This window comes from Lactuca saligna, chromosome 8 (assembly GCF_052625555.1).
Source record: "Lactuca saligna cultivar CGN05327 chromosome 8, ASM5262555v1, whole genome shotgun sequence".
NCBI lineage: Eukaryota > Viridiplantae > Streptophyta > Magnoliopsida > Asterales > Asteraceae > Lactuca > Lactuca saligna.
The window spans coordinates 153,140,222-153,212,310 of NC_136424.1; the positions used below are offsets into that span (position 1 = coordinate 153,140,222).

Genomic DNA, 72,089 nt, shown 5'->3' on the forward strand with positions numbered 1-72,089 from the left:
GATGATGCTCATGGAGGTTCAACAAGAAAAAAAAAACAAGAGGGGTTTTTACCCTGTGATTTCGTAGGAAAATCTCTACCTGAAGCTCGATGGAGGAAGAAGGATATAGAGAGGGATTTGCTTGGGATTCAAAAACAGAAGGAAACAGGAGGGAAGCCGGAGGTTCTCGACTACCTTTCTTCTTTGTTGAACAAAACTTACTAGGACCTGTTGCGATGGTGGGTTTCTTCAACTAGGAACGGTGGTGATCAGGGGGTGGTTGGGTCGGCTTATCATTGACATAGAAGAAAGAAGAAGGTGAAGTCGAGGGAGGCAGCAACTCGGTTGTTGCTGTGTTTTTTCAGTGATTAAGTCATTCTACTTCTTTTGAAGTTGAAGACTTGATCCATTAGGGACAGAACCAGGTAGAGTGAATCGAGAAGTGTTGAAGGACACCAAATTGGTTAAATTTGCAAGTGAATCGACTGCAAATTGAGGCTTTTTTCTTCCAGATCGTGTTCGCCTAAACCCTGAAATGTTGATTCCAGTAACATTGTCGTTCTGACATGAGATTCCGACCCAACTGAAACACGGAATTGATTTGATCGGCCATTATTGTGATCTTAACCCTAGTGACGATCTGAGAGAGTAAGAGAGAGAGAGAGAGAGAGAGAGAGAGAGGGTTAATATTAAACAATTATTGTTTTTTTTTTAAAAAGACAAAACTTCATAAATGGTCCCTGTGGTAGTGAAAAGACAGAAATGCCCTTCACTTAACGGCCAAAAGCTAACGACGTTAGCGAAAAGGACCATTTGTTAAAAGTTTTGAAACCATAGGGACCATCTGTGAGGTTTTTTGAACTTAGGGACTGAACTTGATATTTTCAAAGACCACAGGGACCATTTTTAAAGTTTTGTCTTTAACTAAATGTATTCATCTTAGCCTGTCACTTCAATCAAGAATTAGAACTCAATTGTCAAATAAAAGAAAAAAGAATCAAATGTTTCTAGATTCATCATTAATCTTTGTGAGTTTTGGAAATTGAGCTTGAATCATGGAAAAGAGAGAATATTAATTAAATGCTAATAAAAAGAAGTGGAAATAAGGAAAAATAAGCAACCTGGGCACCTCTTATATATTTACTTCCAAATCTTGCTAGCCATCAACTTTCTTCCTAAGCTCCATTTGTTCCAGCACCGATATGCACAAAAAAAAAGCCAGAACTCAATGTAAAAACTGGTAGATTTTTTAATTGTAAACTCATTAAGAAACATCTCAAAGTTACTCCACAAGGTTATGTCGCAAACAATTAGTATATAAAAATTTCTGTAACATCCTTAAAATATGAAGTAAAATAGTCCATTTTTCTTTTGTTAAAAAAAAATCTTAAATCGAGAAGAAATAAATCCAGATCTACTCCTATTGTTTTGGAATCATAGTGGGGGTCTAGAAACAGTCAAGAAAATGCAGCAGCCCTCGGTTTGTGATTTTACACTCCCAAACCCATTTTCCTATAAAAATATGATACTTCTGAGAATTACAATTTAGCCCCCTGGCCTTTTATATTCCCTTACTTTAATTTTGATAAATTTTATTTAATTATAGACAAAATTGCAAAAATGGTCCCTGTGGTATGCAAAATTTTGGGGTTTTAATCCAAATCACGAGTTTTTTTGGATCCATGGTCCTTTTGGAGTGGTTCCTATGTGGTTTTGGTCCCTAGACTTAACTCCCGTTAAGTTGCATCTGTTCAGCTCCCTCACGTGCCTCACACGTGAGGGTAATTTCGTCATTTCATATATTAGGGACCATTTTTGCATAAACGTTTTTTGGATTAATTGATATTTACCCCTCATTTACTTTCCCCAACATTCGTCAACTCCCCAACTCTATCCTTCTTGCTGTTGCTCCATTGAACCTACAAAAAACCCTCGTTTCCAAACAAGATAATCGACACTACACATACAAGGGCATACGTTTAATACGAAATGGTGTTCGTAATGTGGCACATCAGACCAAAACACGAAGTTGTTGATGTATCAACTGTATATGGTAAGTTGCTCTGTTTCTTTAACTTTTATACTTTGCATTTTCTTATTGATTTATAACAGAAAAAATGCAAAATTTTGACTTTGTTAATATGTAAAATTTTGATTTTTAGCTGGTGCACCCACATGGTTTAGTATTAAGCTTCATCACGGTGGGAAATTTACTAAGTTACCTGATATAAAGTACATTGGAGGTGAAGTGCGTTATGTTGATTATGTGGACATTGATGAGTTTTCTGTGCATGAACTTGATGCCATAATGCTTGACCTAGGTTACCCAGACCCACGGATGATTGAATTGACCGATGAATCCCCAGTGATATACTATCATTTCAGGATACCCAATGGTGACTTTCAATTTGGTCTTATAGCTTTAGGGAATGATCAGGATGTGATCAACCTTTCTAAATACATTGCACATAACAAGCTGATTGAGGTGTACACAGGGCATGGAAAGACAAATTTACTGACTTACTTCATGTCACCAAATGCAAAGGGTAAAGTTGTCATTGAGGAATTACCAGAAAATGATGATCAAGGGGCTGAAGTTGAGGGTCAAGTTCATGCAGATTCTCCAATGAAAAATGTGAACCATGGTAATGGTGAGCCTATTAGTGAGTTCATGTCTCTGATTCTTTTTGGGAGTAAGAATGATAGTTTCTCACCAGAGTATAGAGGGGGTAGGGTTGGGAATTCCAATATATGTGAAAGTTCTTGTAGCAAGAGGCTTAATTTAGATTATATTGATGAGGGTGTTCACATTTCAAAGGAAAAGAATGATGATCAGGATGATTCAACTGATGTTCAGGAGGCAGCAACTTGTGTTCTTATTGATGAGATGGATGGTGTTAGGGAGGCTGTAACTATTGTTCAACAGGCATCAACTGTTGATGAAGGATGCTACAACACCCCCCTGTTAATAATGTTGATGAACAATTGAATGAGTTATTTGATAACCTTATGGAAAATTTGATTAGGAGTGATGATGATAATGCAGAGTATGAAGGTGATGGAGAATCTGAAGAGGGTAATCAAGAGTATGAAGAGGATGATGAATCTCAAGAAAGTGATCCAAATTTTGAAGAGTATGATGAATCTGAAAATAGTGATCCAGGGTATGAAGAAGATGAGAGACAAATAGAAGATGAAGATCATATGGATGACATAATGGATGTTGACAACAATATACAAGATGTGGATGTGGACATGGGAGACTTCACTCTCAATGTTGAAAGTGATGTGGAAGGTTCTTGTATAAATGTTGTTTATGGGCATGAACCTGAAGATATGGAGGTGATCAACAATGAGGAATTTGAATCTTTGGATGAAGGATCTGACCAAGATAGAGAGAGAAGAGCTCTTATCAAGAATCTGAGAAAAGAAAAAAGGTGCAGTCTTGGGGCAGTACATAAACAATCATTTTCAGTTGGAGATAAATTTAATAGTAAAAAAGAATTAAAGGAGGCAATCGATCTGCATGCACTAGAATCAAGAAGGAATCTTTTCTTTAAAAAAATGACAATGTAAGGCTTAGGGCACAGTGTAGGGGAGTTGTACCTGTCACCAATAAAGGCCAAGTGGGTAGTCAAGCTACCACTTCAAAAAGAAAGGGTAAAGAATTAAAGACACAAAAAGTAACATGTTGGTACATTCATGCATCTAGATCAAATCCTAAATCCGACTGGTTTATAAGGACCTTAAACCAAACTCACACATGTTTGCAAACAAGGAAACTCAGGGCTTGTATTGCTTCTTTAATCAGCAAAAAAATCTTTGATCAAGTTGAGGCGAATCCAGATATACCTTTGAGAGCCATACAAGATCACTTTCAAACGACCTACCAAGTGGGTGTTACTATGGACAAGGTGTTCAGGGCAAAGGATAAAGCAAGAAAGCATATAACTGGGGACTACAAAAAGCAGTATGAACTGTTGATGGACTATGTTCTCGAATTTCAAGCCACCAACCCAGACACCACAGCGAAAATAGATGTATGTTCTGAACCTAACACTGATTCCCCAACCAGGCAGTTTAGAAGAATTTATGTGTGTTTGGGTCCACTGAAAAAAGGGTTCAAGGCATACCTTAGGGACTTATTAGGTTTTGATGGTGCCTTCATGAAAGGACCATTCCCTGGGCAGGTCCTTTCAGCAGTTGGCCTTGATTCCGATAATGGAATTTACCCATTAGCATATGGGATTGTTGAGTCTGAAAACACAGAAAGTTGGAAATGGTTTTTAGATAACCTTGGGGATGACTTGGATCTTGGAAGAAAATCAAATTTTACTTTCATAAGTGAAAGGAAAAAGGTAAAGCTGGAAGTGGTTTTTATACATTTGGTCATTTAAAGTGTGGTTTTAAATTAATTCTAATGATTGACAATTGATTTTTGTAGGGTTTACATACTGCAGTTGAGCAATTGTTTCCTAATGCTGAGCATAGATATTGTATCAAACATATTCATGACAATACGAGGAGAAGATGGAGGCAAACAGAGTACAGGGACCACTTATAGAGGTGTGCATCAGCTACCACCATTCCCGAGTTTGAACATTTGATGAAGGAGTTTAGTCAGTATGATAAGGAGGCATGTGAATGGTTGAAACAAATTCCTCCTAAACATTGGGCAAGGAGTCATTTTTCAGGTAAATCTATATATTCCAATTTGGTCCTTATTTCTTTCACTTAGTGAACTGTTTTACTTGTATGTGAATTGTATTAATTTTTTTTAATGGTAATGTACACACAGGAAGAGCAGTTTCTGATGTGTTGATATTAAACATGTGTGAAGTGTTTAATGGGAAGATAGAGAAAGGAAGGGATAAACCTGTCATTGGATGTTTAGAATACATAAGGGAGTATCTAATGAAGAGGATATGCAATGTCATGAAGGAAATGAAAAAGGATAAAGGTCCACTAACACCCACAGCAACAGACATCCTAGGTGCAAGAAAAACAGTTGCTTCACAATACATTGCTAGGTGGAATGGGGGAGACATGTATCAAGTCATAGGAGCTTTGCAGGATCAACATGTGGTTGATGTTAGGAACAAAACATGCACTTGCAGAAAATGGGAATTAATTGGAATTCCATGCAGACATGCAATTGCAACTCTGAATGAGATGAGTAAAGACCCAGAGGCTAAGCTTGACATTTACAAATGGGTTCACAAGGTGTATTTTCTAGAGACATGGAAAAAGGCTTATTCTTTTAAGGTGGAGCCAATTAAGGGTATATCTATGTGGCCCAAAAATGAATGTCCCACAAAGCTAATCCCTCATCCACATCGCACTCAAGTGAGAAGGCCTAAGAAAAATAGAAGACAAAGTGGGGGTGAAAGGTTAAGCAAAAAGTAGAAGGCAATTCAAGGTGATGGAGTGAATGCTACACAAGAAGGAGGTTCCCAAAAACCAGCAAATGTTGGAGTGCGGAAGCTGTCAAGGAAGCATATCAGTGTTACTTGTAGCAAATGCAAGAACAAGGGACACAACTCTAGGACCTGTAAAGGGCAAGGTGGGAATTAGTCTAAGAAGTAATGTGTCATGCATGCATGGGTTCTATGATTTTGGTTGGTTATGAAAACTTGGTTGTTATGTTTACAATATTTTGTTGAAAACTTTTGGTTGGTTGTTATGAAAAACTTGGTTGTTATCTTAGGTATGGTAATGTGTCCCTTTTGGTAATGTTTAGAATCTTTGGTTGTTATGTTTAGAAACTTTGGTTGTTATATTACAAGTCTTAATGAAATGTGCATTTTGGTTATGTACAATTGGTTCTAATATATACATTTTGGTAATATATTCATACCATTTCTACTCATATGTTAATTCTGATACATTCATACCATTTTGGTAAAAAATTATTACACTTGCATCATAAAATTGTACATATATCATTATCATCATAAGTCACTACAAACATGATCACATAAAATTACAACAAAATGACCAAAACACCCTTCACAGTATACCCCTACCCTACACAAACCAAATACAAAATAATAAAATCACAAAGAAAAACCAACTTCCAAACATGTACATTTTCAGCTTCAAATTATCATCCTTCAATGCTTTGACATTTGCCACCAATATGTTGTTCCTGTATATCAGTCCATTGCATTAATCCTGTAGCATGTTCATACTTCAAACCAACTCATTGCACCGTTCCTGCACTGAATTCAAATTTCTTAGCAGACCAGGTATGATGGCTTTAGCCCTAGCACACATTGGGGGATCAAGCCACCCAATATACCCACAAACGGAATCATTCATAGGGCATGCAAAAAATCTCCTTCCTGGATTCAGAGGGGTCCAAGACGTTTTCACCACAGCAACTTTTCCACAAAAACATAACACCATTTTTGTTGTAGCAGAGCTCAAGAAGAAGAAGGGTAGAAGAAAAGAGACGTTGGGGAACGTTGGGGAAGAAGATCACAGGAAGTGGGGGTATTTAAAAGGAATTAATCCAAAAAACGTTTATGCAAAAATGGTCCCTAATATATGAAATGATGAAATTACCCTCACGTGTGAGGCACGTGAGGGGGCTTAACAGATCCAACTTAACGGGAGTTAAGTCCAGGGACCAAAACCACATAGGAACCACTCCAAAAGGACCATGGATCCAAAAAACTCGTGGTTTGGACTAAAACCCCAAAATTTTGCATACCACAGGGACCATTTTTGCAATTTTGTCTTAATTTTATTATCTTAGAACATTTCAAAATTATTTAAATATGTTATATTAAATTTAAAATCACAATTAAATCCATTTAATTAATTAAATCTAATTAATCCCTTTTAAGTGATTTAATTCATTAAATATTATGGTATTATATTTTGATCATTTACTACATAAAACTAAATATTTGTGACATTTTTTAAATTCATAAATTTTAAAACTCCTTATCCCCACGTGCATGTGTTACACAAAACCTCAATTAGTATGAGTCTAGGTGTAATCAAATTGCATTTAGATGAGTTAGTATCAGTCTAGGCATAATCACATTACATTTAAATGATCTATATATCTATATATCTATATGTCTATATCTATATTTATATCTATATATTCTATACCATCATTATCATTATCATCATATCATACTATATTATAAAGGAAACATTTTTTCTTCACCACATTCATTTGAAACTCATGCATTTTTTCTTTCCCCACATTCATTCGAAACTCTTATGACTTTTCAATTTATTTCTAATAATGATTATAAGTTGGTTAATAAGATTAAATAAATATCAAACCTAAAGTGTAATCATATATAAAATAAATTTAAATATTAAAAGAATATGTTTACTTCTCCTTATAAAGTTATGTTTTTTTAACTTTTACATATTATACTTAATTTATTAGTTTTAATATATTGTTGAATGTAAACCATTATCATTTTAGAGCTACAGCTGTTGAAACAATTTGTATAAAATATTTAAATTATAAACTTAAATATAACATTACGGGACCATATTAAATATAAATTTTAGTTTAACTTAAACAACCCAAATAGTATTTTGTAAATAGTTAAAAGTGATAAATTGTAGTGTCTTCCTAATAATGATTATAATTTGGTTAATAAGGCTAAATAAATATCAAACCTAAAGTTTAATCATAAATAAACTAAATTTCAATATTACAATAATATCTTTACTTCTACTTATAAAGTTATGTCTTTAATTTTTAACATATTATACTTAATTTATTAGGTTTAATATGTTGTTGTACGTAAACCATTATTATTTTAAAGCTACAAATTTGGAACAGTTTGGACAAAATATATAAAATGTTAATTTAGATATAACATTACAATATCAACTTAAATATAAATTTCAGTTCCACTTACAGAACCCAATGAATATTTTGTGAATAGTTAAAAGTGATAAATTGTAGTGCTAAATGCAAAAACTAAATTATAATATCAACTTAACTAAAATATTTCCAAAAGATATTTGTATAATCGTTAAAAGTTTTGAAATAAGTAGCTTAAAATAAATTACAATAACAATAGTTAAAAATAGCTCTATATAAATGATTATATTGTTACCTTTAAAATCAAAAAATAATTTTGATATTTTAAATAATTATAATGATAGAAATTAAAACAACAAGAAAATAAATTTTAAAAAATTAATTAACAATAAAAAAATTATAAATAACATTAAGCCATATGTTATATTTAATTTTATTCATGAGTAACTCGCAGATAGAAGTCATTCAAACGGTTGAAATTATATAATTATAATAGATGTATATTTTATCATTTAATTCAAAATAATCAATATATTATATCAATTTAGTATACGAGTTATTATATCAAATTTAACAACAATGTTTTTATTATATTAAAAAAACATATATCCGTAAAGATTTCAACTATATAGTTGTTTATTCGCAATGCGCGAGTATTCACCTAATATACACTTATAAATGAAACATTTTTCCTTTCACCACATTCTTTTGAAACCCCATGTATTTTTCCTTTCACCACATTCATTTGAAACTTCCATGACTTTTTAATTTGTTTCTAATAATAATTATAATTTGGTTAATTAGGTTAAATAAATATCAAACCAAAAGTGTAATTATATATAAACTAAACTTCAAATTTTAAAATAATATTTTTACTTCTACTTATAAAGTTATGTTTTTTAACTTTTAACACATTATACTTAATTTAGTAGTTTTAATATATTGTTGGATGTAAACCATTATCATTTTAAATATACAATTTTGGAACAATTTATATAAAATACTTGAATTGTTAATTTAAATATAACATTATAGGGTGAACTTCAATATAAAATTTAGCTTAACTTAAACAACCCAAAGAATATTTTGTAAATAGTTAAAAGTGATAAATTGTAGAGTCTTTCTAATAATGATTATAAGTTGCTTAATAAAGTTAAATCAATATAAAACCTAAAGTATAATCATATATAATCCAAATTTCAATTTTAAAATAATATCTTTACTTCTACTTATAAAGTTATGTCTTTAACTTTTAACATATTATACTTAATTTATTAGATTTAATATATTGTTATCTGTAAACCATTATCAGTTTAAAAGCTACAACTTTTGAACAGTTTAGACAAAATATATAAATTGTTAACTTAAATACAACATTACAATGTCAACTTAAATATAAATTTCAGTTCCACTTAAAAAACTAAAGAATATTTTGTAAATACTTAAAAGTGATAAATTATACTGATAAATGAAAAAATTAAATTGTAATATCAATTTAACTAAAATTTCACCTAAAGATATTTTTATAATCGTTAAAAGTTTTCAAATAAGTAGTTTAAAATAACTTACAATAATAATAGTTATAAATAACTCTATACAAATGATTACATTGTTACCTTTAACATAAAAAAAAATCATGTTTGATGTTTTAAATAATTATAATGATAGAAATTAAAACATTAAGGAAACAAATTTTAAAAAATTAGTTGACAATAACAATAATTATAAATAGCATTAAACCATATATTATATTTAATTTTATTCATGTGTAACTCGTGGTTAAAAGTCATTCAAACGGTTAAGATTATTAGGTTATAATAAATGTATATATTATCATATAATTCAAAATAATCAATATATTATTTTAATTTAGTATACTAATTATTATATCAAATTTAAGAACAACGTTATTGTTATATTAAAAAAACATATATTTCTAAAGACATCAACTGTATAGGTGTTTCTGCGCATTACAACGTCAACTTAAATATAAATTTCAGTTCCACTTGAAAAACTAAAGAATATTTTGTAAATAGTTAAAAGTGATAAGTTGTAGTGACAAATGTAAAAATTAAATAGTAATATCAATTTAACTAAAATGTTTCATAAATGTATTTTTATAAGCGTTAAAAGTTTCCAAATAAGTAGCTTAAAATAACTTATAATAATAATAGTTAAAAATAACTCTATATAAATGATTATATTGATAGCTTTAAAATCAAAAAAATAATGTTTGATGTTTTAAATAATTGTAATGATAGAAATTAAAACATTAAGCAAATAAATTTAAAAAAAAATAATTAACAATAACAACAACTACAATAACAATAAACAATATACTATATTTAATTTTATTCATGTGTAACTCGTGGGTAGAAGTCATTCAAACAATTAAGATTATAAAGTTATAATAGATTTATATATTATCATATTGATCAAAATAATCAATATATTATATCAATTTAGTGTAAAAATTATTATATCAAAATTTACAACAACGTTATTGTTATATTAAAAAGACATATATTTGTAAAGACTTCAACTATATTGGTGTTATTGCGCAACGCGCGGACATTTGCCTAGTATACTTATAAAAAAAAACATTTTTTCAAGAACCACATTCATTTGAAACTTATGTATTTTCATATTTCTTTGTAATAATTATTTTAAATTACAATTCAAAAGTTTTTAACTTTCTAATGATTAAGATTAATATATATATATATATATATATATATATATATATATATATATATATATATAGATGGAGAAAAAAACCCTAAAATCATAAAAATGCATTAAAAAAATACAAAGAGATTTCAAATCTTTTTTTACTTTATATTCTTAAAAATCGTAGCTTTTTTTATAAATTTGTTGAAAAAAAAAATAAAAAAGCGATTATTTGTTTATTTTTTATTTTTTTTCAAAAAAAAAATCAGTGAATTTATACAAAAATATGCGGTTTTACTGAATATAAAGTAAAAAAAAAAATTGTGATCTCTAAATATTTTTTATGCATTTTTATGATTTTTAGGGTTTTTTTAGAATTTTTTGTTTTCCATAGAACCTAAAACAATATATATATATATATATATATATATATATATATATATATATATATATATATATATATATATATATATATATATATATATATATATATATATATATATATATATATATATATATATATATATATATAGTTTGAGTTAGTAGAATATTTTGGTAGGATTTAAGATGGTTGAATGTTAGATTGGAAGGTTTAAAAAATGATTGATGTAAAGAAAACAAATATATTTCAAGGTCAATTTTTTTATAATGATGTGAAGAAAACAAATGTAGAGGTAAGAGGGTACTTCCTATTCTGTTTGTCCTCGTATTCCCAAGTGAACTCTGGTCTGTGTCTGCCATTCCAACAAACCTTCACCTATGGGATGCAGAGTCCATCTCGTGCAGTTAGCGATTTCTTACAGGTATGTCTACGTAGTTAGGGTTCTCAATGGTTTCTATCAAGACGAGTGGGATACGAAGAGTGACGTCGGGCAAGCACTTATCGAGTCTAAGAAGTAGATCGATCTGGTATGAAACTTGTGGAATATCCGAAAGTAGTAGCGGTCTGACGAGGGTTGGACCAATCTTCGTGAGGATTCTCGGATGGGCCTAAGCTCTCGGAAGGGTGGAGCGTTTCAGTACTTAGAACATAGTGTACTTCTATGGCAAGATCATCACTGGCGTGATCGCTATTCCAAAGTTCCTAGCGTTCTCTCTCATACTGGGTGTGTAGTCCTTTAGGTTGGTTCTTAGGAAGCTCGGGTTGTCCCTGGTTTCGCGTTTCATGTCAATTGGCTTTTAGAGACTTTCTAGTTCATCAGATGGGTTGTGTCTACGGTATCTTTTCGTTGTAGAGTGGCTATCTCAATCTTGTGCAAAACGAACCTGCACTAATGAATCTTGAGATATCTCTAGCGGAAACCCTCAGGGTCAGGGAGATAGGGTTTCACCAGACAAATGTTGGACTATCTCGGGAGGTGATTCTACTATATCTGCGTGATATAGTATTCATGGAACACCTGATAGTCCAATGAATCTTGTAAGACATGCCTAAATTTCCAAGGCGTTGGTTTATTTGAGTGCGGAAAGTGTGCTCTTGTATAACCCATCGACTAACACCTAGAATGGTGTCGAGTCTATAATCTCTTCGGGATTTGGGTTATAAGGCTTAACGCAACTCCTTTCATATTTTGATCAGGTATTCTTGGCTGCAAAGGTTATCATGTGGTTCTGGGTATTCTAGTGTCTTCTTCGGAGGATGCAGTCTATTGCCTACAAGGCGGTGGTGACTTCCTCCATGCGAGAGGGCAGAGGATCCTAGGCACTACTCATCGGTAACGGGATGGACGAAGTGCCTGAGTAGTGCGAGTATCTAATGCAACTACTCTTCTGAAGGTTCTGAGTTTTCTCGGTCTAGGTCAAATCTAGTGGGTATAGGTTCCCATCACTCGGAATCCTTAATCTCTTTACTAACTGAGGGTGTTAGCTACTATGTGGGCTTAACCGGTATGACCACAAATTTCGGATGTGTGGTCATTATAGTAGCTCAACCCGCAGTGGTTATCTTGACTCCAGCTCCTATTTTATGGAATAGGATGAAGGGCTTTACTATGAGGTTCGTGGTAGAGCTTATACTTGGCTTAACCACTAATACTTGGCGTATGCAAGCAGTATATAATTGAGGTCGGCAGGATGTTCAGTTGTGCGACTCCACCCCAGACCCACAACCCAACGAGGAACAGGGAGTAGGGAGGAAGCACACATCTTAAATCTTTTTGATCTCAACTATATACCACCTTTATGCATATACCTGGTTATAGCGGTCAGTCTCATGAGTTATGTCCTCTGGGTTCACGAACCTGATGTGCGAGGTACGAAGGGTCTTTCTGGGGAATCTACGGAGTATGCTTCGGATGGTTATCGTCTTCTAGAGTTTCTGCAGTGTCTTTCGCTTTGGTTTCCATCTGACTAAGAGGGGTCGGTCAGCAGTGCGCGATACCCTTCTCTTGGGTACTTCGAAAGGTTTGAGATAAGAGGGACGACTGACAGATCGCATTAGCTTTCATTATTCTTATTTTGTTTAGGTTCAGAAGAACTTTTATTTGCCGAAAGGGCTATAGAGAAAGTTCTGTTTACACAGCACTAAGGATTTACGCATGGCTGAACGAAGTCAAACCATGATCGATAGAGGCGTCGAAGTTGACATACTTCGACATGACATAAAATGAGGATCGATAGAGTCATGCGCCGAACAGGCACACATGTTCTAAGCGTTTCCGGTTTCGTCTTGTGTATCGTTGTCGCGGATACTTGGACCGATAGAGTTGACGCGAAACCATAGAGAGTCCTAAGTGTTTCTGAGTAGAGTACCTTTTCTTGAATGGATTCCCACGAGGCATTTCTATAATCGCCCAACATATACTAGTCATGTATAATTAAGGTGGGGAGGATTCATGGAACACCTGATAGTCCAATGAATCTTGGAACACCTGATAGTCCAATGAATCTTGTAAGACATGCCTAAATTTCCAAGGCGTTGGTTTATTTGAGTGCGGAAAGTGTGCTCTTGTATAACCCATCGACTAACACCTAGAATGGTGTCGAGTCTATAATCTCTTCGGGATTTGGGTTATAAGGCTTAACGCAACTCCTTTCATATTTTGATCAGGTATTCTTGGCTGCAAAGGTTATCATGTGGTTCTGGGTATTCTAGTGTCTTCTTCGGAGGATGCAGTCTATTGCCTACAAGGCGGCGGTGACTTCCTCCATGCGAGAGGGCAGAGGATCCTAGGCACTACTCGTCGGTAACGGGATGGACGAAGTGCCTGAGTAGTGCGAGTATCTAATGCAACTACTCTTCTGAAGGTTCTGAGTTTTCTCGGTCTAGGTCAAATCTAGTGGGTATAGGTTCCCATCACTCGGAATCCTTAATCTCTTTACTAACTGAGGGTGTTAGCTACTATGTGGGCTTAACCAGTATGACCACAAATTTCGGATGTGTGGTCATTATAGTAGCTCAACCCGCAGTGGTTATCTTGACTCCAGCTCCTATTTTATGGAATAGGATGAAGGGCTTTACTATGAGGTTCGTGGTAGAGCTTATACTTGGCTTAACCACTAATACTTGGCGTATGCAAGCAGTATATAATTGAGGTCGGCAGGATGTTCAGTTGTGCGACTCCACCCCAGACCCACAACCCAACGAGGAACAGGGAGTAGGGAGGAAGCACACATCTTAAATCTTTTTGATCTCAACTATATACCACCTTTATGCATATACCTGGTTATAGCGGTCAGTCTCATGAGTTATGTCCTCTGGGTTCACGAACCTGATGTGCGAGGTACGAAGGGTCTTTCTGGGGAATCTACGGAGTATGCTTCGGATGGTTATCGTCTTCTAGAGTTTCTGCAGTGTCTTTCGCTTTGGTTTCCATCTGACTAAGAGGGGTCGGTCAGCAGTGCGCGATACCCTTCTCTTGGGTACTTCGAAAGGTTTGAGATAAGAGGGACGACTGACAGATCGCATTAGCTTTCATTATTCTTATTTTGTTTAGGTTCAGAAGAACTTTTATTTGCCGAAAGGGCTATAGAGAAAGTTCTGTTTACACAGCACTAAGGATTTACGCATGGCTGAACGAAGTCAAACCATGATCGATAGAGGCGTCGAAGTTGACATACTTCGACATGACATAAAATGAGGATCGATAGAGTCATGCGCCGAACAGGCACACATGTTCTAAGCGTTTCCGGTTTCGTCTTGTGTATCGTTGTCGCGGATACTTGGACCGATAGAGTTGACGCGAAACCATAGAGAGTCCTAAGTGTTTCTGAGTAGAGTACCTTTTCTTGAATGGATTCCCACGAGGCATTTCTATAATCGCCCAACATATACTAGTCATGTATAATTAAGGTGGGGAGGATTCATGGAACACCTGATAGTCCAATGAATCTTGGAACACCTGATAGTCCAATGAATCTTGTAAGACATGCCTAAATTTCCAAGGCGTTGGTTTATTTGAGTGCGGAAAGTGTGCTCTTGTATAACCCATCGACTAACACCTAGAATGGTGTCGAGTCTATAATCTCTTCGGGATTTGGGTTATAAGGCTTAACGCAACTCCTTTCATATTTTGATCAGGTATTCTTGGCTGCAAAGGTTATCATGTGGTTCTGGGTATTCTAGTGTCTTCTTCGGAGGATGCAGTCTATTGCCTACAAGGCGGCGGTGACTTCCTCCATGCGAGAGGGCAGAGGATCCTAGGCACTACTCGTCGGTAACGGGATGGACGAAGTGCCTGAGTAGTGCGAGTATCTAATGCAACTACTCTTCTGAAGGTTCTGAGTTTTCTCGGTCTAGGTCAAATCTAGTGGGTATAGGTTCCCATCACTCGGAATCCTTAATCTCTTTACTAACTGAGGGTGTTAGCTACTATGTGGGCTTAACCGGTATGACCACAAATTTCGGATGTGTGGTCATTATAGTAGCTCAACCCGCAGTGGTTATCTTGACTCCAGCTCCTATTTTATGGAATAGGATGAAGGGCTTTACTATGAGGTTCGTGGTAGAGCTTATACTTGGCTTAACCACTAATACTTGGCGTATGCAAGCAGTATATAATTGAGGTCGGCAGGATGTTCAGTTGTGCGACTCCACCCCAGACCCACAACCCAACGAGGAACAGGGAGTAGGGAGGAAGCACACATCTTAAATCTTTTTGATCTCAACTATATACCACCTTTATGCATATACCTGGTTATAGCGGTCAGTCTCATGAGTTATGTCCTCTGGGTTCACGAACCTGATGTGCAAGGTACGAAGGGTCTTTCTGGGGAATCTACGGAGTATGCTTCGGATGGTTATCGTCTTCTAGAGTTTCTGCAGTGTCTTTCGCTTTGGTTTCCATCTGACTAAGAGGGGTCGGTCAGCAGTGCGCGATACCCTTCTCTTGGGTACTTCGAAAGGTTTGAGATAAGAGGGACGACTGACAGATCGCATTAGCTTTCATTATTCTTATTTTGTTTAGGTTCAGAAGAACTTTTATTTGCCGAAAGGGCTATAGAGAAAGTTCTGTTTACACAGCACTAAGGATTTACGCATGGCTGAACGAAGTCAAACCATGATCGATAGAGGCGTCGAAGTTGACATACTTCGACATGACATAAAATGAGGATCGATAGAGTCATGCGCCGAACAGGCACACATGTTCTAAGCGTTTCCGATTTCGTCTTGTGTATCGTTGTCGCGGATACTTGGACCGATAGAGTTGACGCGAAACCATAGAGAGTCCTAAGTGTTTCTGAGTAGAGTACCTTTTCTTGAATGGATTCCCACGAGGCATTTCTATAATCGCCCAACATATACTAGTCATGTATAATTAAGGTGGGGAGGATTGTTGACTGAGCGACTCCGCCCTAAATCCACAACCAAACGAGGAATAGGAAATGAGGCGGCATTCACTCACTCTAGGTCTATCCATCTTAACTTTACATGGCCGTAACGTATATGTTTAGCCATTATAGTTTTACCTGATGAATTTTAAATTTTATAACAGTGCTGCGACTTTCGCCTTACTAAGAAAATATTTACATTTGAATTAGTCTTTTAATGTTTTTAGTTAGTTATCTGAGATCGAGAGACGTACCAAAATCTACCGGGTTCCTTGACGTTTCTCCTTAAGCAGTAGAGTTAGGCTCCTCCTGTGTCTTTGTTGTTTCCTTCTGTTAGGCAATCCTTCTTGAAGTGTCCAATCTCACCACATATACGGCAACTGGATTAGCCGTCACATTCGTGGCTGATGTAATAAACTCAACTGGGGTTCTGCAGACGCGAGCAATATGCCCCAACATGTGGCACCTAGCACAATAGAGTTCCCCGCATATACCATGATGATGGTAGCTGCACTTGCTGCAGTGGGGAAGGTTTCCTAAGTATGGTCTTTTTGAAGTCAGGAGGGAAGGTTTGACATGGGTATTGACTGTCTTAGCTCGTTGCCCTTCGGAAGGTCCTTGAGCCGAGGTACTTCCCTCCTCGATCTTGATCTTTCTTTTCAGCGGGTTTGAGTGAGGTTCTTGGGTGGCTGGGTATGCAGAGGTTGGTTGTTGCTATCCATTGCTAGGGTTGGAATTCCGGATAGGGCCCTTTCTAACATTGGGGTTGTTAGCATTCAGGTGAGCCATGACAACTGTTAAGGCTGCCTACACTGCAGCTTGAAACGTAGCTTCATCGAATAGGAGAGTAGGTTTCTTGCTTGCGGACTGGTTACACTTCTTCGGAGGCATGGTTTTCCTACACGGAAGGGACACAAGATAATGAGTGACGATGGTTAACCCTGAACATATCTGTCCTGACTGTATTAGGCATAAATTTTCCCGTGCCTCAGATGTTGGTTGTCTGAGTGTCGACCTACATCCCCATGATGTAGTACTGGTGTACAAGGTAGGAGTGGGAGTATCGGGAAAAAGTCATACGATGTGATTCGTTCTTACTAAGTTACCTTTATACTGGGAAAGGTTTCACTCTCCGGCCTGGAAAGTTTTGAGAATAGTTCGGAACGAAGACCGTAGAAAGAAAGGCTCATGAAGAATTATGGCTAAACAACCTCAATAGAGGTGTGGGGATCCGCTCTAAACGTGTTACTGGCAACGGGAAAAGACGACTTACCTAACACATAGCGTGAGTAGTGTAGCCACTAACTTACTAAATTGTATTATTTTATGGGTGTATTAGCGTGACGAACACGAGGAAAAGACACTTCTCGGGTTCCATGTACTGGCTCCCTCTGTCTGCCTCGTATCCTTGATTGGGACCGGCGTTGGTTTCCTTCGGGTAGTTACCTAGGGTTCTCTTCTCGTATGGACATATTGAATTTTTACTCATCCTTACTTTCGAATCCCACTCTGGGTGTCATCACTTCTTGATGGATGACTGGAAATCTTGGAAGTTTAGGTGAATCTCTCACCGATGTCTCTAAAAGATATAGGCACTTGGTGAGTTCAATAGTCTCGGCCTAGTTCATTTGTTTTCGAGCTGGAAATCTTCTAAATGAACTTCTTCGGGGTCGGAATCAACTCTTCTGCCGAGTACTGAAGTGGGTAGGGTTTTCTATAGGGTTCGTGCGAGAATGGAAATGTCTAAAGAATCCTAAGAGATTATTAACATTTCACTATATGATCCATATCGAGTCCTACTACGATTACACAGGGTATACAAATCATATATAGCCTAGATCCGATAGACCTTCGAATGTGTGATACTACCCGATATCCACATCCAAACAAGGAAAAGGAAGTAGAGCGAAACCACACATTTTAAGCCTATGAGATCCTTATTACATATAACCTTAGGAGTATACTCTCTGTAATTGTAGGTATATCAATAAGGATCTTTTTAGTTCTTCACACAAGGTTATCTATGTATCCTAAAATACCCCTATGGTATTTTAATTTCTTGTTTGTTTTCTTATCATCTGGATATGATTCTGGGATTAGTGTGAGTCTTTTAGTGTTCCAAAATACTCCTATAGTATTTTAAACTTTATGTTTGACTCTAGCATTCCTAGTTGGTAAGTTTCAGACCTGTTGCAACACCACTATCACTCCCAAGCACATGTTCATCGCATCTTGAATAAATGTAGTTGACCAGGTTACATTTATTTCAGCGTACGATTACATAACTGCCCAGGTTTGACTGTAGTGCTCAACATCCGAAGACTTTTATTCTTGTTCTTCTTGTGATACTTGTGTTCAAGTGTTTAGATTCTGGATGTTCTTATACTTTGGTAAAATATGGTTATATTTTAAAGTATAATTCTTGGTCAGAGTGTTTATCCCTATGTATTTATAGGTTGTATATCTTTTATGAATTGATATACTTAGCTCACTATAAACAATGCTCTGATACCAATCTGTCACACCCCAAAACCGGAATGGCAGAAAACGTTCTGGGGTGGATGACGTCATGTCAAGTATCACAACACATGCATTATAGTAATCAAAGTACAACAAAACATTGCATTAATAGTAATAGTTTTACATTGTTTATATTACAATATATCAGAGTAATACAAGTAAATATAATAAATACGGCATGGTACTAAGCTATCTTCATCAACAGCTCCGGGGATGTACCTGTCTAATGCTGACCTGAGAATACAAGTTATTTGAAAAGCGAGTATCAACATTTTTACAAATGTTGGTGAGTTCATAAGTATTTAGTGTCATTTTAATCAAATAACTTTAATAAAAGTGGTAGTTTCAGGGTATCCATTACATTAGTGTCTTTTCCAGAAAATCCTATATTTTCTTTAATAAAAGCAGTCTTTTACCAAGACTGGACAGAGTTATGTGGTAAAAAGTAGTTTTCCCTTAATCGCTATCATTATTAAAATACAAAATTTGATTATTAAAGAAAGCAAGAGAAATCAGGGAAATAACATATACCTCAGCAGTGAGGACTGCTGACTAAGGCAAAAGGAATCATTGACTCCAGGAGAGTATCAAACGAACGACACGCCTGGCTCGGTCTAATAAAAGGAGATACAGACCCCAGACGGTACCAAATGAAAGATGCAGCTAGTAAGGTCTAAAACAAAGAATACAGACCGCAGACAGTATCAATTGAAAGATACAGCTAGCAAGGTCTAAAAACAGTGTGACTCTGAGAATGGGTTTCCAGCATACAGTGTAAGTTGCTGGTGAAATACTGTTACCTTAAGGCCATGAATTATAAGGCAACCTGGGATACTCGTAACCATACTAACCGACACTAGAGTACCTGACTCCCTACAAGCGTTTATAAAATATGACATTTGTCACCCCTTGGCTTGGTGGGCCGTGGACTGTAGCTAGTAGTCAGGGTGCAGGGGTGTCAATCCCGTATAGATCTATACACACAATGTCCGCTCTCCCTACAGGAGACTCTGGTTACCAACTAGACGACGGAGAAGGCCTCGTCCCGAAGATGCATCCCAAAGAGTGGGTAGTGGGTTTCATATATATAAGTGTTGAACTAGAGGTAGAGACTCATAACTGAACTGACTAGAGTAAACCTATATGTCTACGCTCGTATACATAACATACAACTAATGAATCAAACGACCTTCGGACGACTATCCGATCCCACCAGACCACATCTCAATGAAGAAAAGGAAATAGGGCGGACAAGCCTTCCTAAGTCCTTCAATAATTATTTATATGCACCTATACAAGTACAGACATACATCTAACTACGACTGAGTGTGTAACAAGTGGGAATGCATCGTGATGTATAACTGAGTCGTGGTGTGTAAACGTACAGTGTGGAATAACTGAATCGTGATGTATAACGTACAGTGTGGAATAACTGAATCATAAAGTGTGAACGAATGGTGTGGAATAACTGAATCATAAAGTGTGAACGAATAGTGTGGAATAACCAAATCGTAAAGTGTAAACAAACAGTGTGGGATAATCGAATCGTGAAGTATAAGAGTTACCAAATATAAGTGTATCACAAAGTGGAAACGTCATCAAGTAGGAGTTTAAACTAAGTAAAAGCGTCGACATCTAACAAGCAAGAGTATACGACATGAAAGAGAACTTTGATGAAAACCTTGGAAAAACCTTTATACTTAAGAAAGTGACAACTTGGTATTCTTTGGTAAAATAAGTTTGGAAACCTTTAGAAATTCTTTGGAAACCTTTCATAAACCAGTTTAAAATGAACTTTGATAAAACAGTATAAGTAAGAGTTATGAACAAGTGGAAACATTTTAGAAAACCATTTATAGTATCCTACTCGGTAAAACAGTTTACAGTGTGGTAAATTCTTGTGCATGCGGGTTATCAATCACATGTGATTGATATGATAACTGGCATGTTTAACTTGTATCCCCCCCTATAAAACATGTAAAAACATTTAAAAGGTTCATTCAGGGGTATGAACTCACCTGGTGTAAGTGGATCTGACGAAGGTGCCGGTTGGGTGCTCGGTGTCAAGTAAAGACTTGGACACACTTAGGGACCTATTTAACATATGATAACATATGTTCACATACAATTAGTACATTTAATACTAATCAAACAAGTATACGCACCATAAAGTGTAGAAAACACTTTGGTTAAGTGTTTGGGGTGTCCCGGGTAACATTTAAGGGTGTGAATGGCTTAGGAATGGAGTTTACTCTCCAAGACTAAACTCTCCAGATGGTGTTTACGGCCCTAGGACAACTACCCATGAGTTTACGGCCGTAAACTCATGGTGAGGGGTTTCTAGGATGTTTAAAGGCTTTATCTTCATCGTGGAATTATACTAAGTCCAAATCTAAATGGTATGTGTGGATTTAAGGTGTTTAAAGGGGCTATATGGGAGTTTACGGCCCATGAACCACTCCCTATGGGAGTTCACGGCCATGAACTCCTATCCCTTGATTTTATGGAAGTTTAAAGTCCTTATTTCACTTCTAGTAATTTGTAATAAAAGTCTAAGGCCATTTGGGGAGCAAAAACTATCTTTTGGCATAGTTTTGGGGTGTTTAATGCCTCGACACTTCCTTGGGCTGTAAACTCCAATCCACCCCACATTTCTTTGTGTTTGAATGTTCCAAACCCGAAATAGTAAGCTCCTAATTTATGTATTAAGCCTAAGGGTGGTTTGGGAGTGTTTTTGGGGCATTTTGCAAGGATAAGAGGTGTTCACGGCCTAAGCATGTGCTTGGGCCGTAAACTCTCTTTTATGCCCTAAACTCTTGTGTTTTGATGTTTAAACACTCCTAGATAAATTCCCTAACTTGTATCCAAGCTCAAATAAGGAAGAAAATCGGGACTTTTGGCCACTTTTTGGGGGTTTACGGCCTAAGGAGGCTCTTAGGCGGTAAACTCCTTTTCATCAGCTTATATGGTCAATTTTTTGGGGTATAATCACAAGCTAATATGTTTAGAATAAGCTAGGGTAAGGGGACTTACGATTTGGAAGCGTTTGGTTGTGGATTTGAGGCGAAATCGGGCTTGTATGAGAGAGAGTATAGAGAGAGAGAGAGTGAAAAAGGGTGAAATGAAGTTTACTCTCCCTTATATAGGGGTTGAAGTTGGGGCTCAGTGGAAATCTACCTGATACTGCCGTTAAACGGGGCTTTTTGGTCGCACCCGATTAAACGGTCAAATTTTGACTTGGTTGTAACTAGACATTTTTAAGGGCATTTTGTGGGTGTTTCTAATTTGTTTCAACCCTTACCAAGTCATTATAAAAGTCCCCATATAATTTACCTCTTCCAAAAGGTTAACAGACAGTTAAATAAAACAAAGATTTTTAACGGAAAAAGGTTAAAACTGACGGAATAGATTTCGGGTTGTCACAGCGTGCCTTTAGTTCCTTCGCGACCAACCAGGCATGGTACGCTAAGCATACACTTAAGTACGCCTAACGTACTTAAGGGACTACTTATGCTAAAATGTAATTCTTGAGGGTTTCAAGACATATTAGATTTAGGGTGTTACAAGTTGGAATGAGGTCCAAGCAAAAAAAAAAAATGACACACGATACTACGAAATAAGAATACAATACTTTATAAGTTGAAATCAAATATGACTGGATGAATGTGTTCATTGAAAAACTATGTTGATCTATGTCATTCAAGGATCACATAGAAATCTTTGTGACTTCAAGAGTATACTTAATTGATTTAAGAGACTCTATGTCATGAAAGAACACCAATCGTATACTCCAAGATATTTAATTATATTTAGCGTAAAGTCAAATATGAAGATTATAATATTCACATAATTCACAACAAATTAAGTTTAGTCGAACCCATTAATAAAGTTCTTATTTTAAGCCAAGTATGAATCGCCTAAGACTTTTTATTCTAGAAATGAGATTTGGATTTGGATTTAGTATTTGGATAACAACAACTATTATATAATGCTTTGATGTACTGGGATATGATTATAACATCAATACTTGTTGTCTTCTATATTAACATGTTTAATCCATGAATAATCTTATTATTCTAAAGTTTATAGTCGGTTATAATTGTGGGAGCAATTATGAAGTAAGACTAACATGAATTGGATTGGTTGACTTTCATCGGATGAAGGTAGGCAATGGATTGTAACCAAGTTTCATAGGTACTTGTCAGAGAACTGGTATTGAACTGACCCGCATCAAGATAATCTCATGGATCGCTATCATGAATGATATTTGATTAAAAGGTATTATCTTTGTATCCTTAACACATGAGATACATAGTGGGACTTAAGTGTAGGGAATGATGTTACACTCGGCTAAAACGGAAACACGGGGCGTGGCAGTACAAATGGTTTCATTGCAAAGGATAAAGACAACACCAACCATAGTATTAAAAGCTTTACAGTTTACAATGAGTTTGAAAAAATTTAAAGAAAAATATTACAATACATTTGAAAAACAACAAATGCATAATGCTTCTACTTGTGTTGTGTCTCTATGTGCCTCTTACTAGATGATCCCCGAAAAAGCATGTAAAACGAGCGTCAACTATAAAAATAGTTGGTGAGTTCACAGGTTTACAAAAATGTGGTTTCATGAGTCATAATCAAAGTTTTGATAGAAGTCTCCATAAATAAGAGTACATTGCTAAAATGAGTAAATACGTTTGCATAAACAAAGTTCGTTGTCATCATGAGACATAAAGTACGTTGCAAAAAAAGATGCAAGGTTCATATTCTCATGGAAATAAAGTTCGTTGCTAAAACGAGTAAACAAGTTTTGTATCTGCATAATAATTCCATCCATGGGTTCACAACCCAAGCCTAATGGCCGAATTGTGCCCTATTGATTACTATGTGTATTGCTAACATAGTGAATAAAATGGTAAAATGCACTCCGCGAATCGTGTGAGTAAGGAGTTGTCTACCTCTTAACAATGTTGTTCATAATGACCATGGGCTCAAAAAAGTTAATGAGTTGTGTCAAATGATTCCAGGGACTTAACCGCGATACAGACCTCATGAATTAAAGTAGCATACACATACATGTCGAATATAGCATCCAAGTTTGATACAAGTCAAATTAAATACAACGAACATAAATAATTTAGGACATGATTTTCCACCATAAAACGTAAAAACGAAAAATAGGGGGTGTGAATACTCACTATGGTTCGAGATAATGCAAATGGTGCCTTGAACTATGCTTCACTCGTACCACTATCGAATCCTACAACGATGTTACATACTAATGAGTCTTTAATCGAAATCTAATACTAGTATACTTACTACTACAATAGAATTATGCCAATATTGTGTCAAAATTTTGATATTAATAAGTTAAAAACATTTTTCTATGAAATTTACATTTCTATGAATCAATTTTTTATATAACAAATTAAAGTGGAAATTCTCATTATTGAAATGCTAAAATTTAACAATTTAGGAGGTGTTCCAATGATTAAATATTCAAAAACTAAATCAATTTAGTTCCAAAATTTCCCAAACTTTGTATTTAAGCTCTCACTGCAATTAAGAACTTGCTTGTAATTTTTCATGATTTTTAGATGTCCTTAACTATTTTCCACCATTTATTACCTGAAAACATCATAAAATCATGAAAAAACAGTAAATGGTCATGAAAAAATCTTAAAACTTTTTTGTAATTGTTTTACAGTGTTCATAATTGGGGAAAAATATTGAAAATCCTTTTTGAATAGTAAAACCCGATTTTTAAAATTTAAGTGGGTTTAATATCTAGAAAATATAAATAAATAGTAAATAGTTAAATATAAATCCTCAAAAATTTTACTTTTGATTATAATGTAATAGAAGATATTCTAGTAAATGTTTATGATTTTTGGATAAGCTTACCTATTTTTCTGCTATTTAATCTTTTTAATAAACATTAAATCTTGGAAAAATCGCAAAAGGTTGTGGAAATTTCTCCAATTGTTTTTGTGAAGGTAATATAATATATAGAAGCTTGGAAAAATAATTAATGTTGTTTTTAAAACTCAGAATACAAAATAACAATAAAAACTAAAATAATGGTAAACAATAATATCATTTTCTCAAACTTCTTGTTCCAAGAAATTTTCCTAGAATTTATTGGTCTCGATAAATATTTATTTGGGATTTATGTCTCTAAAATACTCATTTTTTGTATAAAAATAAGAAAATAGTTTTAGCACTTGAAAATTTATAGAAAACTTATTCATATAATATGTTTTTTTGAAGAAATTTGGTTTGTATATAGTTTGGTGTTTAATACAATATTTAACTTTCATGAAATATAAAAGTTTATTCTTGTTTGATCTTAAAAATTGGGTTGAAAGTTTGAGATTTTGTACTAACATTTCAACCATGATTTAACCAATATTATTTTATTTTCACTGATTTTTACATGTTAGGAGTTCAAATAAATTTTGAAGGATTTTTAGTGATGATTTACTCTCTTCATCATGCAACATAAAACTAATGTAGGCTAATCGATTCGTTTTCGGTTCATTCGATTCAACTAAACCGTTTCGATCCCAAACCATTTCGATCAGATGCTTACCCCTAATTGTGTGTGTTAGAGCTTCTCCAAACAAATCTGCAAATCATATATTTTCCCGGTCGCCATTATTAACATAAATCATATTTTGTTACCTGCAAATCTCCAACGAGTTGGTGGAGCTAAGGTTATCATGAATGTAATTTGTAGATTTGTTGGAGTTAGGATCATCAAATATTAATTTTAGTTTGAAGATATTTTTGTTTGGGCTGATAATCAATGAAAATTGATTTTATAGGTTCAAGAAAATTGAGATAGGGTTGATCATCACCAATTTCATTTATGTGTTGAATCAAATTAGAGTTGAACAACACATATATACCAAGCATTTCATGTTACAAGTTTTTTTTTTTGTTTAAATTAAAAAAAGACAAAGAGTGATCTATGTGATTTTGGTGTGTCAGAGATTTTTTTAATAACAAACGGGAAACCGAATTAAAAGAGGGGGAGGAGATATATATGCACCAACCTTTGTTTATCATCTTCTTATAGCCAAACCAACCCCGCTTTAAAATTAAAAGAGGGGGAGGATATATATATATATATATATATATATATATATATATATATATATATATATATATATATGCACCAACCTTTGTTTATCATCTTCTCATAGCCAAACCAACCCCGCTTTAAAGCATCTATATCTACCTTCTCATCCCTACACCATCACAATTGATCAACATCAACACCATCCACGACGTCAACGACAAACACAACAAGAAGCCATGTTCTCATTTTCTTTTACATGTTTTATGGTTGTGACGTGATAAGGAAAAACATGATTTTACTTTGACTTTGATTATACAAAATGGAGTATCTAAATAAATCCAATTCAACTTCCACAAGCCGCATCAACAAGTAATATTCGATTTAGAATAATTACCTGCTGAATGTCATTTACTTATATATATATATATATATATATATATATATATATATATATATATATATATATATATATATATATATATATTTATATTTATATTTGACAAATTTCAGGTTTCTATGTAGAAAAAGCCATTTAAAATAAAATGTTAGGGTAAAACCATTAATTTTTTTCTTTCTGATAAAGTTTTTTTTTTTTTTTTTTTTTTTTTTTTTTTTTTTTTTTTAATTTAATAAATAAAATGAAGGTTTATAAAACTGAAAAACAGATTATTTGTTATTATCATCAAAATTACGTCTATAAACGAAATTCCTTATTCAACTGAAAATATATTATTTATTGGGCAATAATTCAGTTTTTACTTTTTTGGTTATTTCTTTTGTCTATCTCCTAAAAGAAATCGTTGGAGCAGCCTGGATCCGAAGACTGGTTTATTGCATTGTGAATCACAATTCGATTCGCTCTCTCAAATCGGAGACAACAACCCTTCCACAACTCGAAGCAACTCAGTCATCATCGCCGGTTTTCCATCGATTACGCGAACCAGCAAAACCCTCTTGTTTCAGATCCTGATTCGATAACAGATCTTGTTTCCACATCTTATGCATTTCATTCGTTTATGACTTTTATTCTTATCTTCTGTCCTGGATCTTCGAATTTGATTACAGTAATTCGTTGATTATAAACTCTTATATTGGTCGAAGATATGGCCGGTGGGGTAGCGAATACAGATCAATTCGAGTCGTACTTCAAAAGAGCAGATTTAGATCAAGATGGTCGCGTTAGTGGCGCCGAAGCTGTTTCCTTCTTTCAAGCCTCTGGTTTACCTAAGCCGGTTCTCGCTCAGGTAACTAATATTCAGCAATTCTACTTCACTATTAGAATTTTGCATTTCTGTGAAGTTAATCTCAATTTTGATTTCTAATTCAGTCGTTTAACTTTGTTTAATACATGCTATGATAATTTTGTGAGAGCATAAATCTGGTACTAGCAGCAGGTCAGATGTGGTTTGATATATCAGCCACGAATCTGTATTGAGTTACTATAGCTAGATTCTGTCCCCTTTTGTTATGCACAACTATATATGATTCACTTCATCGTTTTACAAGAAGCAATATGTATCTTGTAATGTAGCATAGAGATAACTTGGATATTTGGCAATACTATTATTATGTTCATGGATGTATGTATGTTGCTATCTGGAGGTCATATATCACTGGACATGTGTATACATATTGGTAAGGGCTGCATTATCCACAGTTCTTTTCATTTGTGGTATATACACACACTCAAAACCTCTGATTTTAAAGGTATAGTGTCATTATAACCATTCATTACGCTAGTATTTTGCAGTGGGTAAGAATGACTTGATTTTCTGATATCAAGGATTCTACTCTACTCTCCCCCTCTTTTGGTATGTACTACATCTTCTGACATGTCCTCTAGGCACCTCTGGAATGCAAGGAGTATGACAACATATATGTTTGACTTTTAATCTTTACCCACAAGAGCACCTTTTCTTTGGTTGTAGGGTTTGTGGCTTGAAATTGGCAGTCATCTAAATTTTGAATTTTGATATTAGTAGTGTGAGATGATATTCGTTGTGGTTTTTGTATTGGTTTTGTGAACAAAATTTGTTACTTTAGGGTATAATTTAGTGGCCTTGCTTTCCAAAAGCTTTATAGGAGAAATGGTTCTACTTGATCCTACTACCTTGCTTTTGTGTTCCCTATGCATTTATTATCCTTCTTGTTATTTGACAGAAAACGCAACTTTGTTAATATGAAAGTTGAGCACATACATATAAACTGGAAAACATTCTTTAGTTTACTTCACAATCTATAATGGCAAAAACCACTCCAGAAATTTATATTTAACAACACAACTGACGGAGTGCAATGGAAACTTAAAAGACCTTAAATATTGCTGTAAAATCATTCTTTTCAAGCTCAACGATTGTATACATTTACAAATAAATTTGAATATTATATTCTACTGCATCTTATCTAGAGTCCTTTCTTGCTAACAAATTGCAACTCATTCTACAGATATGGACAATTGCTGATCAAAATCGAACTGGTTACCTTGGTAAACCAGAGTTCTTCAATTATCTAAAACTTGTAACTGTTGCACAAAGCAAACGAGACCTTACACCAGATATTGTGAAAGCAGCATTATACGGGCCCGCTTCATCTAAAATCCCTGCACCCCAAATCAACCTCAGCGCCTTACCCGCGGGCCCACCGCCACCTCAGATGGGGAGTACTCCTGTAAGAGCTCCATCTCCACAGGGTTATCCACCTCAGCAAAGTCAAACCATGAGACCACCTCAGTCAACACTTCCCACCACCACATTTCCATCACAACATGGAGGCATGATGTTGGCTCCATCAGGGTCAAGTCTCTCTGCACCACCTAGACCACAGGGACCCGGGCCCACTAACTTATTGCAAAATCCTGCACCTAAACCAAACGGTACTAATTTGTCAGCAAGTGGAAATGGATTTGTGTCCAGCTCAGCATTTGGCGCTCCATCTCAGGCAAAGAACAACCCTGTAGTTACTGTGTCACCTCCTAGTATTCCTGTCTCTGGTGGGACCCAATTGCCCAATAAGCCAACTCAATTGCTTCAAGGAAATGTTGCTGATCAAAATCATCAAATGCAACCAAGTTTTAGACCTAATCAACAAGTTCCAGTACAAAATCCCTCTACTTTTTCTAATCAGCCCTCACAACCTTGGCCAAAAATGTCACAGTCTAGTGTCCAAAAATATACCAAAGTTTTTATGGAAGTAGATACAGACAGAGATGGAAAAATTAGTGGTGATCAAGCACGCAATCTGTTCTTGAGTTGGAAATTGCCAAGAGGTAGGTGAAGTTTCATTTTCTTTTGCTTTATTGAGTTTTATATTTAGTAATTTAAATGCACACCATCTAAACTTGAATATGAATATCCTTAAATTCTTGTTGTTTCAGAGATCTTGAAGCAAGTGTGGGACTTATCTGATCAAGATGATGACAGCATGCTTTCTCTCAAGGAATTCTGCATTGCTCTCTACCTTATGGAGAGATTCAGGGAAGGCCGCCCTCTTCCAAAGGTGCTTCCACCCACTATTTTTGAGGGGTCAACATTGCCGCCATCAGGTCAACCACAGCCACCTGCCGCCACATATGGTGCTCCATTATGGAGACCTCCACCTGGTAAGCCCTAAACCATAAACCAGGTTATTGATAACTTTAAAAAAAAACAAATGTTGAATTTTTTTTTTGAAGGTGTCCAACAAGCACATGGGATGGTGGGCCCACGCCAGGTCACTGGGGGTGCACCAAGACCACCGCGTCCGGTTCCGGTTCCTGTGACTGAGAATGATGAAGATATGCAGCCTAGACAGCGCAAGCCTACGGTTCCTATACTGGAGAAGCATCTAGTGGATCAACTTAGTACAGAGGAGCAAAAATCATTGAATTCTAAGTTCCAGGAGGCAACAGAGGCAGATAAAAAGGTAAAAAATATGTGTAATTCAAGTTGACATTAGTTATATTATTGTATTATATGATTAACCTCAACTAGAGGTTAAAGGAATTAGAACTAGTTATATTTTTTTATTTTTGTAATTAAATATTTTTGTATTGATTGTAGTTATGTATAGAGTACATATATAGTTAAATTTTTAATTATTCTTACCCAGGTTGGTGAACTAGAGAAAGAGATATTGGAAGCTAAACAAAAGATTGAGTTCTACAGAAACAAGATGCAGGAAATTGTGAGTTGTCTTCTTTCTTATTTTTATAACTTTTATAACTAAAGCATGTAGATGATATGTTACTTGAGTCAGCAGTAGTATTCTACAACTAGTTCTAATGCACAGTTGATGTTAGAAGTTCATATCCAGTAAATTTTGTGTTTAAATTCTAGACCAATGTTTTTTTTTCCAACATTTTACTTCGAATTGATGGTAAAAATAAGGTTTTTAAATAATTTGTTACAATCACTAGCTCAGTAGCTCTAAATGTTTTTCTTTCAATCTCAGGTTTTGTACAAGAGCAGATGCGACTCTAGACTAAATGAGATCACAGAAAGGGTTTCCAGTGATAAGAAAGAGGTATGCATTTTTAATAAAACACACATTTTCTGATATAATTTCTGTTTTCTAAATTAGTGTGAGAAACTTGTGTCCTAGGTTGAATCACTATCAAAGAAATATGAAGACAAATACAAGCAATCTGGAGATGTAGCTTCTAAGTTGAGCATTGAGGAGGCCACGTTTCGTGATATCCAGGTTCACTAATAATAATATAATATACTTTTAATTGTTTAATTGAAAGTAGCTAATTTTTAATCTTATAAGAAAGTTCATTTCTCCAAAATTATATCTGATATTTGAATAATTATAACAGGAAAAAAAGATGGAGCTTTACCGAGCAATTGTGAAGCTAGACCAGGATGGAAAACCTGAAGAAATTCAGGTATTTTGTATTCTGCCCCTAACTATAAATCCATTAAATGAGAGTGAGAGGCTTAAGGTTTCATAGTGAGTGGCATTTTGGTAATTTGAGGGGCTTGTTTTTGTTTAAAAAATATGTAGGCTCGTGCTGATCGCATTCAAGCGGATTTGGAGGAGCAAGTAAAAATGTTAAACGAGCGCTGTAAAATGTATGGATTACGTGGGAAACCTACATCACTGGTTGAGCTGCCATTCGGTAAATCCACCTTTTCTGTTTAATAATTATTCCCAATTTATATAATAAAAAAAATGTTAAATACAAGAAATAGCAACATACTTGCATCCTACTTTCATTTTAATTTATTATAACATTGTATTTTGAAAATCTACATGAAGACAAAAAAATACCTTTTTCATTGTGAATGTAATGTGTTTAGGTTGGCAACCTGGTTTCCAAGAAGGAGCTGCTGATTGGGATGAAAGCTGGGATAAATTTGAAGAGGAAGGTAAGTAAAATAACAGCTACAAACTTAAGTTAAAATTGACCATAGTTTTGGTTGTCTGACAGATTATAGTGCATTAAATCAATGGAACTTGCAGGGTTTACATTTGTGAAAGAGCTAACACTGGATGTGGAAAATGTTATTGCACCTCCAAAGCCAAAATCCTTACCAGTCCAAAACAAATCTACTTTCCAATTCCAAGACAACAACAATACTTCAGAGGCCAATCATAAGCCTGAGAAGTTGACAGTGTCTGTGGAGGACAATAACAATGAATCAAATGAGCAAAAGGAAAAGGAAAAGGAAAAGAAAGACACCTCCTCACCCCAAACCCCCGAAAGCCCGCCTAAGATATTCCACGATGGAAAGACTACCAGTGAAGACGGTTCACCCCATGCTGTCAAAACCCACAGGTACTTCAAATGCAAGAAATAGCAATCCACTTTCACTTTCCTTCATTTCTTTATTTTAATATAATATTAACTTTTTTTTTTTTTTTTTTTTTCTTTTGTTACTGGTGCAGTGAAAATCTGGATACACAGTCGGTTGTTTCTAGTGAAAAAGGCTTTGATGAGCCAGGATCAGGATGGGGATTTGACACTCATTATGATTCAGATGCATCAGCAGCTTGGGATCTCAATGCTACTACAAAACCCAATAAGGTAAAACATCTTCCTATTTGACTATTTTCTATGTCAAGTCTTTTTCTACACATATCCCTTAAATTCTTTTTTAGCAGGACACGGATCAAGGGAGCAAATACGAAAATTCCTTCTTTGATTCCGATTCATGGGGAGGCCTAAACCCTATAAGAACCGAGATTCCAAAAAAGAGCACATTCACATTCGATTCCGTTCCAGGAACACCCGCGTACAGCTACGCCGGATCCCCACCCGCAGACAATTTATTCCAAAACCGGGCCCCGTTCTCGTCCTCCTTCCCCGATTCCGTCCCCGGAACCCCGGCTTACAGTTTCGCCGGTTCTCCTCGAAGCCATTCCAATTTCAATTCCAATCAACCATTCGCTTCGGTATTCGCTGATTCCGTTCCGAGCACTCCAATGTACACAAACTCACCTCGAAGATACTCCGACGGGCCTGAAGATAACTCCTTCAGCAACAATTTCTCACGGTTCGATTCGTTCTCCAGCAACGCGCCTCACGACCCGGCCCGTGACCCGTTTTCGAGATTCGATTCGTTCCGGAGCACCGCCCAGGATTCGGAGTACGATCAAGGGTTTAATGAACGGCAAACGACGCTTTCGAGATTTGATTCGATGAGGAGTTCGGTGGATTCGGATTTCGGGCACTCGTTGTTTCAGACTCGGGAATCGGAATCGTTCTCGAGGTTTGATTCCATGCAGAGTAGGAATGGGAATGCGAATGGGAATGAGTCGTCGGATTTCGGTCATGGGTTTCCGGCTTTTGACGATGGGGATCCGTTTGGGTCGGGTGACCCGTTTAGATCGCATCATGATCCGTTTAAGAGTGAGACTCCGAGAAGAGATTCGGTAGATGGTTGGAAGGCGTTTTGATGAGATTGTAGTAGTATTGGTGACTTGTCTTGATGATGATGTAGGTATATATAGAAAGAATGTTTAAAAAAATCTTGGCTTGTTTGATTGTTTGTTTGTTTGATTTGGGAATTGGGTGTCGTACTTTTTTAGAAATATGATTCTTTTTCTTCTACGTTTTGTTGTTAAAATGGATTTTATTTCCTCTTTTCATATTGTAAACTTGGTCTCATGTTTGAAAGGTATCATTTTTGTAAGTTTTTTATTTTGGGTACCAATGGTTATTGTTTTTCATTATCTTCAGCAAAAAAAAGAAAAAAGATTTGCTTTAGTGATGAACATTATCAAAGTTGAAAATATGAGACATTACATTAATACAGGTTCATCCAAGAGTTCTCTGTATAAATTGAATTTATAAAGTGAACGAGAGAACTGTAGAACTGTTAGATGAATGGTGATATTAAACTGACCATAAACAGTTTATTTATACTATAAAATACAATTACTAAACTTCCCTAAATATAACTGTAAAATGATAATGTATAAAATTTAAAGAAAATGACCATAATAATCATGTTTTTAAGTTTTTCCACAAAATAACCAAAAATCACAAAAATGATCATAGTAACCATAAAATCTTGGTGACTGTAGGGTATTTTTTTTCACCGCACGTAAGATTCTAGGTGGCTTGTGATTTTTTTAATTAATTTTTTTTAGAGTAAATTACGCGAATGGTCCCTGTGGTTTAGTGTAAATTACACACTTGGTCCCTAACTTATTTTTCTAACTCGGACTGTCCTCAACTTTTAATTATGTAACCCGCCACGTCCCTATTCTCACAGTCCGTCAATTGTTTCCGTTAGACACCCCACGTGCCTTGCACGTTAGGGGTATAAAAGTCTTTTCACATTTCCAACGATCTTCAAATACTAAATTTTCATCAGGATCGAACCTAATTTAGAGTAGTTTCTTTCAATCCTCCATCGTTTGAAGCGGTTACACCTAATCTCCTTCAAATCAAGGATGGTTCAATGCGATTGTGGGCGTGCTGCTGTAATTCGAACTTCAACTACTAACAATAATCCAGGAAGACCCTTTTACGCATGTCCAATTAAGGTATGTTGTAGTTGAGAATTTTGTAATCGTAACCCTAGATGGGGATATCACTGTATGCGATTATAGGTATTGTAACTGTGGCTTTTGAAATTGACAGGAACCACGTAAAGGATTTATTGCTTGGGTAGATGATGATGAAAAGGATCATGGTGACAGATTGACAATCTCCTGGCTTGTGAGGTTGAACAAGAAGCTGAAAAATGAAAATCTTTTCTTGAAAATATGTTTATTTAATAGTTGGGTATTGTTCTTGGTGATACTTGTTTACAAGTTGTAAGGTGGGGATGAGTTGTTATTGTAATGGTAAAGTCTTCTGTAATGGTTAGGTTGTAGCAATGTATGTGATGGTATCATTATCTATAATGGTTAGGTTGTAGCAGTGAATGTGAAGGTATCCTTTTCTGTAATGGTTAAGTTGTCTATGTATTGTAATGCAAATGGTTAAGATTTTAAAGATCAATGAAAATGGTGTTATGTATTGGTTAGGTTGTCTATGTATTGTAATGCAAATGTACTGTAATGGTTGTAGCAGTGTTGTATTGATTATGTTTTAAAGTGATGTATAAGCAACATATTGACCATTAATTAGTACCAAACTATAACAGGGCAATAAGGGTGACATCATAAGAAGAATATAACAATCTAATTTTGTACCAAACTATTATGGAAAATATAAATGTAAAAATCAATATAAACCAAATTATTATCTACCCAATGGTGTATCATAAGAAGAAAACATTCCATTAATTAGTACCAAACTATTACTGGGCAATGAGGGTGACAAACTAGTTCATCCAAAAGTGCCAACATATTGGCTAAAACAAGTATCAAAATACTGCCCCTATTACAAACTAGAGTAAATAATGTACCAAAATATTAGCCCTATTACAAGCAGCAACATAACACAATCCATTCATATTTAAAGTAACAAAAGACTAGCCCTATTACAAACCATCAAGTGGTTGCCTTCCCTTTCCCTTTTCCTTTTACTTGTGATTGTCCACCACCCCCACCAACAATTGGTCTTTGCCCTTTGCAGGTTCTTGCATTGTGACCAACATTGTTACACTTCGTACATGTTACTGATCTATGGGCCCTTGATGCTGTGTTTCCTCTAACAAAGTCCTCCTTTTCAACAATTGATATTGTTCTCTTCTTCTTTGGTCTTCCTATAGGAACACGATGTTTTGGAGGCAACAGAGTTGTTGGTATAGCTGACTTCTCCCACATGGACCTTCCATTGATTGGACTAACCTTAAAAGAATACATCTCTTTCCAGCTTGATAACCAGTAACATGGATGCACAAATGATTCTGGGATTCCCACATCTTTGTCATTCCTCCCCATGTCCCAAATAGCAGCCACACCATGTTTGCACGGAATTCCTATTAATTCCCACCTTTTGCACGTACAACTTTGTTGACCTACATCCACAATACACTGATCTTGCCATGGTCCAGCAACTTGATATTTTCCAGCACCACAAAATGTTGCAACATACTGTTCTGCCTTACTCTTTATGTTATCCAATATTGTTGTAGCTGTAGGAGTCAAAGGACCTACAACTTTCTGAATTTCCTTGTCAACTTTGACTATCTTCTTCATAATGTACTCTCTGATGAACTCAATGCAGTTAATAATTGGTGCATCACGACCATCTTCTATCTTGCTGTTGAATGCTTCACACATGTTATTAGTTAGAGCATCACAATGTGCTCTCCCTGAACATCAACAAATTCTATGTCAGTATTCAATTTACCTTCTTTTAAAATTATTAAGTAGAGATCGAAAGTCATTATACCAGTAAAGTGGGAGCGAGCCCAACTTTGAGGAGGTATTTGTTTCAGCCACTCATAAGCATCATTGTTAAGCTTCTTTAGTTTTTCCATTGCTTGATGAAAGTGTTGTACATTAGAGGTCGTGGCACATTCCCAAAGAAGATCCTTGAACACCTTTCCCCTCCAGTTCTTTTTCATGTTGTCGTGTATGTGACGAAGACAATAGCGATGCTCTGCACATGGAAATAGTGTTGCAATCGCAGGCAACAAACCCTAGCAATAGTAACATGTTTGTATGTTAGTATAACTGCATCAATAGTATAAAACTATAAAACCTAGTTTGGATAGGTTCCAATACCTTTTGCCTGTCACTCATAAACGTGAAATTGGAATTTGTTCCCAAACCTAAGTCATCACCCAAATTACTTAAAAACCAAGTCCAAGAATTCAATGTTTCTGATTCAACCACAGCATAGGCTAAAGGATATATCCCATTATTACCATCCAATGCCTTTGATAAGAAACATAAATTACCAGAAAACATTGGTCAGTTAACACTAATTAAAATAAAGAACATACAATACAAAAAGAAATAAGAAGATCTTACCACAGCAGACAAAACTTGGCCTGGATATGGACCTTTCACGAAGGCTCCATCAAGTCCAAGAAAGTCCCTTCTTCCCGCTGCAAAACCTCGCTTCAAAGCTCCAATGCAAACATAGATACGCCTGAATGTTCTTGTCTCAACAGTTGGATTCGCTTCACTTTCAACATCAATTTTAACCGTAGTATCTGGGTTACGTGCTTGTACCTCTAAAACATAATCCCTTAACAACCTGTACTGGCTGGCATAATCTCCTTGAACATGCTTTAAAGCTTGCTGCTTTGCCCTAAAAGTTTTCATATGCGAAATGTCCATCTGGTACTCACGTTGGAGTTGCTCTCGTAAAGCCCTAATAGGAATCTTTGGGTTTGTCTCAATAACTTGTACTATATGCTCTGAAAGGAACTTATAGTCACATGCTTTGACTTTCCTTGTTTGTAGACATCGATGCTCCTTCGTGTATGTCTTAACCATCCAATCTATGTCACGCTTCCACTTACTACAATATATAACCCATGGGTATTTCTCTTCTTCATTAGTAGCAAGATTTGGTATAGTGCCCTTACACACAAACCTAACCCTATTCTTATCATTTTTCTCTAATTGTATTTCCCTTCTTGTCCTTATGGAATGTAGTTTCACTTGTGTCTTAAAGTCCTTAGATGAACTGAAAGTTTGAAAAATGTAGAAGGGCTCACTAACCAAAGCTGCATCATTTTCATAAGCCCTATGTATGGCCCTAATAGTTTTCCTTCGCTTACCATCATTTGCCTCATCTGATGAAGACCCAGACAACAAAACCTCTGTGTTGATCACTTCTAACTCACCTTGTTGTGTACCTTCAGGTACATTACTTTCAGAAGAACCTCCAACCCATTCTACATCCTTGTCAATGTTCATATGGAAATCTTTCATATCCACATCAACATCGTGTATGAGATTGTCCTCATCAATAAAAAAATCACTATCTTCACTCTCACTATCATCATCAAACTCATCATTTCCACTGCCATTGTTGTGTCCACTACCATCATAATCATCCTCATTCTCTACATTCATTTCAAATTCAATATGGTCGACCAAAGATGGTTCTTTGTCCAAATGACTATCATTCTCAACTTCTGTTAGGTCTGGAACACTCTCATGCTCAATTGGAGAGTCATTCCACTCCAAGAACAACTATTTGGAGCAAGCTGGTGGCTCTTTAATTTCAACAATTTTAACCTTACTAGGGTTGGGGGACATAGAATAAGTATGTAAATTTGTTTTCCCATGCTCAATATATACATCTATTACCTTATGGTTAGCAACATACGTACCCAGATGATGAACATCCTGATCTGAACCCAAAGCAAATAACCCAAAATCCAAATCGCCAAATGGTCTCAGGAAATGATAATAGAGTAGTGTTTCGTCTGAATCAATATGCCCAAGTTCCTCCATCATCTCGTCAATGTCGTGAATGGAAAAGGTGTCAATGTCTAGTAAATCAACATAATTTTGCTTGCCTTTGATGTACTTTCTTCCAGGGAACTTTGTAAACTGTCCACCATGGTGTAATCGGACAGAGAATATCGTCGGATGTCCGGCTGTATATTCACGGAAAGATTGGTTAGTCACATTTTTCTTTTTAAGTTATTAACTGATTGAGGGAGTAAACACTTACCATATCTACGAGCAACGTCAATCTCGTCCATGGTAGCACGTATCCTCCAAGGCGCCATCGTCGTTTTCAAATGTAGGGTTCTTTCGATCAAGGGTTTTCAAGGGTTTTCAAAGGGTTTTCAAAGGGTTTTCAAAGGTTTTGTCTGTGAAGCTTGTGTCTGATCACGTTGATCAACGATACGTCCTTTTTTTTCTTGGCGGTATAACATTGGATATGTGAAAAGACTTTTATACCCCTAACGTGCAAGGCACGTGGGGTGTCTAACGGAAACAATTGACGGACTGTGAGAATAGGGACGTGGCGGGTTACATAATTAAAAGTTGAGGACAGTCCGAGTTAGAAAAATAAGTTAGGGACCAAGTGTGTAATTTACACTAAACCACAGGGACCATTCGCGTAATTTACTCTTTTTTTTATAAGACAGACTTTGTTACAAAGAACACAATAAAAAATATTCAACAAAATCGAAGGTCGTATGCGAACGTTATGAATGATCAAAGTTGTTTTTTTCCTCATATTTTACACAGGTAGCCGATTTTAAGCTAAAAGAATACAACTTCTTGACACCTAGATTTGAAGTTTAATAGCTCCATGGAAAACCCTTATTACAAAGTAGGGGTGAGTATTTGGATATGTGGGCCAGGGCGGACGCAAGATTTCATGCACGACAAATTTTAATAGTTGCATGATAGTAGAAAAAAATCAAAAATTTTTGCATTGCGTTCGGAAAAATCAAGGGTTGCTTGTGCCATTATGTGCCCTATACTAAAACCATCCTTAGGACCGGACCCGACCAGTTGACCTGACATCCTAATATTGAGGTATTTCCAAAATTTAACCCTAAGTATAAACATTATTGCATTTTAGCCCTTGTGGCCCATAGCGACATTTTTTTGTAAATAATAGGCGTGAGACACGTACGCTGGGCATACTCATATCGTATGCTGGGCGTACGTGGCGGGATCCCAAACCTTAATTTTTAAGGTTTGGACCATAGTTAAACACATTTATGGCCTCCAATACTTTTCTCTCACCAGCGTCCATCACTTAGTTCGACCATAGCAAACCCTAATTCCTTGTTTGAGCATTCTTGACCTTTTGAGTGCATTTTGGTGATCTTAAAGGAGAAGGAAGGAAGTTGATTCATCTTGGAAGCTTGAACAAGTTTTGGATCTGGAGCTCTCATCTATCTAGCAACCTCCAGGAGGTATAAAGTTTTAATCTTGGCTTGCATTTCCTTAGATCTTGTTAGCTCTTGAGTTTTGAATCATTTGGTTCCAAATCTTGACAATCATGAGTATGGCATACTCTAGCTCATATAGGTTGTCCTTCCAGACGTTTTGAGATGTCTTTATGCATAAAAATATGATCTTGGTTCTTATTTCTTCCCCATGCATGTGCTAGGATGTCCTAATGGATTAAGAGGTTAGGGTTTGTTGGTATTAAGCACTTCTAGCCATGCAAAGTCATAAAGTTGGAAACTTTATGACTTATAATGATATTTTGAGCCTAGATCTGGACTTGGACATAAGGACTTGATGTATTAAGCTCTTAATATGAAGTTGAGGTGGCTAGGTGTACCAAATGGTACGCTACACGTACGCGGTCAATACCCTGATTTCTGGTCAAGCTGAGTACGCCTCGTGTACAACTGAGTACGCTCAACGTACTCAACTGAGTTGACTTGGCTGTTTTGTTGACTTTTGACCTTGACTGGGGTTTGACCAATTTTGAATGAAGGGTATTTTGATATTAAGTTAAGTTAGGCTGTGGTTTAATTAATAGGTGACAAGTAGAGCCAAGATTCAGATCAGAGATTTATTCAGCTATCGTTCAGACTTTGAGGTGAGTTTTCCACACTGTACTTGTGGGTCGAAGTCACCAAGGCTGACCCATTGGATTAATATCTTGTTATATACCGATTGATGATATGCTGAGTATGCTATAGATCTATAAGATTATATGCTAGTTACTGATATGCGTTAAACTTGTAGATCTGTATAACTACTTGTGATTACTGGTTGTATGATTATCTGTCTGTCGGATATGCTTGTTATCTGTTATATGTCAACAGTTTATGTTTGGGTTGAGACTGTACTGCTTTGTACTGTCAGTTAATAGGTCGGGGCACTCCAATCGGGAGGTTGTGGACCAGGGTAATCCAACCAGGAGTTTGTGGACCCAATATGCAAGGTAATCCAACCGGGAGGTTGTGCACCCAGTATGTGATATGCAGAACATTCCAACCGGGAGGTTGTGGGCCAGGTTAATCCAATCGGGAGGTTTTGGACCCTACATGTTGAGTTGTATATGTTTTGTGTTGTGTGGGGGTACTTTAGGGGAACTCACTAAGCTTTGACTTACAATTTCAGTTTATTGTTTCAAGTACTTTTGTTGATCGTGTAAAAGTGAAGCCGTGATTGTGCACATCTTCCTATTTTTATGATATTGGATCTTGGGAAAAACTATGATTATGTTTATACTTTTGAAACAATGGTTTTGTAAACACTTTATGGATGAAATGGGTTGTTTTAGAAAATTTTTAATTTTATGATTTTTGGGATGTTACACCTGGACCTGGACCTTTTTTTGGACCCTTAAGCTGGTTCTCGGTTCTAGGAATTGATCAAACCGGTCTAATTTTTTTAATAGTTTGGTTTTTGGACCGGAATATTTTTTTAAATAAATCTTTAAACAAGCATATCTCATTCGTTTCAAGTCGGACTGACATTCAGTTTTTTCCAACATATAATTTAGAGTTTTTTTACATGATTTTAGACAATAATTTTGTCATTGTTGGTATTACATTTAATGAATTACAATCCTTCAAAGCTAAAATATTTCAGTTTTTCAATTATAATTTTAAACTTTTGTATCATGTGAAAATCTTTAAACAAACATCCCATTTATTTTAAGTCGAATTGGCATGCAGCTTTCTCCAACGTGTAATTTAGAGTTTGTACATTATTTTAGACTATAATTTTGTCGTTTTTGGTTTTATATTCAATGAATTATAATCCTTCAAATTTAGGATATCAAAGCTGAAATATTTTAGCTTTATAGTGATAATTTTAAACTTTTGTATTCTGTGAAAATCTTTAAACAATCATATCTCATTCGTTTTAAGTTAGATTGACATGCAATTTTTTCAACGTGTAATTTAGAGTTTGTACATGATTTTATACTATAATTTTGTCAGTTTTGGTGTTATATTCAATGGATTACAGTTATTCAAAGTTGGGATATCAAAGTCGAAATATTTCAGCTTTTAGCTATAATTTTAAACTTTTGTATTTTGTGAAAATATTTAAACAAACACATCTCATTCGTTTTAAGTTGAATTAACATGAGGTTTTTTCCAACGTGTAATTTAGAGTTTGTACATAATTTAGACTATAATTTTGTCATTTTTGATGTAAGGTTTCAAAATACAATGCATGCAAGCATGAGACTTAAGTCTTCCTGTACTACCTCACAAGGCGTACAAGATGCCTGGACCGCTCTACCAAGCCTACAATCTATTGGACCACTCACTTTGGGCCTACAATATCAACTGGACCACCCATACCTCTTGTCTTTCAGCACACAGTTGGCCGGCCTCAACCCAACCACAACATGTCGACATATACAAATAAACAATATGAAGAAACATAGGTAATCATAACAAATCTACCTGCTTATCATACCACTATAACATAGCAACATCCTATTCTTAAGGATAACATAATCAAATGGGTTGGCTTTAGTGCCTTAGACCCAGAGGCATAGTGAGAAAACTCACCTTGAATTCAAGCATATAATACAATAGCTCCCTCCCGAGATCAAAACCGACACCACGAGTCACCTATAAGATAGTAGGAACTTAACATTAGTTTAAAACCCAAACTTACAAGTTGACTAGAAGTCAACTAAGTCAGAAAGTCAACAAGTCAACCCCCAAGGTCAACGGTCAAGTCAACAACCCCGAAACCCTAATCAGCGAGTCGCCACATCGTAGCCATCCATTGGCCATGACGTGGCAGCATAAAGAAAAACAGATGGTTCCTTATCCGATTGCCACGTCGCGGCAACCTAAGGCCATGCCGTGGGGACTGGTATGAACAACTTAACATATTAAGTTGTTTTTCCAATGATTCCAAGAGCTTAGATTTGGTCTTTCCCACGGTCTTGATGGATAACGTTTCCAACTTTATCCATTAAGATATCTCAATAAGTCAAGATCTTAAACCCCAAGTCCTTAAAGGCAACCCAAGTCATGTAAACACCCATTAAGCACTTAATCATTAAATTTACTTCTCCAAAGTTTCCAGAAGGGTTTCGTACACCTAATGGACCATAAAAATCATATATTTATAGACATGCCTGTCCAATGCAATTCTTTTCTATTTTAGGTCAAAAGCATGGAAAATATGTGCTCAAAGCTAATACATGGGGCAAAAACTCCAAGGATCCTCATATCTGGAACATATAACACTAAGATGACCACAAGGATCCATAAAGTTGCCAAATTTATGGAATCCAACCTTCTAAACCTTAAAATCAAGAAGATTAAGGGAGAAAAGGCCTAAATCTAGAAGCAAGTAACAAAAGAATGGATCTTGGACAATTACAAGGGTCCAGAGAATACACAAGGGAAAGATGATGAGACTTGCTTATTGAATGCACATTCTAAAGCACCTTCTTCTCCTTCTCCAAGATACCAAGAGTACCAAAAGGACCAAGAATCACCAAGAGAGGTTAGGGTTAGATTTTTTTGAGTCTAGAGGGTGATGGAGGCTAGGGATGAGCAAACCCTATCCTTCATTTTCCTTTAAATATGACTGAAAGCTGAAAAATTAGGGTTTTTGACATCAGGCGATCGCCACGTTGTGGCCAAAATACTGCCACGTTGTGGCAACCAAAACCGGATACGCGTTGAATAATGCTTGGCCACGTCGTGGAGGTGCCTCCACCACATCGTGGCAACCCCCAAAATCATAATTTACTTAATGAAAATGTACCTCAAGGTCCATATATTACATTTGGTATTATATTCAATAAATTACAATCCTTCAAAGTTGAGATATCAAAGCTGAAATATTTCAACTTTTTAGCTTTCAACTTTTGTATTTTGTGCACATATCTTTCCTTTTATGTCGGATTGACATGCTGTTTTTTCAACGTGTAATTTAGAGTTTATATATGATTTTAGACAATAATTTTGTCATTTTTGGTGTTATATTCAATGAATTACAATCCTTCAAAATTTAGATATCAAAACTAACAATTTTCAATTATTTTTAAGACTATACTTCTAAATTTTATGTATCTTTGATAGATAAATCATATGAAAGGAGCTTGGTTGAGTACCGAAAAATTCTTACTCTGTAATGGTAATGAATATGGTGCGGTTCTTTAAAAAACTCAAGACAAAAACAAAGATTGTTTCAGCTACATCAAAACCTTTGGTAAAATTCAAGACATACATCTAACAAATTGGTCAACCAAACCAATATTTTTTCGAAATGGTAAAGGACATGAATACGAAATACTATAAGTATTGGGGTGCCTACAACAAGATGAATGATTTTATATACTTTACGAGTTTACACTCTTTGTTCTATTTTGATACAATTATTACTTCTTATTAAATACTAACAAAATTATCATTTTGTGTTTATATATAGATTGCACAAGCTTTAAAACGTTAGATTTATATGAAAAAGATATTTGGAAGAGACCAATGGAAGATTAGATTAGGCGTTTGTTAGTTGAATTGATTTTACAGTTTAAACTATGATTTTTTGTGTTACGATCATTACTTTTGTATGTTTGTGTTAAGATTGTTAACTTTTGTTGGTAAACTTGATTTATATATTAGATTTATTTGGAAAATTAATTTTGCAATTTATAGTATTATAGATAATGTCATTAATTAGTTTGATTCAAAGTTCAAACAAATGGTATAGGTAATCATTTTTTTTTATCTAAAACGAACAATCAAACAAACAATTATATATTATACCGAGTTGTACTGTATCTAACCTAAAAATATATTCGTTATAACGAGTTGTACCGTATGCACCTAAAGTTGTATCGGTTCAACGGATACAAGAACCGGAAAAACCGGATCTGGACCCGAACCTAGAAACGGACCCGGTAAGCCTCCTACCGGTCTGGTGCGCGGTTCAAATGCTCACCCCTATTTCAAAGAACACAATGAAAAAAACAGCTCAAACAAAATTCGTACGATAGAATTAGTAGGTTTAAAGTTGTCAAAAAAATTGATAGAATTAGTAGGTTTTAAAGTTGTCAAAAAAATTGAGATTTTTGCAGATCACCACCAGCGGAAATCTTAAGGCTATCTGTGGCAATCATGACTATTTTGAACGTTTTTCGAATTTTTGACTATTATGGTCATAAATAAAAAAAAAGTTTTATAAAAACAAAAAGGAAAACAAAGTAGCCAGCTGAAATGAAAGTCAACTTTTCCAGCCCCTCAGTTTGGTTTAATTTGAAAACTCTCGATTTTAAGGTTTAAAATTGAGGTTAATTACTTATTTATGCAATAAAGTTTCATTTTTTTTCCCAATTAATGCAATGCAAGGATGTCAACTAGCTTTTATGCAAAATATGCAACGTTGTTTTAAAAGATGATCCAATTATGCAACGGTTTAACCTCAAACTGTTAAATATATAATGCTTTGTTAGTTTTTAAATTCTAAACCACATAAGCAGGGACATTGCAAAGCATATGTAAATAAATTACAAATCTGCTTCTACTCTCCATATATCAGCGTTTTGGGTTCTCTATTGCGCAAGCAATTAGGGCTCTAATGTATTCTTCTTCACTGTTATAATTGAGAATCTCAAATAGTGTGTGCGCTTTCAAATATGACATCATGCTAATAAGTTTTGAGAGAGGTCTTATATTTGTAGTCATATTGATATCGCCCTTTTTCCCTCTCGACTATTAATTTTCTCATTTGCAAATGTTGTATAACTAATATAAACAATTTAGTTTGCTTTTTATTTTTAATTGAAAATGTCTATATTAAAGAGTAATGATATTTTTTTCAATCTTTAATATATTTGTATTTGAGGGGTCTTTTTTTTTTTTTTTCTTTTCGTCTCAAACCCCATATATGTTTGGACCGACCCTCCTAAAAATCTATAGAAAATTGTTAATTTGAGATATGGGAGATTAAAATTTGAGTCGTAACAAAATCATTATCCGGCTGCTCCTCGAAATCGTACCCTAGGTGGAACTGCCGACACAAAATCATCTACCCGCCACCACTGCCTACACCCTAAGATAAATCCAACCATGACATTTGTAGCATTGGTGCATTGGTTGTTCATATTAATATCAGAAAATTTAATACGATGTGTAGAGATAGAACAAAAATTAGGTTGTTGAGATTGAGATGTTGACTTTAATTAAACATTGTTTGGATGTAATTCATAGAGCATATGAATATTTAGTTTATTCATATAAAGACTTTCTAGTTCCTCACCTCTATCCAACAATCGTATCATTATTTCAACCATGTTAAAATTAACACATACATTCATTTTAATGATGATGATCTAAAACCCTCAACACAAATAACCATAAATAATCAACAAATAACTCAAATCTTTTTGTCACAATCACATTTTTATTAAATGAAAATGAATCGACACATGATAAATTAATCCAACTCTTTACCAACCTTAATCCCCATCGAATTAGCCGTACCTATAATCGATTTTGAAATAGCCTCTAATGACATATACTGACAATAAGGATCCGAGTGCTTCACCTTCGCGATCTCATATATATGTTTTAGGGTTAGGCTCGATGCGACAACGTGGCCTGGCATCCGGCTGCCGGAGGTGATTCCGGCAGCCTGTTTCAAGTACCATGTGACGGAAGGTGATCGGATGGTAAGCTCAAAAGTATGATCTTTGAATACCTTGACGGTGGCAGCAACCGGGGTGTCGGGTTTGTATTTTTGTGTTCTGGCGTTGAAATCTTTGCAGAATGCCATTATGTTTAGCTTGTATTGACCTATCGCCGGACCAACTGGTGGTCCTGGTCTGGCGGCTCCGGCGGGGATGGTAAGCCGGATGGTTGCCGCCACCGGCTGCCTCTTTAGGATCTCCTTCAACGATGCCATCTTTAGATCAGTTGTGTGTGTATGTGTGTGCATGTGTGTAAGTGGTAGTGTTCTTCCATGGGATAATTAGAATCGGTGTTGGAATGTAACTATAACAACAGATTTGGTGCCTTCATTAAAGGAAAAAATATTTTAATTGGTTTTTTATAACACGTTGAATAAGACTTAATTAAGTAGGTAGTTTAAAATTTAAACTCAATATCTTAAATTTATCTTTTAAAATTTCTATTTGTGTTTTAATTTAATTATTTGTTACTCCCTCAGTCCAGCAATATACCCATCCAACGACGATCAAACTAATTAAAAATGTGTATTTTTCTTAAATTATTAGTTGTTTACAATTCATTTCAATCAAGGTTGTCAAGATCGGGATTATATGTATGATTGTTTTTGGGTTTACAAGATCGAGATTGGGATCGTAAGATCCTACAAGAAAAACATAATTTTAACTTGTAATTTTAAAACATGAAAAATATCTCAAACATTCAGTTTCCGTTCAAAATCTATAAAATCTTTAAAACATTAATCACAACTCACAACACAAAATGATAAATGGTAAATGGTAAAAAGCATAAAATGGCAAATTCACTTTTATTTTCATTTGCAAATAATAATAATAATAATAATAAATAAGGGAAGGTAGGATCGGATCGGATCCTGATATTCAACTTATATATTACTTTTATTTTTATTAATTAAAGATGTTTGTTATGAACATTACATACACCGACATTATAACTTACAAGAACTTATATAAGGTTCTACGATTAGAGCGAGTTAAAACTAATAATTGATAATGTGATTACTAAACGAGAGATCATACAAGCATTCATCATATGCTAGTGGGATAGAATGACGTTATTACTATATGAGAGATTATTCAAGCGTTCATGACATGGTAAAGCATCTATAATTGTGAGTTTAGTGAAAGTTGAATGAGATGATAGATCTATTTTTCATTTAATGGATTGAATTCTATCATAACGAGGTACTACCTTGACATTCCGGGTGGACACCAGGAAGTGGCAAGTAGGATGCCACGAAGTGGCAAGTGGTTCAGCCTAAACCCATGATTTTTAGGGTTTCTCCCATATTTAAGCATTCTAACTCTTGGATTAGGGCATCTCCTTCAGCCTCCATCTCCCCATGTCGAAACCCTAGCCCTATTTTGTGTTTGTGAGCTTGTTTGATTGATTACAAGCCTTGTTCTTGGTTTTGGTGAAACTTGATGAAGAAGGAAGTTCATTGTGGTGCAAGGAAATAAGGAGCTAGCTTGGATCCATAATTCTCTACAAATTTAGTTGTTGGAGGTAAAAAGTTCACATCTTGACATTTTTTCTTTATGTTTCAAGTTTGAGCTTATTTTAGATGATTGTGGTCCCTACCATGAATGCTCTTGGAGTTTGAGGAACTCCAGAGCTTGTTGTAACTATCAAATGGTCGTTAGGTTTATGAGAATAGAAAAAGAGTCATGTTTGAGCATGTTAAAAATTCGTGATTGTTAAGCATCGTGATTGTGGTCCCAAATTCGTGATTGTTAAGCATCGTGACCAGAACAATCACGCATCACCACGTCGTGTGCATGTGGTGACCAGAACTACAGTCTAAGCATGTTAAAAATATAACTTTAAAAACAAAGTCAAAATTAGACCATAGAGTCTAAAATAAAGTTGTAGATCTCATTGATAGCTAAGCATGGATATACAGAACATTAAAAGTTGAGTTCGTATGAAGAAGATACGAATTTTTGAAGTTTTATAAAAATTGCACACGCAAGCACGAGCCGACAAGGTGCACAGCACACCCGACAAAGCCATTCAGCCCCACCAGGTTTGTGCCACATGTCAGCATACGAAAAGAGGCATGCCAACGCCCCCGACCAAGCGCACGACGCGCCCAGTCAAGCTGTGGAACGCGCCCTCCCCAATTGCCTATAAATAAATCAGTTTCCAGCCCATTTCCTCACACACATCACCCACATTCTTTCTGGAGATCTCTCGAAATCTTTAGCCCCTTTTCTCCTTTAAAGTTCCCGATCCCTTTGGCAAAGCCCTGCGATGTCAGATAGTTGATGAATAGAAGCTTCCAGATCAAAGTTCTGCCTGCATAATTCCCAAATTTTCCCTAAAATCTCTGTAAGTTAAGTTACACTTTTTTTTTTTTTTTTTTTTTTTTTTTTTTTTTTTTTTTTTTAAATGGAACGTATATTTATAGTCATAAGTAGTTATTATGAACCTATAAATAATATTTATCACTAATTCCAGGTTATAATACTGGTTGATCTACTTACATGAGAGATGTCTAGAATGGTCAAATTGTCTTGGTTGTTGGATTTCATAAAATCTATTATGTCGAAATGATCCAGTCTCCCAACTGTCATGCATGGTTGATTCTTACTTGATAGTTCTTGATGTAGACATTGAGATTAGAGCGAAATCTAGACTATCATTATTCGCCAAAAATGTAAATGTAAGACTTAGTAATGTTCATACTTAGATCACGTCAAAAGAAAAAAAAGCTATAGGTGTTGGGCGAAGTTCTACCGACATCACCATTTGTTCACCTAAAGTCATGTGAGTGCATAATTACTTTCAGCTTACACATATATATGAAGTATCTATTAAATTCTATATGTGCATGCTATCTGCAATATTTGTGCTATAACATGATTTACTTATTTAAATTACTTTATCATATTCGTATTGGGTAGTAAAGCATTTTGGGGAAAATAAAATAATGGCGAGAGGTCATACATTTTATTACCGGGACCAGTCATCTACCAGAGTATAGGTGACGACCACTTGTATACTACGTGGTAAGTTTTATCCTACCGTGTTTCGTTCCGATCGAATTCAGCTTCATGTGATCTTCCCGTTTTTCTTTCTTTCCCTGTTCATGAACCTTGCTGCTTTCTTTTGATTCAATCAAATGGATTCCTAAACCCCAATTGTCTGCGGAGTAAGTGATGCTAAACCTTGGTTTTTGTTATGCATGCAACCCTTTAAACCCGTGATACCGTTTTTTTATACCTAGATAATTGCTGGAATTAATGAACAAACACGCTAGACGCTAGTTATTAGGAATACAAGTGATATATAAGCTCATATGTGCATATTTGTTTTATATACGAATGTCGGAAACAAAAGGACATAGCCACCCTTAGAACATATGTAAAGCCATGCCTATACTTTTTCCTGTTCGTGTTTTTTGCTAAGAGATTTAATTGACAATTAAAATTTATTTACTTAATTTCCAATATAAGCCTGGATTAATACAAATATTATATAGTTAACATGTAATAACCTACGAAGCTTGAGAAGTAGCCTTTATGTACTAATTTATAATGTGGTTAAAAGTTTTGGTGATATTATATCTTGCATATTAAATGTTTAAATATAGGTTTAGGTGTATTTTATTACAATAAATCTTATGAAACAGTTGATTGGGTACTTCTTTGAGTTGCTAATGTACACTAGGAGTCATAGGTTATTAAACTACATATATTTGCATTTTTCACTCTTATGTTATTGAATACTTAAAGATTAAAGCTTAGATTAAATATAAATTTATATGTTATGTTTTAGATATTTAACAAACTAGAGGCTTATAAGAATTATATATATCTCTTAATGAAATTATATTACTGTTTAGGTATTTTGTTGAGTTAAAGAGTTTCGATATTACGGCTAGGCGAGATATAATCTGCAATTTCCATGGTAAGATGATAGACTTTTCATAAACTTTGTACATAGTCGAAAACTATTTTTTAGAAACAGCTCTATTAGTCAAATAAAGATAATATTAATGGTTGATTATGTCAATATGTGAAATATGAGATAGGTTATTGTTTTGCCTTCTGTGACATTTGTATGCTTAATAAATTTGGTTGATACGCCTACCTTGTTACTTGATACGATTAATTGGAACTATGATATGCTATATGAATGGTTTGATATTTGATTATGATCTTGATGAGTAGCTTTTACCGTATACATGTTAGGAATCTTGATTATGATTATATGAATATTGCATGCTTATATTTGATTTACGATTGATTATGTGGAGTTATGCATAGTGGGGAAAGGGTAGAACCTAACACTTAGCTTGACACTTTATCCGGATACATTGGAGCCTGGTTGGCTGCAATATACCTTCTAGGAAAATAGATTAAGCCAATTAAAGAGTTGCTTGGTCTTTCTAGATGCCCGTGCGACACATGGTACGCTTATATTTTGGTGTTCATGGACTGGAGTGATGTTGGCCATTCGATCGAGGCCGGATCAAGCATCATGTGGGATTCAGGAGGTGTATCATGAAATTGGCACTGTTTGGACCGATGTTGAACGATGTCGCACGTCCTTATGCCTTGCAGGTCATAGTAGCAAAAATGGAAGTCTTAGGGTTGATGTTTCAGGTGGAAGCCATGAGCCACTTAGAGCATTATACTACCTGAGCACATTAGTAGTGAACGGGGTATATGTCTTTGGGATAAGTACCACTACGAGACAACCTACACCTATATGATTTCGACATATACCTTTGATCCAACGATATATAATTATAGTAGGATTATGCATGAAATACGATTGATGATATATAAATGAATGATATAAGATTGAATGAGCTATGATGGAATTATATATGAATGAAGATTGATTCATGATTGATATGCAAATTCTATTTACATGTTTATAATTTAAATATTTGACCCGTTAGGGGACTGTATTTTTTCCCTTTGATTGTGTACAAACTCCTATTGGCTCATGAAACATTTGTTGATACTTGTTTCTTTGCTTTGTGCCTATATGATTGGTACAGGTAGATTAGGAGCTTGGATTTGTGAGATATGGTCACTTTACAGTAGTTTATCCTTAGAATAAAGATGCCACTTGGACACGTTATTTACTTTTGATACTTATGCTTCCGCTACAATTAAATACTTTTTATCTTTTGGTTTTGAATTGAATTTAATGTTGTGGTTTGAAATAAATAATGTTTAAAGTCTTCCGCTGCATTATCCGTTAAAATATTAAAAAGAATCAATGGAAAAATAACTGAGTAAAAATTACGACGTTACAGACATCATGGACCTTGTTGACTCCATGTCACATGGGAAATGAGTCACTGTTAGATTGCGGCTAGAGTCTATCGGCTATTGGAAGCTATGGAAGACCCTATAAGCCAAAACTGGAGGAAGCTATGAGGAACGAGATTCAATCCGTGTATGTTTGAAACACTTGGTGTTAAAACCATATAGTGTTCGTAGAGCTTCAAAAGATGACAATCATGGATAGGAACACACATATATTCAAAACAAGATGGGCTGTGAAAGATATGTAGGCTTGAAAATTCCATTAATGGATTCTAACAAGCATATCATGATTGGATCAATTTCTTTGATGAGAAATTCAAAGGTTAAAATTACAAGAAACAAAAGATAGTTCATATAAATGTCAAAGCTAGTGGGAGCAATGTTGTTCCTTGTATTAAAATATGAAACAATATCCTAACTTTGCTAAGTGTAAAAGCTTTACGTAGCTTGGAATTGTTTCATTATGAAGCACATGGGAGGAAAAAGAAAGCATACTTATACTCTATGGACATAGATCTAAGTAAATCATTAATTTTAGCCAAATAATTGGAATCTTGAGGAAACTCGAGATGCAGTATTCTTAAAGAGTTTGTGGAAGTAAATTTAATAACTTGTATGCCTTGTGCATGACAAGTTGTATAAGATCATCTTGGATTTAATCAAAGAATCAAGAATCAAGAATATTCTTTGGAATCCTAAAAGGATGAAAGATATAATCTTGATAATATGGAAGAAATCAATGAAAGAGTTACATTAATTGTGAGTTCCTTACTAATAGAGACATTTCCGTTCATATAGATATCTTGTAAGGGCTACCATGACTCTATGTGATCACTTATCTAAGGGCTATACCATGACTCTATGTTGTGAGTATTGTCACACCCCCAAACCAGAATGGCGGAAACATTCGGGGGTGGATGACTTCACGTAGTATCACAACAATTGAATATTGTAAAGAAAGTAACACAACCATCATATATATAAAATGAAAACGTATATTGTTGCGTTATACATGTTATCAAAAGAATATTACAATATGATGATAAATGTTTAATGATAAAAACATCCTTTGTGTTCCTTCTCCCAAAAGCTGGTAGTTTACCTGTATCACTGATTCCCTGAGAAATACAAGTGGTTTTGAAAAGTGTCAACAATTAAGTTGGTGAGTTCATGAGTGTTTTGAGTTGAAAAGTATATCCCTTTTGGTAGTAAATTGGTAAACGAGGTTTTTAGAAAAAACAATATTTTCTTGTAAAATGAAAAAGTTTCCAAAGTTGGAATGTGTTAGTAACCTTTATAATCAAATGATAACAATAATTTTGTATGAAAATATAATGTAGGAAAATTGCGATGCACATATGAATCTCGTAAATCAATCTTGTTTTATACTTTTTATGTGAGTTTTATAACCATACTAATGACACTGACGGCCTGTAACAACATTCTTCAAGTGTTGCAGTGTTATGACTTTGTCACCCCAGACCTGCCGGTCTAACTATAGCTAGTAGTTTAGGTGCGGGATTGTCAATCCCGTATAGATCTATACACAAGTATCACGCTCTCCCTCCAAGAGATTATGGTATATAATACAGGACTTGAAATGCATACAAAAATGTACGTTGAAGTTTAAATATCTCACATTGACTAGTATAAATAGATTTACAATGAAATAACCTTACTTCTTTTGAAAGTGTTTCGTTTTTCAATTTGTATAAAATGTAGGATTGACTTGCTAACTATACCCATTATAGTTTTTCAGATAGTATGTTCCATTTCGTAGAAATAACTTAGTGATATAATCGCTCTTGTATACATAAGATGTTTGTATCAATATTCGAAGTTAGAAATTGCATTTATGTTTATAAAATGATACTTTTAACGTGTAATGTACTTGTATTTCCCCCCCTAAAACATGAAAAAGAATTGAAAAGTAGGGGTATGAACTCACTCGTTAAGTTTGAAGAGGAAGACTAGAGTTAAGTAGAACTTCGATCGCGGATACTTGCGTCGTCGGGCTCTTTGGGGATCGCTGCAACGTAGATCTTTCGTCGGGGGCTCGAGTGCGGAAACCGAGGTGATGGACTGGTCTCTGGAGCTTTATAAGGGTGTGAGAGTATCTGGAGGTTTGAGAATGTGTGCTTAAATTCGCAGCTGAACCTTTCTATTTATAGGCTGAAATTGCCTCGTACGCAGGGCGTAACTTTGGAGTACGCGAGGCGTACTCACGTACGCAGCGCGTACGTCGTTACGCTGGGCGTAAAAATGCGTCATGGCTTACGGCTCCTGGCTAGCTAGGCGTAGCTTGGGCGGGCCGATGGGACTCGACTCTGGGTCTAGTACGCGGGGCGTACTCTCAGAGTACGCGGGGCGTAATCCCTGCTTCCAACTTCTAAATTCCGTAACTTTCGCGTACGAGCTCCGTTTCTCGCGTTCTTTATATCCACGCGTAGGTGAGATTATGATCTACAACTTTCATTTAGACTCCGTCGGCTAGTTTTGACTTTATTTTTAATGATATAATTTTAATAGGCCGGGCCTCCTAAAGTTTGTTAAAATTTCATAGGTTCTTTATTCGACGTCGGTTTTCGTTTGTCTTTCTATTGTTTTATTACCACCGAGGAGATCTTCAAATTCCGTTTAGGTGGCGATAGTTAAATAACACTCGATCTTTAATCCGAGTTTTTAGCCCTCTACTACTGTTACGAAACTTTGAAAATTTGTAACTTCTTCATACGAGGTCCAATTTGGGCGATCTTTTTATGCACGCTCATCTTTCAACATGATCTACGACTTTTGTTTAGATACTTTAAGGCTAAAATGAATTTTATTGAGATTCCACTTTTTACGTCAAATAATGTTTTAACGTCGTGTCGAAAATATACGAGTGGTTATAATTTCTTCAATATAACTCGGTTTTGAGCGTTCTTTATGTTTTTGGAAACCTGGGCATGATATCTAATATTTGATGCATCCCAACTTAGATACTTGAACACTTTATTTTTGAGGTTAATTTCGTTGTTTTTAGCTTTCGAGTGTTTACAATGCTTTTGGAAAAAATAGGGTTGTCACAAGTATGGTAGGTACATTTGGCTGTATGATCTCTATTCATTACTAGTGAATATTAGACAATATAGTGTTGGTAACTTTTGCAAGTGGGAGTGATGGAGAATGGTGCCCATCGTTACAACACAAATACAACAATTGGAACTCTTAATAGTAGGGTCATTTTAGGTTACACGTAAGGACATAAATAAACAATAAATGACATGGGAAAATTATAGGGACTTTATTTGTTTATTAATTAATAGTTTTAATTAGTTAAATGAAATCTAGAAGTTCTAGAATGTTCTGGAGGATAAAATAAAATATTAAGCAGTCAGATAATTTTTAGGGTTCTTATATCATTCCCTATAAATAAAGAGGCATATGGACGGATTTAGATGATGAGAAATCTCAAAACCATAAAGAAAATTCGGTCCTACCTCTTCATTCCCGAAACCCTCAAAATCATGATGCCACGTCGTGGTACCTATTGTTCCAGCGGATTCAGATTTTTGGAGCTTCGTTCATGGTGTTTGTTGTTGATCTGAGTGCCTTGGGTGCGACTACAAAAGAGGGGTTCTACATTGGACTCTTAGCTCTTATCAATCAATCAAGGATCTATGAGGGTTTCTATAAACCATAATATGTAAGTTTTCTTGCATATTTAAGTTGCATCGGATAAGTTGTTCATAGATCCGAGTTTTCGGCCTATTGAGGATTAACATTGTTGCTTCCGCTGTCCCTCTAATGTTGTTTAATGATCCTCAAAACCCATCAGAAACTGTGACATTCAGTTTCCCGCAGATTCAACAAAAGCTGAATCTTCAAGTAGGATCAAGTCAAGTGTCAGAAGTACCACTAAGTCTAAGAGTAGATCTAATGTCAAAATTAGTAAAAAAAGTAGCCAAGAATATCAATACTATTGATCTAAGAAACTTGTAGTGATGTTTGTGCGAAATTATAATATTCTAAAAATTATTGTTCGGTCCGATAGATATTTGCAGCTGGATTGATAGTCCGAAATTACTGTGTTTGAAATGTCATAATGTAGTCCGATATTAGTGACTTCGAAATGGAGTCCGAATTGGTATTTATAAGGGGACCATAATCAAATATTAAGCAGTCAGATAATTTTAAGGGTTCTTATATCATTCCCTATAAATAAAGAGGCATATGGACAAATTTAGATGATGATAAATCTCAAAACCATAAAGAAAATTCGGTCCTACCTCTTCATTTTCCGAAACCCTCAAAATCATGATGCCACGTCGTGGTACCTGCTGTTCCAACGGATTCAGATTTTTGGAGCTTCGTTCATGGTGTTTGTTGTTGATCTGAGTGCCTTGGGTGCGACTACAAAAGAGGGGTTCTACATTGGACTCTTAGCTCTTATCAATCAATCAAGGATCTATGAGGGTTTCTATAAACCATAATATGTAAGTTTTCTTGCATATTTAAGTTGCATCGGATAAGTTGTTCATAGATCCGAGTTTTCGGCCTATTGAGGATTAACATTGTTGCTTCCGCTGTCCCTCTAATGTTGTTTAATGATCCTCTAAACCCATTAGAAACTATGACTTTCAGTTTCCCACAGATTCAACAAAAGCTGAATCTTCAAGTAGGACCAAATCAAGTGTCAGACGTACCACTAAGTCTAAGAGTAGATCTAATGTCAAAATTAGTCAAAAAAGTAGCCAAGAATATCAATACTATTGATCTAAGAAACTCGTAGTGATGTTTGTGCGAAATTATAATATTCTAAAAATTATTGTTCGGTCCGATAGATATTTGCAGCTGGATTGATAGTCCGAAATTACTGTGTTTGAAATGTTCATAATGTAGTCCGATATTAGTGACTTAGAAATGGAGTCCGAATTGGTATTTATAAGGGGACCACAATATTGGGTCGGATCATATACTCATTATCGTTTACGAAATACGGTCCGAAATGACCAATTTTAGATATTGTGGTCGTTTTAAAAAAATGTGGCTATTCTTTTAAAATAACATTATAAAGTTGTTAGATCACTCAGTGTTATGGTTGCGGATTTTATATTATATTTTTTTGTGCCGAATTTAGGAAAAGTTGATAACTTTAGGCAAAATAAATTCACGAATAGATTTACTTTAAAAATAATAAACTTATCTTAATTTATTTATGTATTTTGTAATTTTTTTCTATTAAATATTTTGATTCTTTAAAACTCTTTTGAGGAATGATGTTATGTTTATCAAACTCTACCCCAGCCAAATCCTTACCATTAACCAAACGTTCTCAATAGGAAGGACATTCAGCTTGTAGGTATCCAACAATACATATTTTTTTGTTTTGCCGAGAAAACAAGACAGTGTACATCTTCCATACCATATTTTGAAATTGTAAGCAATCAAAAAGTCTTACTTTTGTAATTTTACCGCATAGATATTATATATTAAAAAAATATATTCACTAAAACCGACATTTTTATTATGTCTCAATTTTATATGAGTAGAGGAATAATTAAGAATAAAATATAGAAGGATATTTAATTTTTCTTCTTTAATATATATTAGCAAAATTACTAATTTTTTAAATAAAAACTTAAATTACCATCAATTTTGAAGAAACAGATCTAAATTATTTTATTTTTTTCTAACAAAAAATAATTTTTTTTATTTGTAAAAACAATTTAAAAAACTGTTTTTTAGTATTCAAAAATTATTTTGTCTCAAAAACACAATTTTTAAAATTGTTTTTTAATTCAAAAAAACAACTTTTGAAATGTTTTTGTATAAAAAAATTGTTCGACAATCTATATATTTCAAAATTTACGGATTTGTAATTTTTGTTAATCCTATCATTATTGAAGAAAAAATTTCAAAACACTCGAGAAACAAAAATAGATACTATAATCAACAAATGAAGAAAAATAACTTGTTATTTCTTGAAATTACAAGTTTTATTATCTTCTAACATCATTAAAAAAAACATATTAAAATCAATAAATAAAACAAAATTTTTGTACAAAATTCTACTAGAAACTCACCAAAACAAACTCAAAATCTTTGAAGTAAAAGCAAAATTCCATTTTTGCTTTTCAAACATCACCCAAAACCCCCTTTAAAACATCCAATCCCTCCGCCGATATGCTCCTCCGCCGGTGTATTTTCGGTACCTCAATCTTAGGCGGCGGATCACCGGAGAAACAAACCACCACCACCGTCAGATTATCACAACTATTCCTCTTCGAAGCCTCCTTCACCAATTCTCTCGAACACTTCTCCGGATCGTTATGTAACATAAGCTCCTTCCGTACAATCGTCACAGCGTATTGACTACTCATCACGTCCCATAAACCATCGCATCCGATTATCAAAAACTCATCTTCTTCAGACAACGTGACTTCCTCGAGCTCCGGCTCGGCGCTTAATGGGCCGTCGGAGCCTTTTGGGCCCTTCATATGCCAGTCGCCTAGGGCTCGGGCAACCGAGAGTTGACCGTTGAGATACCCATCGTAAATCACGCCTCCGAGTTTCTCGATTCGCTGTTTCTCCGATGAGCAACTCGGTTTGTGGTCTGTTGAAAGCTCGATTGCTCTTCCTCGCTTCCCTAATACTGCTCTTGAATCTCCGGCGTTTGCAATTAACATGTTTCTGTCAATAAACAGGTAATCATGAGCTATCAATCATCAGCAATCATCATTATTTCGAATTTGTCTCAGATTTGACGAAAGATGATCTTACCTTCCCAATATGAGCGCAGTTAAAGCAGTGGTTCCGGAGGAATTATCAAGAGATCGAGTATCGGCTAACGCATGATCGACTTTAGAAAATGCATTTTTTACTGCTTTTTTCACTGCTTTTGGGAAGCTTGAATCCTCTAGAATGAACTCAAGAATGTTTCGTTTAGTAAATGATGCAGCATCAACTCCACCATGTCCATCAAACACCTGAAAATTTATTTAATTCGATATATCATTTCGAGGATTAATCAATAATGCGCTAACTTCCCAAATGAAAAACAAATAGCAATGTACTTTCCTTTATTAATCATACTTCAAAAAATATAATAATCAAATAAATGGAAGTACAATGCTATTTCCTGCATTTAGCTAAATAAATAATTGTAAATCAAATATAGTTACCCCATAAAAAGCTCCATGCAAAGCGTAATCCGGTTGTGCATCTAAATGTTCTCGAAGATTATCTACACAAACATATTCGTCTTCCATATATGGCTTTGGACCCATCTCCGAACAACTTCCCGAGCGAAAAATTGGTGAATATTGAGATCTCTCATTTTGAGGTGACTTGGTACCTTCATTTGTTGATTTCTATTAAGAGAGCATAAACGAATTATTAGGTGTTTAGAAAAGGGTTATTCTTCCAACAATGTTCATGTGGCCTACACTAGGTTAAGAACATCATGTGAAGTGTAGATAACAAGTGGCCCCTAGATTGTTGGCATAAGGATCTTAATCCATATTTAAATTAAACCCTTGTTCGGGGTAGAAACATTACACACCAGCCTAAGGCACCCCCACCAAAATAGAGAATGTAATTTTACTAGAGCTGTAAACGAACTGAATATTCAGCAAACTGTTCGGTGGAAAGTTCGTTTATTTAATAAACAAACATACATAAGAGGAAGTTTATTAATTTAATAAATGAACAAACATGCACAAGATTTTTTTTGCTTGTTTAACTTAGTTAAATGAACGAACACGAACAATGACTTAGTTTGTTTATTTATGTCTAAGAACATTTGTTTATGTTCATTAGTTTAGCACGTTTATGTCCGGTGAGAATGAGAGTGGAGCTTTTAAGAGTGGTTTAAAGTTTTACAACATCTAAATTGTTAAAAATATCAAAGCAACATTGCAAAATACAATCAACATATGAGAAGTGTTGATGATCAAGTTTTATGGTTTTCTATTTTGATATTTATTTTCATTTATGTTCGTTTACAACCTCTTGATCAATGTTGAACCTAAGACCTCAATTATGGATTCTCATGTGTGTTGCTAATGCAAAAAAACATGAAGCATGATAGGGGATGTTTGAATATGGATTTTCAAACTATGAGAAATTAAATATTCTTCTATTTTTTTTCTCCTACCAATCCTTCTACCATTTTTATATGATAACAAGTGTAATAAAAAATAATTAATTTTATTAAACATAAAAAGTATCACAATCTTAAGTGTATGTGACTACAATAGAACAAAAAAGTAGGAGGATATTTTATTTCTCTCAAACAATTTATTCCAACACGACTAATCACAATGAAAATTAAATAATTAGTTCAAGTTAGAGATAGTTAAGTAATTTAATATTTATTTCAGTAATCAGTTTCTCTAAACATGACTAGATTGACCATAACAGTTAGAAAATCAAAATCATAATCGGATAAATGGCTAAAGATTTGATATTTTTTTAATAAAAAAGAAATGTAGGTCACTTTGCTAGAGACAAATTACATAACAAATTAGATATTAAACCCCCCAAAACAACAACTTATGAACTAATCTTTCAACATACTACTCTCATAAACCACTTAAAGTAAAAAATGTAACATTAATTTCTATATATAACTTGAACAACAAAGAAAGATCATGGAAAAATGGATCAAATGACAAAAGATGTTGATATCATAATTAAATTACTTACCGAATCAGAGGTGCCAGCTAACATCGCTTGACTGATACAATGTCGCATAGGCTGATAATTTCTTGGAGGCTTAGCAGCTTTTGATTGGTTGATGTTATCAGAATCCTCAGCCTCATCATCGTCATCTTCCATAGAATTCACAGGCACACATTCCTTCGAGTATCCATTCTCCAATGATGAACATTGAGGCAACACATCAGTCCCAGGACCCATTTTCACCGTTCTCTCAGTCAATCCATCAAACACTTGGTATGCAAACTAAATAAATAGAAAGAAAAACTCAATCCAGACAGTTCATTAACAGCCCATTTTGTTATTGTTGTTGTTATTACAGCATATAAACAGCTGTATAGCAGTTAATCCTCGATTTATAAGCAACCAACAGTAGCGCAAGAATCCATTATTTTAAACAACACGAAGCTGTAGCCTTCCATTTCTTGAAATTTGTGAAGAAACGATCAGGCCCACATGCGGGATAACTAGTTGATGATATCTGAATCGTGATTCATTCTATGTAAAGCAAGAATCCCAACAAAACATATGGTTTGAATTGAGCAACACGAAAAAAGGGAAGAGGAAAAATGAAAAATTGAAGAAGAAAGTGATAAAGAAGATGGAGAGAAGAGAATCAATTACGGAAAGCAAAGTAGTAGGAGAGGGAGGGCCATTGAAGTTAGGAAGCAATTTTCCGTTAAAATGGAGGGTGAGGTTTGTAGGCAAAGGGCGAAAGAGGAGAGTGATGACACGTGTTTCTTCACGTGGTATATCAGTTGACCTTGCAAACAAAAAGCTTTTTAGTAAACGGCAAAACATTAAAATATGTGCTAAACTCACACTTTACTTTTTGCTTAATAAATCAGCATTAATTTCGTAAATTGGATCTCTAATTTTTTTTTTAGACAAATTAAATTAATTTTTACATTTTATGTTTATAATTATTCCTATCCATTAAAATTATGATAAATCATCATTCAATTTAATTGTATTTTATATATTCCTAATATAACCTTAATGAATTAGTTAAAAAAATATGGAATTATGATATTTGTTATAATTTTATTGGGTATGAACATTTACAATTTTTTAAACGGCAAATTATCTAAAGTTACTCTTAAATACTATCTATGTCTCCTAAGAGATTTGAACCCATGACCTTTCATTCGAAAGGATCACTCCTTACCGTTAGACCAAATGCCACATTTCTTACCGGCTAGTATTGATTAGTTGATCTTTTGAAAGCCTTTAATCTTTTAAAAGTATTGCGGAAATTAAGTCTCAAAACTTCAAGTTAAACAATAATAGTGCTGGAGCTTGTCGTTAACTTTTATTGAGCCGAGCTTCAAACGAGTTTTTAAGCTTGACGAATGAGTTGAGCTTGAACCGAGCTTAAGCTTGTTTTAAAGATTGTTCTTCAAACGAGCCAAATCCGAGCTTGTAAAATTATTAACGAGCCAAGCTTGAATTTTATGCTTAAAGCACGTAACGAGCTGAGCTTGAATTTAGTTAGGCTCGGGATCAGCTCGACCCGTTTACACCTCTTTGGAAAACGAATGTCAAATGGTACAACGAATGTCAAATATGGGAATCACTCCCCAAAAGTGTCCAACAACAGTCCATTCAACCCATTCTAAATAACATTTATATATATCACTCTTAATTTTTTCAAATCAAGCTAATATCCCTCAAATGAAATACTCTTTCAACATAAGTTTCATGAATGCAACAAGTTACATATAATAGCCACATATTTAATATATGAGAATGAATAAGATGTTTATCAAAGAGTTGTGACAGGGACATATACTCACAATATATACTCACCTTAGTTTGGTAGTAGCTATTCATTGGTGTCAATACTAGAAATGTTTGATTGTATAAAGTCAACCTATATAAATAATTTATACTAATCACCTAAGTGTTATATTAAGTTCTTAATAACTCAATAATGATAAACTAATGTTATATCCTAAATAAACTAGTTAAGTCATTAGAAGAACCATGAAATTGGTGTGAGGTTAAGAGGACCAGCCAAACCGAAGTTTTAACATTTTCGTGGTTTCAAGGCAAAAGAGGACACGTGTCTTGTCATTTTGTTCTTGGGAAACACATGGGATGTGTAGTGTGCATGCCTGTCTAATTCAACACATAAGACGTATAGTGTTCATGCCTGTCTAATTCGACATTTTTTATATGTTCAAGTAACGTACTTTGATATCATTGCTCAGAAACCTTTCATAGACTCTCCAAATGATTACTCAAGGTACAATAAGACATTAACATATTTCACTACTCAAATACAAGTTATTTCTTCAATGAAATAATGATGCAAAAGTCTTAATGCTTCAAAAGTTTGAATAGACTTGATGGAATTCATCAAACTTCCAAATTAAGAATGAAGCTTCTTTTAACCTCATAAATTCATGTAGGTTGATTCTTATTGTCTTAATGGACTCAAATGTCATTCTAAGCATGTTATTATCCTTTTGAAAACATGATTACAAATGTCCCCTTCTTCTTCAATACGTCTCTTCTTCGCCGTCACCACCTATACTAGCCACCTACATCATCACCGCTTATACAAGAAATATCTCTAAAAGTCACCATCGACCATCGATTGTGCCACACCATCTCAGCTCACAACCAATAAATGTTGACTCCGCTATTGAATTACTCGCTTGCACACTTCTATTTAATACAAATCTTATTTTAGCAAGGATTTTGAAAGACCCTAACTTTCGTATTTATGAAAGACCCAAACTTTCATACTATTTCAAAAGATTTCTTAAGTTACTTCCTCAAAACATACTACATGCATATTTATAAAACAATATTTTATATTGATAAAGTGATTACAAAGGATGGATACAAACCGACTAACTTTTATTACATTTCATGTCTACCCAGGAATCTACTATTCATATACATATATGAACATTAAAATACAGAGAAATACTATTAACTATTCTAAATCTTTCAGCAGTATAAAGCTATATTGGAATACTCATCACTTACAATTGTTAAATATTGAGAGGAATAAGCGATAACGCTTAGTGAATTCAATAAATAGATACAATATAATCTTATGCCTTACATATACCAATATGACAGAAGCAGAAGGGAACAAGAACAATAATAGCATATGTGTATCATATGATAGGCTTTCAATATCAACTCAAGATTTGATTCAAAGATTTACGATCAATGAGACATAACGATTTCAATACTTGATATGCATCAATAAAGTTCTGGCTAAAATGGCACAGAAGACATATAATTTCTGATTAACATTTTGATAGATTTCAGACTTATAGCCCTGTCTAACCATTTACCAATACCATAGAATAGAGTTCATTCTCTTACGGAGTAATGCTCTACATGGTCAGAGGCTACATATCATTCCTATCTAACCTTCTGCCAATTCCATAGAATAGAAGTCATTCTCTTACGGAGACATGCTCTACATGGCTAGAGGCTACGTACCAGTACCAATGTGAATCTAAGTCCATTCACTGATCACATGGTTAAAGGTATTATATTTGCTATAAACATAGAGAATAAAATAACACGGAAAAATAACTCAGAATAATAACACTGAAAAGCACATAGCATATATAACACATAACACACAATTGTTCCTATATATTGAACTCACCTTGAAATAACCGGAGTTTAAAATAGTAATTTGTGCAGCACTTCGTTACTATAATTAATAGCTTTCTTCGATAAACAAAAAAACGGAAGCTTTATTGAAAACCGGGCCCTGCGAGGGTTGGGCTTCAAACCGAAAAGATGAATTTCTCGGGCTCCAATCTCAACATTGTTTGCCAACTTATTATCTTGCAAAAATCTTTTCTCGTAACTGTAATACGCACCGACATTTAACTCCTCTAAAATCTCATTTTGTTCTCTCTAAAATTTTAGTTGGATCATCTATTTATATTCTAAAATTTAAACCGGCATATTGGTTATTTTGTGCTTACTTTTCTTATAATATTGTCACGAATCCTTGACGACTAACACGTACCTTTTAGTTTGAACATCTCATTAACATTGTATAGGCTTTTGTAACACGTGCCTTATTTGACGAAACCTCATGTTTTTGTATTTTATCTACCAAGTCGGCATATTTCATTTATACTTTTCCTTTTTTATTATTAAAATAATCTATGAAATAAAATACAAACGTGCCTAAACATTTTGGTTATCATGCCAATAACTATTTTTGGTTTGTATTTATACATTAATATAGATATCCTAAATCACAATATATGTATGATAACTTATGTATTTTATATATAATGTTTGGTTAAATAAGAATAAAAGTTATAACTATATATTATCTAGTAAACAAGATATACGTCGTAACCTATAAAAATATCACTAAGTTTCGTAATATAATATTTACATACGAAATATTATTAAATATATAAATGATATTATTTCACGATATATATATATATATATATATATATATATATATATATATATATATATATATATATATATATATATATATATATATATATATATATATATATATATATATAAAATTGATAATTAACGTCGTAAAATTAATGTAGTGAATTATTATTGGAAATACGGGTGTTACAATTGTACTAGTATTGACGAGACATTCGATCTCGTTTAGGTTGTGTCGGCTAAATGTTTCTAACGAGATTCTCTACAATCCTCAATAATAAAATTTTACTTATTTTAAATTTTATATTTTCTCTAAATTTCACTATTTGGCTTTTAATTGAAATCTCATAAGACTTCCAATATTTTATGAGTGATTCTAAACATAGTTTTACTTCATTTATAGTAAAAACCATCTGTTAGAACTCAACACTCAATTTCACATAGTATTTCACAATTTTATTCATTACAAAACACGATTTCAAAACGTGTATGTTACAGATTTCTTGATCGCTGACCTTCAAATCCAAAAAATTTCCCCTTTCAAAATCTAAAAAATAAACCCCTTTTCCCCAGATGAAACAAACATAGATATCCCTTAATGTTAAGCAAACCACCACCAGTGAAAATAATCCATCCCCATCCTCACAGCTAGCCCTCAATCGTTCCAATTTTTGGCATGTTCTAGAAATCGAGATTTTTGTTATCTTATTTCTCGTCAAACAATCACACCTAATAAACAAACACAAATGATAAGGTTTCACATTTCAAAATCTGATACAAACAATTAATATGTTTAGTAGTGACAACTGAGCTGTTTATTGTTGTCTTAAAGAGGGAAAGATTAGAATAGAGGGAAACTGTCGATGAAATCTAGATGGAGATGTAGTCGACAAGGGATAGAAGGATGGTCTAGATTGATGGAATGGTTGCCGAAGTTCATATCAACGACTTCGGACAGAGATGAAAGAGATTTCTTGAATTCACGTCGATAGAGAGGATGACGGTCTCCAACGTTCAAATCGATGGAGAGGAGGACGGTTTCCATTGGAGGTAGTTTTTTATATTTAATGATTATCAACATGAAATTAAGGGAGTGGTGGGAGATATGGAGGTGGTGGTGTTTACGGTTGTAGACGAGAGAAAAATGGGATGATAAATAAAATGAGGTGCGTATAGGGATGTAAGCGAGTCGAGCTTGACATTAATCGAGTGAGGCTCATTTAAAGTTATCGAAGCTTGAGCTCGGGAAGCATATATGATGTAGCACCTGGTTCCTGGTATGTAAATCTTATTCGAACATTTCCCATTTTAGCCTTGGACTCGGCGAGTCATGGGTCCGACTCGGCGAGTCATGGGTCCGACTCGCCGAGTAGAGACGCAACCCAGGTCACGTTTTAAGTTGGCGACTCGGCGAGTCCATATCCTAGACTCGGCGAGTCGCCGCTGTTGGATGAAACCCTAAGTTTCAGGGGTTTTCACCCTATTTAAACGACTTAACTGCCCCAAGCCAGCCCCCATTCACCCTTAGAGCCCTGTATACCTCGTCGTAAGCCATTCCTTGAGAGTTTGAGACTTTTGTGGGTGTTTTTGAAGGTTTTGAAGGAGGAAAGAAGTAGATCCAGAAGAAGGAAAGCCAACCAAGCAACTATTGCGTTCTTCCAGCAGTCCCTCTGAGGTATAACCCGTTTTCCCCATGATTCTATGCTTAAAACTTCATTTGGGTCTTTCTTGGTCAAATCCCCAAGCTTGTATGTGCATTATATGTCGTATTAAGATGTTTGGCCTCTGGATCTAGGCAAGATTGAGCTCCAGGAGCTCAGATCTGTTAGCTTTATGGCCCCATGTTACTTGTTAGCCCTAGATCTACCCTTTTAAGGCATTTTGAGCCCTAAAATCCATATTGGTGAATATCCACACGTAAAGTTGGAAACTTTACATGTGATTTGTGTCCTAGAAGTCCAGATCTATGAATGGCATGGACTGAAATCGAGCAAATCGGTGTATTTGGTGGATGCATGGCGGTGACTCGGCGACTCGTATAGGTGACTCGGCGAGTCTGGTCGCGAGTCATCGAATTGGTCCCTTCATGATGTATCGAGTTGAGCCGTGAGTCACAGGGGGTGACTCAGTGAGTTGGGAGCTGAACTCACCCATGTTAGGACTCGGCGAGTCAATGCCCTGACTCGACGAGTCCAAGGCAATCTTCATAGATCAAGAACAGACTCGGCGAGTTGTTCATACAACTCGGCGAGTCTTAGCATATGTGTCCTTCGGATGAAGATGAACTCGACGAGTTGTTCATACAACTCGGCGAGTAGGATGAAGGAGTTGAATGTCAGTTTAGAAGATGAACTCGTCGAGTCATAGCCCAACTCGACGTGTAGAATCAGGGACCCAGGACAATTGTCTGGACAGGGACTCGGCGAGTGGAGATCCACTCGGCGAGTTGGGTCAACTAAAAGTTGACTCCGAATTGACTTAGGGATAGACCAGGGGTAAAATGGTCTTTTTGCCCAAAAGGAAAGTTAGCAGTGTATGATTAAGTATATTGTGGGAATTACAACCGGGGAGTTTCCGGAGCCACAACAGCAGTAGTAGGTGATCAATTCCCACACAGACCAGCAGCTATTTCGAGGTGAGTTTCCTTCCAGTAGTAACGGGTCTAAGGCACCAAGGCCGGCCCGTATAGACGAGACGTTAGTATTAGAGTGTGGGCCGAGCCCGTATCTCTTAGTTGAGTTGATTATGATATATGCCAGTATGATAGAATTATTTACACTTGTTGTCTGTGCGATACTTGTATGATATGAGTTGGTGGTTGAGTGTGGGCGAGGCCCGTATCTCTCCGAGAGTGGAGTGTGGGCTAGGCCCGTATCTCCTAGATAGCGAAGTGTGGGCGGGGCCCGTATCTCTCAAAAAGCGAAGTGTGGGCGGGGCCCGTATCTTCACGAGTGTGGGCGTGGCCCGTATCTCCTAATTGAATGTTGTTTGTTATATGCTTGCATGGTATGGGGTATTATAGGGGAGCTCACTAAGCTTTGTGCTTACGGTTTCAGTTTTGGTTTCAGGTACCTCCTCAGCTAGGGGAAAGGGGCCGGCGCGGTAGCAGCATGTCACACACACAGTCTCCGGTTTTCGCATTTACGAGCTTATCTGGGATTGAGACTCTGATATTCTGATTAGTTGTATGTTTTGGTTTTCAGACATGGTCCAGTTTATATTATGGATGATCGAATGATGTTTTAGTTATTAATATTTTCTAAAGAAACGTTGTTAAACAAAAAAAATTTTGATGTGAAAATTGGGTCGTTACAAGTTGGTATCAGAGCCTTGGTTTGAGGGATTCGGACACGTCTTTGGGAGTGTCTGAACTCAAATCGAGGGATTGAAAGATTTTCTAAAAGAAAATGTTCTCTAAAATTTAGAAAAGAGTCTTAAGAAAGAGCGAAGTGTGTGACGTGCGCGACCGGCCGAGCTCAAGTAAGTATTCCCCATAGTACCCACACAAGTTTATGTTATGTTTATCAGCTTTCGTAGAACCGCATACTAGAATAGGACTAAGGATCTAGGAGTGATGCCTTATGTGCCTACTATTCGTGTTTCAGTTGTATGAGAAATTGCATGCTAGTTACAGAGTAGACAGTAAGTAGGATAGCCTGAATAGGTTATGCCTGGTAGTATGAGCTTAGAGCTATATGCTAGCTCAGTTCCTGAAAGTGGATAGAGTTAATTGAGATTGTTACCCTTGTCTGAATCCTGCTTGCTTCGTGCTTCGTGGGACTCTGAATAATGGGAGTTAGCCATTAGTCGAATGCGTCACGTCACATGTAATCAGGATTGGATAATCTTAGAGTGCCGAATTTGATCCTACTGCGCAGCTCTTGTTTGAGTCCAACCATTGTAGGGACGAGTCTGGTACTCGAAGGATTATCTGAGCCTCGTCACATGTGATGGCATTCGGGTAATGGCCAATTGGCATTATAATGAGGCCTGCAGCAGCTGAGGACTGGTTAGAGTAGAAATAAAGATTTCCCTAGGGCAAGCCTAGGATGAGTATGGCTTTGATCAGCAGTAGTGAAGGGGATCTGGTGGAGTCGAGGAATTCCTTGGAGAAGGTACGGATAGATGTGGAAGGTAGTATGGGCCCGTACTATTGAAAGCAGAGGATCCGTACCCGAACCAAGGAAGGCCAAGATGAGACCAGGGAACCTGTAAGTAGTTGAGATCCCTCAGAAAGTAGCAGTATCACTAATGATTATTATGATGTATTGCAGAATGGTGGTTCTTCGATCGAGACCGGCAGATGGCGGTTCAGGAGAGGGGTCAGGTTCGGGATCAGGCTCTGAGCCGATTGATGGGAGGCTACGTGAGTTCATCACGTCGGAGATCACCAGGGGCATCCTTGAGTCGACCCCCATTCTCTTTGGGTCGATCAAGGAAGGGATCATGGAGTTGATGGAGGATCGCCTACGGGAATTCATGAGCGATTTAACCTCTAGCCAGTCAGGATCTCGCACACTGTCCTTCAAGGACTTCAGGGGCAGTGGTGCGCCGGATTTCCATGGGGTGAAGGACCCCATTGTCGCCAGGCGATGGATTGCAGATATCGAGTCTGACCAGTTGACTAGCTTCTACCCCGAGGGGTCGAAGGCAAGGTACGCAGCAGGGTGGTTACGAGACCGAGCCCGGGATTGGTGGGAGTCAGTGGGTGACTCGTTGGGAGCCTCAGCTATCGAGGAAATGACCTGGTCGGACTTTGTAACCAGGTTCAGGGCAGAGTTTGCACCGGCGGTCGAGCTTCAGCAGCTGGCCAGGGAGTTTCTAGACATGAGGCAAACGACGGAGACTGTGGCGGAGATCACCGCCAAGTTCCGGGAGAGGGCTTTATTGGTGCCCCAGTATGCCGGTGACGAGGACATGAGGAGGACTCGTTACCATGATATGCTACGAGCTAACATCCGAGAGCATGTTAGCTTTTCGGCTTGCCCTACCCTGGACTCTATGATTGCCAGGGCTAGGGAGAGGGAGATAGATTTGGAGCACATCCGGAAACGGAAACTAGAGGACGGTCAGGCAGGAGGGGCTTCGGGGAAGAAGCCCAAGGGATCAGATGGTAGGCCGAAAGGTCAGTCAGGATCGAGCCGCTACGGGAAATGTGGCAGGACGCACGTGGGGGTATGTAGGATTGGATCAGGAGGCTGCTACAAGTGCGGCAAGACATGGCACTTTAGCAGGGATTGTACTGCTCCAGTTTCAGCTATTCAGACATCCGAGTTGCTGTGTTTTCACTGCAACCAGAGGGGCCACAAGAAGGCCAATTGCCCCCAGTTGACAGTTGCAGCGCCAGTGAAGGCGCCAGCTCCAGCGACCCTGCGGATCACGGATGGTCGGCAGGGCAAGGCAGAGGCTCCAGTGGTGAGGAGTTGGGCATTTCAGTTGACTGCCGAGGAGGCATGCGCCACACCCGATGTGGTGACGGGTATGATTCTTCCCCTCTATCTTTTTTTATGATGATGTTATGTTATTGATATGTGCTCTATATGTATATGTATGCATTAGGATCGTTCCATGTGAACGGCCTCCTAGTTCAAGTGTTATTTGATTCAGGAGCATCCCGATCATTCGTTTCCCTTGCACTTAGCAAGAAGTTTCATGAGCCATCGGGCGAGTTAGATTGCCCTTTGGAAGTGGAGATCGCTGACGATCGATCGGTGCGAGCATCGATGATATTCCGAGATTGTGTGCTGCGTTTGTTCGAGGAGCGCTATTTGGTAGATTTGGTTCCCATTCCGTTGCGTGGGAACAAGGTGATTATAGGCATGGAATGGCTGAGCCCCAATGGGGTGGTGATAGATTGCGCGCAGCAGCTAGTACGGGTCAGGACCCCAAGCGGGGGAGAGCTAGTGATTCACGGAGAGAGGCCTCAGCATGGACCCACTGTATGTTCAGCTGCGAGGGCTAGGCGCTACCTCCAGCAGGGATGTGCAGGATATGTCGCATATGTGATGGATACCCGGGAGGCGGGTAAGGCGACAGTGAGCGAGGTTCTGGTGGTTCGAGACTTTGCAGATGTTTTCCCAGAGGAGCTTCCTGGGATACCTCCGAAGCGACAGGTGGAGTTCAGGATTGACCTTGTCCCTGGCGCGGCTCCGATAGCCAAGGCGCCGTATCGGTTGGCCCCTCCCAAGATGCAGGAGTTGTCTACGCAGCTACAGGAGCTGCTAGACAAGGGATTTATTCGTCCGAGCAGTTCACCCTGGGGAGCCCCGATTCTGTTTGTAAGGAAGAAGGATGGGTCGCATCGGATGTGTATAGATTATCGGGAGCTGAACAAGGTAACGGTGAAGAACCGTTACCCGCTTCTGAGGATTGATGACCTATTTGACCAATTTCAGGGGGCATCTTGGTTCTCCAAGATTGATTTGCGTTCGGGTTATCATCAGATGAGGGTCAGGGAGGAGGATATGTAGAAGACCGCGTTTCGGACGCGCTATGGTCATTACGAGTTCGTGGTGATGCCGTTTGGGCTCACTTTTGCTCCTGCCGCGTTCATGGACCTCATGAACCGCGTATGCAGACCGATGCTGGATCGGTCTGTGATAGTCTTCATCGATGATATCTTGGTTTATTCCAAGACTCGGGAGGAACACGAGGAGCATCTGAGGGAGGTATTGGAGACCCTGAGGAGGGAGAGCTTGTATGCCAAGTTCTCCAAGTGTGAGTTTTGGTTGCGCGAGGTGCAATTTCTTGGACACCTTGTCAACCAGAACGGGATTCTGGTTGATCCGGCCAAGGTCGAGGCCGTGATGAGATGGGAGGTCCCGAAGTCTCCACCGGAGATTCGGAGCTTCCTGGGATTGGCGGGCTACTATCGGAGATTTATACAGGATTTTTCCAAGATAGCCGTACCCCTGACACGGCTGACGAAGAAAGCCGTGGTCTTTCGGTGGGGACCCGAGCAACAGGCTGCATTTGAGACGCTGAGACGGAGACTGTGTGAGGCGCCGATCTTAGCCCTGCCAGAGGGCGTAGAGGATTTTGTGGTCTATTGTGATGCGTCCGTTTCTGGGTTGGGCGCAGTACTGATGCAGAGGGGGCATGTCATTGCCTACGCTTCAAGGCAGCTCAAGCCTCACGAAGCGAACTACCCGACGCACGATTTGGAGTTGGGGGCGGTGGTCTTTGCCCTCAAGATTTGGCGACATTACCTCTACGGGGTTCAGTGTACCATCTACACGGACCACAAGAGTTTGAGGTACCTCATGGACCAGCCGAATCTGAACATGAGGCAGCGTCGGTGGTTGGACGTGGTGAAGGATTATGATTGCGAGATCCTTTACCACCCGGGGAAGGCCAATGTGGTGGCCGATGCGCTTAGCCGCAAGGCGGTGCCGATCAGGGACGTCTGCTTGAGGATGACCGTGGTGACTCCCCTGTTGGAGCAGATTCGGGAGGCTCAACAGGAGGCTATCAAGGAGGAGCATCGGAAGAGCGAGCGTGTGGTGGGTCAGGTTTCCTCCTTTGATTATGATGGCCGAGGACTTTTGACACTACACCGTAGGGTGTAGGTGCCGTATCACGGAGGCGGGCGCCAGATTCTGATGGAGGAGGCGCACAAGTCCCGATTCTCTATTCATCCCGGGGCGACGAAGATGTATAGGGATCTTCGTCCGGATTATTGGTGGCCCTGCATGAAGCGGGATGTGGCATGGTGCGTCGAGCGGTGTTTAACCTACAGGAAGGTCAAGGCCGAACATCAGAGACCGCATGGCAAGATGCAGCCGTTGGATATTCCACTGTGGAAATGGGAAGATATCACGATGGATTTTATCACGAAGCTTCCCAGGACCGCACGTTGAGTGGATTCGATTTGGGTCATCGTGGATAGATTGACC

The 72,089-nt window shown here is 36.2% G+C and overlaps 4 protein-coding genes across 5 annotated transcripts; 2 read left to right on the forward strand and 2 right to left on the reverse strand.

Moving 5' to 3' along the window:
* Positions 1-4,585: 4,585 nt before the first annotated feature.
* LOC145010191 (uncharacterized) lies at positions 4,586-5,385 on the forward strand. The gene is made up of 2 exons (XM_078968763.1): positions 4,586-4,673; positions 4,778-5,385. The coding sequence occupies exons 1-2, from the start codon at positions 4,586-4,588 to the stop codon at positions 5,383-5,385; spliced, it is 696 nt and encodes a 231-aa protein (XP_078824889.1).
* Positions 5,386-26,598: 21,213 nt separating this feature from the next.
* LOC145007943 (uncharacterized) lies at positions 26,599-32,862 on the forward strand. 2 transcript variants are annotated; one of them, XM_078966554.1, is made up of 13 exons: positions 26,599-27,073; positions 28,275-29,094; positions 29,203-29,427; positions 29,500-29,729; positions 29,916-29,990; positions 30,258-30,329; positions 30,408-30,506; positions 30,625-30,693; positions 30,813-30,927; positions 31,109-31,177; positions 31,272-31,587; positions 31,698-31,836; positions 31,911-32,862. In XM_078966554.1, exons 1-13 carry the CDS (start codon positions 26,933-26,935, stop codon positions 32,706-32,708), a joined length of 3,168 nt encoding a protein of 1,055 aa, XP_078822680.1. In that variant the 5' UTR covers positions 26,599-26,932; the 3' UTR covers positions 32,709-32,862. The 2 variants fall into 2 exon arrangements, with proteins under 2 accessions (XP_078822680.1, XP_078822681.1); XM_078966555.1 differs by having other exon boundaries at positions 26,600-27,073; positions 31,914-32,862.
* Positions 32,863-45,449: 12,587 nt separating this feature from the next.
* LOC145013059 (uncharacterized) lies at positions 45,450-46,007 on the reverse strand. The gene has a single exon (XM_078971863.1). It carries the CDS (start codon positions 45,990-45,992, stop codon positions 45,525-45,527), a length of 468 nt encoding a protein of 155 aa, XP_078827989.1. The 5' UTR covers positions 45,993-46,007; the 3' UTR covers positions 45,450-45,524.
* An 11,019-nt stretch (positions 46,008-57,026) lies between these two features.
* Positions 57,027-60,517, reverse strand: LOC145013046 (putative protein phosphatase 2C 47). The gene is made up of 4 exons (XM_078971846.1): positions 59,776-60,517; positions 58,251-58,439; positions 57,850-58,055; positions 57,027-57,759 (listed from the first exon to the last, which is right to left on the reverse strand). The coding sequence occupies exons 1-4, from the start codon at positions 59,986-59,988 to the stop codon at positions 57,204-57,206; spliced, it is 1,164 nt and encodes a 387-aa protein (XP_078827972.1). The 5' UTR covers positions 59,989-60,517; the 3' UTR covers positions 57,027-57,203.
* Between the last annotated feature and the right edge of the window lie 11,572 nt (positions 60,518-72,089).

Coding starts and splice junctions, on each gene's coding strand:
- LOC145010191 (XM_078968763.1), top strand. CDS start 4,586: ATGAAGGAGTTTAGTCAGTATGATAAGGAGGCATGTGAATGGTTGAAA. Junction 4,674..4,777: donor GGCAAGGAGTCATTTTTCAG/GTAAATCTATAT, acceptor ATGTACACACAG/GAAGAGCAGTTTCTGATGTG.
- LOC145007943 (XM_078966554.1), top strand. CDS start 26,933: ATGGCCGGTGGGGTAGCGAATACAGATCAATTCGAGTCGTACTTCAAA. Junction 30,330..30,407: donor TTTCCAGTGATAAGAAAGAG/GTATGCATTTTT, acceptor CTTGTGTCCTAG/GTTGAATCACTATCAAAGAA. Junction 30,507..30,624: donor CCACGTTTCGTGATATCCAG/GTTCACTAATAA, acceptor TAATTATAACAG/GAAAAAAAGATGGAGCTTTA.
- LOC145013059 (XM_078971863.1), bottom strand. CDS start 45,992: ATGGCATCGTTGAAGGAGATCCTAAAGAGGCAGCCGGTGGCGGCAACC.
- LOC145013046 (XM_078971846.1), bottom strand. CDS start 59,988: ATGGGTCCTGGGACTGATGTGTTGCCTCAATGTTCATCATTGGAGAAT. Junction 58,440..59,775: donor TAGCTGGCACCTCTGATTCG/GTAAGTAATTTA, acceptor CTCTCTTAATAG/AAATCAACAAATGAAGGTAC. Junction 58,056..58,250: donor TGCATGGAGCTTTTTATGGG/GTAACTATATTT, acceptor ATAAATTTTCAG/GTGTTTGATGGACATGGTGG.